The sequence below is a fragment of the Cygnus atratus genome, chromosome 2 (genome assembly GCF_013377495.2).
Source record: "Cygnus atratus isolate AKBS03 ecotype Queensland, Australia chromosome 2, CAtr_DNAZoo_HiC_assembly, whole genome shotgun sequence".
In the NCBI taxonomy this organism is placed as follows: domain Eukaryota; kingdom Metazoa; phylum Chordata; class Aves; order Anseriformes; family Anatidae; genus Cygnus; species Cygnus atratus.
The window spans coordinates 147,775,976-147,848,064 of NC_066363.1; the positions used below are offsets into that span (position 1 = coordinate 147,775,976).

At 41.9% G+C, this 72,089-nt stretch overlaps 1 protein-coding gene and 1 long non-coding RNA gene across 4 annotated transcripts; both read right to left on the reverse strand.

The window, feature by feature from the left end:
* Positions 1-6,668: 6,668 nt before the first annotated feature.
* LOC118252685 (uncharacterized) lies at positions 6,669-33,270 on the reverse strand. 3 transcript variants are annotated; one of them, XR_007707886.1, is made up of 4 exons: positions 32,793-33,270; positions 11,627-12,121; positions 9,322-11,110; positions 6,669-7,879 (listed from the first exon to the last, which is right to left on the reverse strand). It is a non-coding gene; the product is annotated as an uncharacterized LOC118252685 (long non-coding RNA). The 3 variants fall into 3 exon arrangements; XR_007707887.1 differs by lacking the exon at positions 32,793-33,270 and having other exon boundaries at positions 11,662-12,544; XR_004780211.2 differs by lacking the exon at positions 32,793-33,270 and having other exon boundaries at positions 11,627-12,544.
* Positions 33,271-35,651: 2,381 nt separating this feature from the next.
* Positions 35,652-55,574, reverse strand: HAS2 (hyaluronan synthase 2). Its single transcript, XM_035556209.2, has 4 exons — positions 54,350-55,574; positions 45,013-45,639; positions 40,367-40,468; positions 35,652-38,646 (listed from the first exon to the last, which is right to left on the reverse strand). The coding sequence occupies exons 2-4, from the start codon at positions 45,637-45,639 to the stop codon at positions 37,717-37,719; spliced, it is 1,659 nt and encodes a 552-aa protein (XP_035412102.1). The 5' UTR covers positions 54,350-55,574; the 3' UTR covers positions 35,652-37,716.
* Between the last annotated feature and the right edge of the window lie 16,515 nt (positions 55,575-72,089).

The window sequence follows — 72,089 nt, forward strand, 5'->3', positions numbered from 1 at the left end:
AAACATTTTAAATGATGCTTAAATCAGTTACTGTAAACTTACAGGTGAAAATGGCTAGTTTCCTTCATGGTTAACTTTCATACTTGTACTATGAGCTAAAGATTGGCAGAAGATGTGGAAGTGAAAAAAAGACTTGTTATTGTTTGTTTTCTATTTCTTCCTTCTCTCTGAATATTTGCAAGCTCCTATGACTTTATCACATGATCATTTTTAAAAATGGAAAAGGAATTTATATGTCCAGGTTATTTGTGTGCACTCAGTAAGGTGGATTCATATCATTAAAAGAATATGTCGGTTATCTATTTTGACTTACAGGCTTTGACCTTGCACAAAAATGAAATTACTCAGACTCATTTTCTTTGTTTCTTTCTGTTATACAGCTAAGAAGAGCATGTGTACTCAGAAGTAGTTAAAAACCACAATTACTAGGTTTGTATCATTTGCCATGGCAATAAAAAACATACGAAAATGATGAATAATGTGCAGAAAAGCTCTGCTATGATCACCATAGCACTTTTAAAATGTGTACCTGCATATGTTTTATTCACTGTATGCTGGAGATTGCCTGATGCAAATTAATTTGATAGAAACGTAAGCAGATAGCCACAGCTGCACTTCACAACTGCCAGAGACTGTTGTAACTGGCAATTTTCCAGCAATCCTACTAAGAAAGAACTGCAACTTTTACCACAAACAGCTATGCTGAGGCAGACATCAGTACTGAAATAAACTGGCTATCAGTTTACCATGGGGTTACTCATAAATGTATTGGATATTGGATTTTGAGTTGGTTTTGAAGTCAGGTTGTTTATCGCTCTAAAGAGACATGTTAGAAATCATTCTATCAAAATTCATTACTGGAATTAATTTTAGGTTACTCCATTGCCTACAAGATTTCACATCTTTTGCCTTCCATAATATTTATTCTGGTTCCCAAATGACAATATCTTATGAATTACCTCATAGGTTTAAGGAAGAAATAATTTTTTGAAGTATTACTTTGGCTAAATATTTAAGCCATTTGTGACTACAAGTTAAGCTTTTAATTTAAATGATAAAATGTGCATTCAGCAAACTGAGGTGCCTCTTTTAGCCTTACTATTTATTGTTCTTAATGATATTATTGGCAGAAAAATGAGGTGAGTGAACTTAGAGGACAGACCTATCAGGGTTCAGGAGAGAAACTCTATGGAGTCAGCCCTATGCTGAAGGTTTGCCTCTAAAAACACAGTTTAAAGCAAAGATTCCCCTGGCTGATTGTGACAATAGTTTTTTTCTCATCTGCAGTGGGATTTTTTGCACAACATTAAATCAAGATTTCAAAGCTGAAGAGTATGGGCAATGATGAAGAGTGAAGTTTGTTGAGTGTGGTTTTAACAGTTAATTGAATGCTTCATAATGGTCTTGCACCCAGTGATGGAGAGTACAAGCAGACCCCATATTTCTTTCCCATTCATTTATTGACTCATTTAATCTAATCTTTGAAAAATGTTTGTCTAGTTTTTTTTTTTGGCCTCCAGAAAACTCTGTAATAAACAAGAAGAATATTTGAGAAAGGAACAAATTATAAATTGTTCTGCTAACAGCTTGAGATAATGTTTATTTTTCTTTTTTGATTCTGTCTTTTGTGAGAGATATTGCCTATAGTCAGAAGTGAACAACTGTGTGAACAAGTGAGCAGAAGAAGTAAGGCAGAGGAGAAGTGTGAGTGCTTTGCTGGACATCAGGCTTGCTTGTCCTGACTGATCTGATCAGCTCATTTCCCATTGACTTCAAAACCAAGTCTCCCATTTAGTCCACATCTTATTATGTAACTGCTCTTCTCTTAATAATAATGTACTGGAAAGATAGGAAAAAGGTGTCAAATTAAAAGTGCTTACTGTTTTTTCTAATTTTGTTGTAATGGGAAAAAAAAAAAGCGGACACGTTTGTTTAGTTCAGGAAACTGCCATTTTTTAATTCACAACATCTTAAATCAGGAATTTAATGTTTAGCTGGTTTCCAAGCATGGAAGCCAACAAAGCCTTATGGAGGTTGATGAGCACTGTACTGACACAGCTCTGTGCTCATTGTTCTGGTCTGGGGGCTTTACAGACAGATCAATTGTATCCTGCAAACACATGGTAGCCATCAAACCAAGCCAGCTGCCCTGCTATTCAAAGCTATCACATTTTATACACTGCTCTAGCACTTCTACCTTTCTCTCCCTCTGCTGAACACCTTATTTTAAGATGCAATAGGACTGAAAATTACCTTAGACAACTTCCTAAGACAGTATTTAAATGTTAAGACCTGTGGAGAACCTTGGAGGGATGATGCTACAGAGAAAACTACCATGCTTGCAGGTGTTGAGAGTGCCTGGACAGGAATATCAGCCACTCCTGGAAGGCAGATGATAGTGTTTGTTCACCAGGGACATTCTAGCTGACTCCAGCCATATTCAGCTGGCAGCGAATCTAGGCCTTTACTTTAAAATAGAAGAGACCTCATTGAGTGAGTCTCATTTTATCTGAACTGATTTGAGCATTTCTGCTGTAAATCAAGTCTTACATAGTGTTTGCCTATACAGCCCTGAAGCAGGTCACATAAATGAAAGCTTCATCCTGGGCAGTGCTGGTCAAGATTTGTTAGTAGAATATTTCTCAGCTGGGAAATAAGAACATGGAAACTATAGGAAATATTCATGTTTGTGGGTGAGACAGTGAGCAAAAATGGATGAGAGAATGGAAAACAAGCAGTTGTCTCACATATGGCCCAGGAGACCAGGGAGGTTGCCTCTAAAGCAGGTCTGAGCTTCAGGGTCTCTCTTTCTATGTAGGCAACAGCAGATAAGCCACAGCTTCCATCTTTCCCACTGGAAGATTTTTTTAGGATTTTTGTAAATACTCATAAGCAGGCAAGAAGGGCACTGTGACTTTAGGCAGAAGTTAGATGACTTATCTGAGCTGAGGAGGCATAGATGAAAGCTCTTCCAGCAGAGCTGGTAGCTGCTGGAGGGGGCCTGTCTAAGCTCTCGTGCTTTCCATATCTAAATTTCTTTCTGAAGTGTTGAATCTTTAAAAGATTTTGATATTAAAAAGGTGGTATCTTTTCCATCTTGTCCACCCACCATATATAAGTTTTTCTGTATGTACCCTGGTTGTATCTGTTACCCTAATAAAGACAGGAATCACAGCCTAATACAGTATCTATGCTGGCTCAGATAGCCCCTGCCCAGGTCTCGCTCTCCTTTCCCTAGGGTTTGTCCATCCCAACCAGAAAGCAGAGCAGGGCAAAGCTACAACTCTCTCTGGAGTGGAAGCGAGGTCAGGGTGACATAGTAGGGAGAAAATTCGTGTGGCTAAAGTTCAATCAGGGTTGAAGCTGGCCAGTAGTGTGCAGGACAATAAAAAATTATTTTGTTTTTAAATATGCTAGCAGCAAAATGAGGACCAGAGATAACATTGGTCCATTAGTTGATGAGGATGGTCACCTCCCAGATGGGATGTAGACAAAGCAGAGATGATTAATGCTGTCTTCACTTCTGTCTTCAACACTGATGATGGGCTCTGGGGCTCCTAACTCCCTCTGAGTTGAAGGACCATGACTGTGGTAATGATAAACTTGTATCCAGCCCCAAACTTGTGCAGGATTTGCTGCTCCAACTGGATACATATGTCTACGGGGCCTGATGGGATTCATCCCAGGGTACTCAGAGAGCTGGCTGATGCCATTGTGAGAGCTCTCTCAATTATTTTTCAAAGGTCTTGGGAATCTGGAGGGAAGTTGCAGTTGACTGGAAGCTGGTAAATATTGTTCCAGTTTTAAAGAAAGGCAAGAAAGAAGACCCTGTTAATTACAGGCCTATCAGTCTCACTTCAGTGCCTGGTAAAACTATGTAAAACATTATTCTGGGAGTTATTAAAAAACACTTGAAAGACAATGCAGTCATTGGCCACAGCCAACACAGGTTCACGAGGGGAAAGTCCTGTTCAATGAACTTAATTGCCTTTTATAACCAGGTCACCCACCTAGTTGACCAAGGGAAGCCAGTAGATGAAATCTTTTTGAATTTCAGCAAAACATTTGATACTGTTTCTCACAGAATCCTTCTGCACAAAATGTCCAGCATACTGTTAGATAAACACATAGTACTATGGGTGAACAATTGGCTGACAGATCAGGCTCAAAGGGATATAGTAAATGGGGTTACCTCAGGCTGGCAGCCAGTCATCTAGTGGGGATCCACCAGGCTCCATTTTAGGAGCAGTTCTCTTTAATATGTTCATAAATGACTTGGATGTAGGACTTGAGGGTATACTAAGTAAGATTGCGGGTGTCGTTAAATTAGGAGGAGCTGTTGACTCTCTCAAGAGTAGAGAGGCCTTGCAGAGAGATCCTGACAAATTAGAGAGCTTAGCAATCACCGACTGCATGAAGTTCATCTAGAACAAGTGCCAGATTATGCACCTGGGAAGGGGCAACCTTTGACTGTACATACAGACTGGAGGACAAGAAGCTGGAGATCATCCCCATGGAAAGGGATCTGGGGGCTGGTCAGCAGCAAGTTGAATATGAGTCAACACTGTGCCCTGGCAGCCAAAAGGGCCAACTGTATCCTGAGGTGCATCAAGCACAGCACTGCTAGCTGGTTGTGGGAAGTGATGGACCCACTCTGCTCTGCGCTGGTGTGGACTCCCCTTGAGTACTGCATGCAGTTTTGGGTGCCACAGTATAAGAAGGCCATAAAACTATCAGAGAGTGTCCAAAGGAGGGCTAAAAAATGGTGAAGGGTCTAGAGGGCAAGATATATAAGAAGCAACTGAGTCCCCTTGGTTTGTTCAGCCCAGAGCAGAGCAGGCCGAGGGGAGGCCTCATGGCAGCGTGCAGCTCCCTCACGAGGGGAGCGGAGGGGCAGGCGCTGAGCTCTGGTCTCTGGGGACAGCAACAGGACCCGAGGGAACGGCATGGAGCTGGGACGGCGGAGGGTCAGGCTGGGTGTTAGGGAAAGGTTCTTCACCCAGAGGTGGTCGGGCACTGGGACAGGCTCCCCAGGGCAGTGGTCATGGCACCAAGCCTGCTGGAGTTCAAGAAGCATTTGGACAATGACCTCAGACTTATAATTTGATTTTTAGGTGGTTCTGTGCGGAGCCAGAAGTTGGACTTGATGATGATTGTGAGTCCCTTCCAACTCAGGATATTCTATGATTGTGTGATTCTCTCTACCAAGAAGTGTTTGCTTAGCAGCTGTAGATGAGAGAGGACAGCAGCAAGGGAGGAGACCAGGCCTTCTGCTTTCTCCTTCCTACAGTGAGGTGGACATATTTGACATTTTGTACAGAAATTGCAGTGAAGATAGTTTTAATATGTTAGCAGAGAAAATGCCTAAATGAAAGAGACCAGAACCTGTATGAATATAATAACTCTTAACTTCATCACAGCCTCCAGTGGTCTCAGACGCCATGACCTTAAGGCAGATGCTAAAAAACATTTTCTGGAAAACCAAGCACAGGGGTCACAAGTTACATGTACCGGGAGAACAGGTATTTTACAAACCTAATTCATCTACAGAGTGTATCTCAAAACTTTTACCATATCTCTACAAGTCTTAATTTCTTATGGTAGAGGTGGGATGGCCAGGCGAACCTGAAACCTCATTGGGAACAAGAATGTCTAAGACTGGACTCTTAGTTAAACTATTTCCATTCTCATCTCAAAGAACGGATCGTTCTGTTCATGCCAATGAGTTCACAGGCCCAGAATGGGGTGGGCGAGTTGTGAGAAAACTTGTAGGAGAGGAAACAGCCCTCGCTGTCCTGTTGTCAAGACATTGTACCCAGACTTACAGGACTTGGGAACAGAGAACGCAGAGCTGCAGCTTGTTTTTATAATATGTTTTCCAGGCTGGGATTTCATCCATTCCCTCTTGTCAAAGTAAGGACTCAATTCTTAACAGGCAATATCCTGAAGTTAAGGCAAGCAAAAATTTAGGCAAAAGTAATATCTTCCATGTAAAAACAAACAATGATGCAAGCCATCATAGGGAGGTGCTTGCTGCTGAAGCCACACTAAATATACAAGGCATGACAAAGAAACATGGGAAGAGTAGTTCTACAAAGTGCAAAGTTTACTAGCTAGCCCTGGATGTCCTGATGATATTTGTTTATTTATCTGGAAGTGGTCTTAGTGATTCCATGACTAACATCTTAATTAATGAAAACAAGTGCTCTGGCCACCAAATCGCATTGATGACGATTGTTATTTGAAAGTCTTGAGTAAGTGAGGGAGTTATCTCTAAGAACAGTCTACAGAATTATCAGTGGTATATTTTCTTGCAAGGTTTTTAGTGTGACACTACAGAACAATCTGTTCCTGGCTGGTGGACCTGGGGCGTTATGCCCTGGCTCTTCTCGTTCTGGATGCAGCTTTTATAACACAGGGATGGGGCACCAGGGTTGCTGCCTCAGACCCTGGTTTACCGGTTTCCACATAGTTTTTTTTTTCTTTTTTTTTTTTTTCCCTCCATTCACATGTATATCCGGTATTGCTCCTTTTGGCATCTGTTACTTTTTGGTTTAATCTTCTGTACCTTCCTTTCCTGCAAAACCATGACAATATAATAATATTATATGAACCTGCTCAGACTTTCAGACTTGCATCTCTGGGAATGTGCTTCTTAACCTTTTTTTTTTTTTTCCTCTTTCGCATTCTCCTGGGTTTAACAACAACAAAGACCTATATTTTAACACATTTCTTCAGGCAAGGAACTGAAGCTGAAATTGCAATTTTTGAGATTGTGACTCAGAACCAGACCTGAGTTGAGAGCAAGGGGAAAAGGAGGTTTCCCTAGAAAGGCTCATTTTATCTATACCAGTAATAAGATCTATTAAGGTCAATAAATGTAAATGTCAGTGTAGCTGACCTCTTGCTGACTTTCCTACCTTTTTCTGCTCTGGAACAATTTGTGCTCTTGTTATTGGTAAAGTTCCTGGGAGTAACTGTCAACTTGCAGCAGGACCTTTCTTCTTTCCTTCTTTTCACATCTCCTTTAGTTTTGCCCACTGCCCTGTGAAATCTCAGCCAGCAAGTCACAGAGTTTATAGGGCTTTCTTCTTGAAAAAGAACATATTCTCTGTTCTTCCTCCTCACTTTTTTTAAGGATTGTGAACTCTCTTTTTGCAGAGCTTCCATGACCTGACTCATTTTCCATCTTTCTGTATTCCTTAAAATCAGACCAAGGTAAATCTTTAGTCCAATTAACTTCCTTTCTCTACATTTTACCCAGATTCTTCTCTGAATTTACACACAGCCTAAATCTACTACTTTTCCTTCCCAGTAGCTTAAATCCCTTCACTGACACCACATGCTGTGTTTAACGTGTTTGTTTTCTCTCATAAAAAGCCTCGTCAGACTGATCTTCCTGGTCTGTTAGTTTTTAAAACTTCCCCTGTGAAATCACCCAGAAAATTCTCCCTGTCCTCATCCACACAGCCACCCAACTTCCTTCAGACCTCCAATTCTGGGCAATTGCACGCATCAGAGAAGATGATGCTTTCTCCCGTCTGCCTGCCTTTCAGAGCCATGTGGCAGATGGGTTCTCCCACCACCCTTAGGCAATAATTGCCATCCACCACCACATTTTGGTGGTCCTGAGGAGGAACATCAGGTGGGTGTGGTCCATGGCTTTTCTTCCTCCAGCACCAGAACTTGACAATCTCTTGCAGCCAGGATGCAGTATCTGTTCTTCGACTGAGCAGGTCTACAGAGGGAATGGGAAGGTGTCAGGAGCAAGACCTGTCTCCAGATCTCCTTCATCCTCCACAACAGGTCCTACTGCAAATCTCTTTTTCTCTCTAGTGTCTCTTCCTGTTCCTGTGATTAAATCATAGAGTTTTTCAATCTGGAAAAAAAAAAAAAAAAGGATAATGGAGGCAGAATACAGCACAGTTCTATAAAATGAACAGGGAGTTAATGTTTACAGTCTTTCAGAACATAAAATCTTAGGGGGCACCCAATAAAATTGTCAGGCAGCACAGTTTAAAATAGATAAAAAGGAAAACATTTTTGTGTGGCCTGTAAGTTACACTGTGGCCAAATAAATTAAATGAATAAATTCCAAAAGGGACTGACACATTCATGGTGGATGGGTGTTTTGGTAACTATTTAATACTATGCTCTGGATGTAATTTCAGTCTCAGGAAATCTCTAAGCTGTTGATTTTTGGAGGCTGGAAGGCAATAAAAGGACTCTATATGGCCTTATTCTTATACTTTTGTTTCAGTATCTGCTAGTAATCACTGTCAGAGACAGGATACTTGGCTAGACAGGCCTTTGATTTGACTGGCTATGGCACTTACATTTTTTAACGCATACTGAAACAGCTTTGCCCAGAATTTGCAGTTACAGAGTTTCTCCTGATCTGTGTGCTACACTCCTGCTCTTTTGCTGATAGCCAAGAAAGACAACGTATTCACTTACAAACTGTTTTCTTTGCCAAAATACCTGGGAGCCTCACACAAGGAGCAGGTCCCAATTGTGCCAAAAGCTGTTCAGATACAAACCAGAACAGCAGTCCTTGCTTAAGCAAGCCTGCAGCAAGAAAGGCAGAGGTTTTCTGATGCTGGGATTTCTAGTGTTGAACTCTGAGTTCAGTCTGTTCCAAAAAACCATAAAATTTGCCTGGAGGCAGAATATCGCTGAAAGATGTTCTAAATCGCTAACAGGTAATAAGACAGTGAGAAAGTTTTCATATCTGTTATGTCCCTTAAATGGGGTGTGTACATTTAATGTCATTGTACTGAAGAGGGCCTGTAGCTGGGAAGGGTTCTTTGCATCTCAGCTTGCTGAGCCCAGCAGCTCTCACTGATGTGATTTCAGTTCATAGGTCGAAATACAAGTCATGGCATCATAACCCCCAAACCTACCCACAGCCTGGGAAAAACAATTTCACATGACCCTCTTCTACAACCCTATTAAGTAAGACTAAGGATGCTTACAAAAAGCTAAGAATCAGCAAGCAATACGTGCAGTGTATGTAGTACACAGTAAACAATTATATACAGTGTTCACAAAGAAAATGGAAACACTGCTGAGTTCACCTGATCGTTAGGCTATGGTGCAAGCTGAAATCTCAGAGTAGGTAAATGAAATGTTCCCCAAGCATGTCCTTTTCTTATCCTGCTCTGAAATGTAGGGTGTGAGGAATGCAGATGTGCATGGAGCAAAGCCAAATAAAATATTCCCTAATATTTTGAGAAATAAGGCTATTGTCTTTTGGCATTAGCACAACAGTACATGCAGAAAATTTCAAAGACACTTTAACAGAATCGGTGTAGATCTTACTTAGCAGTTTCAGCAAATTCTGGGCCTTTTCCTTTCTTTTTTGTTTGTTTATTGGTTCTTCTCACTATTCCAGGGTTCTGCTGGAAAGGACAGAAACACAAAAATCAATTCTGCACAGGGCTGAGTGCCATAGACTTGGCTGGCTAGTGTGGAAGCTAACGATACACTGCACCCATGCACAAGGTCCCTGCTGCCTGGCAGGATGAATCCTGCTAACAGGTGTGAGGCTGTAAGCTATTGACGAAGAGATTCAACTGTCATAAGTCCCATAAAGTAGTAGCATTTGGCAGATTCTCTTATTAATGACAGTATGTTTGCCAACAACATAAATTAATAACACTTGCAAGTTAACAAAATTCAAATCATATGAAGATTTTCCTGCATTCTGTCCAAAAAGCTCTTGTAAGAGGCTGATTCATCCGATACCATTTCTATCCCAAGAGCAAGGGAAGATAACTTTCCCACTCTTCCACTGTGGGAAACAGAACCCAAAATCAGTACAGACTTAGTCCATTTGGTGTTTGCTGACAGACACTACCTTTTTTCTATAAGTTTCTCTAAGCTGTGCTTGTTGCTACTTTCTAAAGAAGTGACTGTCCCTGCATTGTAAGGCTTCCCATATGGTAGAAATCCAGCTAATCAGATTGATTTGAGAAACAGAAACAAAGAATTTTCCTGCTGTCTCAGAGCCATGTGGCTGGAAGGTCCCTCAGGATTAATGTGCGAAATCCAAGCCCTGGCACTGTGGTCTTATTTTAGGGAGTTGCAAATACGAACAGAGCGAGAGTTCTGCACTTCCCCCGGGGCGTGATGACGGCAAGATCTCAGAGCATTCGCTAATAAAACCATTAACTCTTACAGCCCCTCATATTTTTTCCTCCGCTTGTGTGATGAACATCTGGCTAATACTCAGGACCTTTCAGGACTGTTTTTTTTTTTTTTCCTCCTTTGGAAGGAGACATCGGTATCATCACTCATGTGTCATCTTTGCTGTCACCTTGTTCGCATCCAGTGAATGGGCACAAGAACCTCTTACCCCATGGGTACTAGCAAGTGTCAGCAATTCCTTGCTCAGAAATCTCAAATGTACCACGTGGGAGAAGATGTAAGGAAAGCTCTGCCTATCCTTTTCACCCCTCAGCTGCTCCTCATGTCTCTACAATCCCCTCAGACCAGTACTTGTACGCCAGTGCTTTCCTACAGAAAAGGGAGCCCAGGGACACCCCTGTTCTGTGTGGGATGGCTTGTGCCAGTGCCAACGCCTGTGGTTGTGTCCTCCTGCCTGGGAGTGCGGTCAGACCAGGAAGAACTTCATGATTTGCTTTCCAGGGCTCCCCCCAACTCTTCTCTCCGGAGGTGCTGACCAGGTCCAGGAATCTCACACTGGGGTGGCAAAGTCTAGTTTGTCTACAGCACCCCACAAGCTGGAGGTGTTTTTATGGGATATGACAAAGCTTTTGCTATTGTTTCTTAAAAGATGTCTGGATGAAGGCAGGAGTGCAAACATGCTCCAGGACAAGGGTGTTTAAAACTTCCCTTAATTCTTTTTCTTTGAGTTTGTGCACCACTACAGATGATTGTGGAATGTCCCATTCCAGTGACAGCATCCCATTGCCTCATCACTGTTCTTTCTTATGGTTTTCTTGTCCCTTGAGCATTTTCTCTGAGCTATCCTGCAAAACAAATGCCATCTCTTCATTGATATTTGAAAGATCTTTCAGTGAAGTCATCCTTTCTCAGTCCAGGTTGGGAACAGGCTGCTCCTTTCTACAGGGAGTATGGAGGAAAGCTGGGAGGAAGAGAAACACATCACTTGGTTATCATGCTAGAGGTATGCAAACTACATTTACACATAAAAAACTATTCTGTATATGCTTGAGATTCCTGAGAGCAGCCAACAAGGCAACAGCACACCTTCCCAGTTACAAGCTGTGCCTTTGAGGGCCAATAAACTGGGAACAGTTCATCTGCATGCTGTGACATAATCCCCTGCCTTGCATTAATTGTACCCTGCCACCTTCCCAGAGACAATTTGTATCTGTACAGTTCCTTTCCTTTCCTTTCCTTTCCTTTCCTTTCCTTTCCTTTCCTTTCCTTTCCTTTCCTTTCCTTTCCTTTCCTTTCCTTTCCTTTCCTTTCCTTTCCTTTCCTTTCCTTTCCTTTCCTTTCCTTTCCTTTCCTTTCCTTTCCTTTCCTTTCCTTTCCTTTCCTTTCCTTTCCTTTCCCACAATGCATCCAAGCTCTAAAAGAGGCAATGTGTTATACGTAAAAAGAAATATACATTAAAATGACTAATGGGGCTTACATAGATGTGGTAATGGATGTCACACCCAGACTGACCTCCATATGCTTCTTTTCCCTCTGTTTTTCTCTCTGGAGAATATGATTTCAGTTTTTATCAAATGCGTAAAGATCTTCCAGTTTCAAGGAAATGTTTATTTCATAATTGGATCTGCTATGACATTACTCAGTTTCTGAATATTGCAATTTTTTCCATAGATCACCTGTAATTTCCATGTATACATTATACTTCAGAGAAGAAAATATAGATTATTCACTTTCTAAGTCTTCTTTTTTAAAACAGTTTTCCAGGGTGAATTTTATAGGAGTAAGGTATATAATTTTCAGTCAAAGTTTTAAAAAATAGTTGATAAAATCCACACATTTAGATGTGTTTATATAACATGAAAGAATGATTTATTAACTTCCTTCTTCAAAAAATAATACATGTAGCATGGTCCTTTGGGTTTTTGGAGTCACTCTTTTTCCTCGTCTAGGTCATTAGCGCAAACTCATTTCCCTGTGAAGCAAAAATATCTTTTTGTGAGAAAACCATGACTCTTAGAGCTTCTGGCTACAGAATGAGATTTGATAGAAAGGGATACTTTTCCTTCTGCTTCTTCTGGTCAAGTTAACTATTTAATGGAAATAGGCAGGTGAAAAGTAGAAAAAGATTTCTAACACTGCAAAAGAATCAACATGAAATTGACTTTCAAAGTGAGTTACATTATTAAAATGTTATTTACTGTTGAAAATCTTCATACAGACACACTTGGGTTTATTTTTAAAGTGCATTTTGCTAAAAGCTTTTGCATAGTTTTTTCTTTAATTAGAACGAGAAGAAGATCAGAAAACTGTTTTTATTTTTTTTGTCTATTTTTTGTTTGTTTGTTTGTTTTATGGAATCTTCACTACTGTCTGTCACTACTTACCTTTATGACTGATTTATGTTTCAATGACTTTCTCAATCTATTAAAGAAATGAGCAGGTTGAAACAGCCTTCCAACTCTACATATAACATCAAAAGTAAATTCAATTTATTTTAGAAAGTGCCACAGAGGTTTTTATAATAATACCAGCCAAATTTTCCTAATTAATCTCCCTCCATTGTAATTGGAAGAAATTTGACACTTTTATGTCTGTGTTTCTGATCTGCACGAACAATCCATCATTTAAAATATTCATCAGTTGAAGCATTTATTATGAAAAACAATTTGTGGATACATATTTTAGCTTACAATTACAAAGATCTGTTGTGTTTTTGTACATAAAAATCATTTCTGTTCTTTGTATAGAAAGATGTAATTCAGTTACTTTAATCTTTCAGATGCTTAAATGCATCCCTTATATTAATAATTTTTTAATAAATAAGAAAAGAATTAACTATCTGAGTTTAAAGACATGTAAAGGTAACACTGTCTGGTTCATACTCCATCATTGTTCTGTCTTTTTTTTTTTTTTTTCCTAGAGCTCATGTGAAAGTGAATTCTTTCCAGGAATTTGTTTTTAATTTTCTAACTCAAATCCTACCAAGTCTCCTGCTAACTGAGCAGTGTTTACGTTCAGTCTGCTGTCTAAAATGGATGGTGTTGATTAGTAGTTGAGACTATAGAAAGACAGTAGATAGATGCTGGGGATGACCTCCCTCACTGGGGTTCTAAGGTTTAATTCAGAAGTATTAAAATTATTTGAGATCTTTATTGTACATTATAGGAAGGGAGCCTGAAGCCCATGCTTCCTTGGCACAAGAACAACATGACACTATTTTTGGCTCACTCTCTTCCTGCCCCTTTGACCCTGGCTTTCTTAGCCACACCAGTTTTGACAGCACGAAAAGAGGGTGTTGTTTCCCTGTGCTTGTCCTGCCTAGTGCTCCTGGGGGAGGCTGCAGATCCGAGTTGGAACAGCCTCTGGTTGTGGAGGGGGAAAGTTTCAAGCTTCAGCTTTCAGGGTAAATGCTTTAAACCTCTGGGCTGTTACATGAGGCAGCGGTTCAGCTTCCCTTTCAGACATAGGGCCTTACTTGAAGATTTGCTCTGTTTCAAGCAGAGATTAATGCTACAAATACACACCTGGTTTTTCCAGAGGTATGATACCTACTAGACTGGGTCCCCTACCCACCCCCCAGGGTCATGGGTGGAAAAGTGACCAATTTGCAAGTCCTAAAGGGCTGCAGACATCACAGAGGCACCAAAATGCTCAACTCAGAAGGGGTGGCAGACGACCAGGCTGCCAAGTACTGGAAGCACGCAGTGAGCTTTACTGGGGAGACCAGCATTTGTGGCCCTTCATATCCACTGCAGATTTCTATGAGGTTTTAGACTTAAACATCTCAATTCTGCCTCCTCCCCCCTTAAAGCACCTCCAGCAGTTACTTTGATCCACTGGACTTCAGCAGGCTGCTGGGCACACACAGTTAGGCACTGCCTTTACGTGACGCTTCCTGAACCTGAGGCAAAAGAGGCTGCCTGTCCTGCAAAAGTTGTTTCAATGCATAGGTTATTCCTTGGGAAGTTTCTAAGCAGGCCTTTTGGTTAAGCATAAACATATTCTTGGCCAACTGATTGAGTCAGATGTTTAAGAAGTTCCATAAAAACCATTATCTAGCTAATTCTTGTCATTGGGAATTAACAAGCTGACTTCTGCCAGGATCTGCACAGAAAGGGAACTCTGTAAAACAGGATGAGGCAGGACAGAGATTTCTGCAAAACTGGGTTATATCCAAAATGACTTACTAGAAAAAAGGGTAATATTTTTTTTTGTTCCAAACCAGTACTAACTAAAATTTCCTTTATATCTGTGTGTCATACTGAAAAGAATTCAATAGGCATGAAAGATTTTAAGGAGATTTGTATTTTATGCTGAATGCTCAATATTTCTTATGGGAGGTTATAAATGCTTCCTTTCTCCTGTAGATTTGTGAACCAAATGAAGAAAAATATATCCTGTTGCCAGAGTTGTCTGGTGTTTATTTTTATTATTATTAGTAGTAGTAGTAGTAGTAGTAGTGGTGGTATTATTTTATTTATATTATTATTTTATATTTTATTTATTTTATTTATAAGTAACATAAAAATTAACAGCTTCATTTAAAACCATTTATTTGTTTTCTATTTTTCAATGAATGTTTCTGTTGTAGGAAAGATAGGTAATAAGCTACATGATATTTGTCTGAAGCAATACTGAAACTATGCGTACATTCACTAGCATCTGTGTAGTTTGGCATGCCATCTCTTCAGTGTGGATTTTGGGTCTTGACTAATGGAATCACCCCCTTTTTCATTTGGAAAAGTAAATTGCTCATTTGGACTGGATATGTCAGGGGACAGCTGAAACCAAGTGTGGCCCAGTGGTTGTGCAACAGGCATGAGGAATGGTTGACTTCCATGCACAAAGTTTATGGAACATGTGGCAATTCTATAGAAGGGCAAAAATCTCAGGCAGTTAGTCTTTTCCCACATGGTTTTATCCTTCAGGGCCATAGGGCATCATTTACAAAAGCAAATCCAAGTGGCTTAACTTGAAAGGAATATAAACAGAAAGACTTTTTAGATTTGGATATGATGCAGCCTTTTGATCATAGGATGCTGCTCCTTCAAAGCCCATTGCTCCTTTTAATTACCAGATATTTAGTCTTTTAATTCCTTGTAGTCACAAAGAGAGCAGAAGAGAATCCTTTGTAACCATCTCCTTTCTGTATTTCTCGCCTTTGTGCATTCCTGAGAGTACAGTTTGATATGAATTCTGCTTACTGTAAGAATGCTATTGCATTGACGTATCACAGCTTATGTGAGTTGCACATCTCCACTGTGACCTTAACTGATCTTTCTGGCCTATGACTAACTTTGACCAGACAATTAGACCAACTTTGACCAGGCAATTATAGAGACCAAGGTAATTTCAGGATAACATTTTTTTTAAATTTATTTATTTTTAGAACAGTAAATTAGAATGCAAACTGGCTTTCAGATTTAAGAAAAGAAGAACAAAAACCTGATTCTTTTTGGTATGGTATTGTAACCCCCTAAACCATGAAAAACCTGAGACTAAGTAGGAATTGCTGCCTATAGTTTGAAAGTGTAAACAGGGAATCAGTTGAAAATTGAGCATATCAAGAGAACAAAGGGGAATGGAATAAGTGGAGAGCTTCCACCACTTTCCTGGGAATCAGTATATCTACACTACCAACAGATTGGAACAGCTGTAGTGATTTAGCTGTAGTAACCTGTTTTTGTTGTTGTTGTTGTTGTTGTTGTTGTTGTTTTTTCTGATATAGCTAAAAAGGAAATTATATAATTATCATGAGGTTGATTCAGAGTCTCTCCGTTTGCATATTTAAACTAAATTGGTTGTAGAAACTACCAACATTAAGACTGGAGACTAGTAATTGTATCTCGAATGTTCTTCAGTTTATTAGTTTCCTGGTAGACATATTGACTATTCCTTGTTTCACTGTGGAAGATCCCAGAAAATGCCTAAAACAATCCTCAAACCAGAAGGTTTGTACCTATAGAACAGAGATGCTACAGTTCATGGACAGATTTCCAACCCCTCATACTGTAAAGTCTGTGTTTGTGTTTTGTGTGTGTGCATTAATGGTGTGCAGCACTACTTTATGTGCTTGTGTGGCCACTCAAGTGTGCTCAAAAAGCTTGTTCAGTCTTCAACAAGATGAAGATTCCATATCACTGCTTTGTAAGAACTAGCATCTCCTCAAATAACAAAAGACAAAACAACAGCATGAGTTTCCAGGGGAATTATGCTCGGGCAACACTTCCACACTTACTAATGCCTCACTAGCTAAAGAACATCAACATTTCTTTTGGTGTTTTGAAATTCACACCTGAGAAAGATAATGCAAAGCAACGGAGCTTGGGTTTGTAAAAGAATCAATGTCTCTTCCTAACAGATGTTATCCTTTGATTATGCAATGATTCAAAAAGGCAGCAGAAGATTGATCATATTCTGTGAAATCACTCCTTGCATGGCTGTTTTGTTGGGCACTAGAGAAAGTGCATAGCTCACATCTGAGTTTCAGTGCTTTATAACTGGTGACTCAAATGGTAGCATCAAAGTCTTTCCTCTATACTGGGGCTGTGTGGGACCGCAGAGGACACAAGTCTTGGAGGTGACATCTTTCAGATGGGATTTAGAATGGAGTCATGCAAAGTAGTGGAAAGAGGCCCTGCAGTGGTTTTCTGGGTTATGGTTACATGGGCTATGAGTTTTGCAGGTTGGTGGCACTGACAGCAATATAGCAAGTGCTAACAGACACTTCAGGCAACAAAATTAATAAGAAATATGGTGCCAGGCTATAATGAAGCACAAGGAGACTTATGAAAATCCCCAGTATCATTATATTCTTTGGTTAGAGTTGTGACTAAAAGATCTTTGCACCTTTGTATGAGGGGTCTTACTGTTAGAAATGCTAAAAGAATGTGCATCTCTATTTGAATTTAAACTTCTGCTTAATGTCTTTGCCATAACTACAGAATCAGAACTGTCCACATTCAGATCATCCACTTAAATGCTGCCATCCTTCAAAAGTAGAAAGTTCAGTTCAGCCTATGGACCATCCCAGTCTGGCAGACCTGGTTCCTTCAGCGATAGAGTAAGAGAAATAGGTGATTCAATGTCAGCTGGCTGCAGTAAGGTGGTCTGCATGTCTATGCTGGGGCACAGATGTGTCTCATCCTGTTTTAAGTGTATAGGAATGAGTCTTCACTTCTCAGTCTGACATTGTTACAAAATCCTCTTTGGAAAAGGACCAAAAAAAAAGGCAACCTACCACAACTGCTGGGAATTGATCTGAAACAAGAAACATGAAACAAGCAGCGATAAAGCATAATTTTTCTGACTGTAAAACAAAGATATTCTTAAATTTAATTCTGGGGGAATCAAGCCATAGATATGTACTGGGCAATTGAACTAAATGTGCCCCAGACTAGACTATCTCTAGATTTGCCTTTGAGAAGACAGATAAATACCTGTTCCAAAGCGTGTTTTCCATATGTGGCTAAATTGCAAAGCAGTTTCTCACCACTTATCACCCTGATCCATCTGGATGGCTTGCGGGGCTGAAGGAAGTGGGGTGATGCTGCAAGCTCAGAAGGAAACCAAAACAATACCAGGAACAGCTTTATGACACTCCACCATGAAGACCCAGCCCTGCTGCAGCCCCGAAGACTATCACGTTCTATCTTAGTGCTTCACAAATATTTTTGTCCAAGATGGTGTCCTCCCCACATCTGTCCATTAGTTTTGCAAGTTATTTAAACACATGCTAGCTAGGAGACAGACTCAGGTATATAGTTTCCATGGAATGGACTGCAGTGCAAAGGCTGCTGGAGACCAAGGGAGAAATCAAATTTAAGGTCAAGTTAATGATCTTGGCATCACTGAAACAGCAGTTTCCAGACTGAATTCCTGGTTATTTTAGTTCCTTTGCTCTTTCCATTGTCCCAGCCTGCTCATCACCCCTGGTGCATGTGCATTAGTTCACACTCAGAATCTTTCTCAGCATGTTTTGCCTTGAGACCCAGCTACAGTTCTGGGAGGGTTTACTCCAAAGACTGCTTCCCACTGACAGTACAGATGAGATAACACCACCTTCCCTCCCATATGTCCCCTACACCTATGTCAGTGGGTTTTGCACCCTGAAATCCCACCCCACCGTCTACAAACACAATCCCTCATCCTAGATCTGCAACCCAAACTGTTGGGTCATGCTATGAAGAGTCCCCTCAGGAAACAAGGATGCAAACAACTGGGCAAACTTACTGCTGCAAAATGCACATATGGATAAATGTCTTATGGCTTGCAATGAAAAATAACAATTTACACTTTTAGGTCTTGTCCTGGGCCACCCCAGGGTCCTTATGGAATGTAGTCCACCAGAGTTTCAGTGTTGATGTCAAACTAGGTGTTTATTTTGTATGGGACAAGTAGCTCCCAAAAGGTATAGAACTCTACCTTCTGTCTATACAAGAGGCTGGAGTCTATACAAGAGGCTTATTTTTAAACAGTTATGGGAAGGTAGGAAAAATCCTACTCCTAAGAATTGTTCCCTGAATTTATTTGTTAAGCAAAGACGACGATGGAAGAAAACAACATTATTCTATGTGACATGATATTATAAATATTAACTAACCATGCAGTGATCTTACGCATGCATAGTTGAAAAACATTTGAAAGGGCTGTAACTTGCAAATGTAGTGGTCTCAGTGCAAAAACATCCTGAGACCTGAGAGGTTGTTTACTCTTCCCTCTCTCTCAAATATCTCAGTACAAAATAAGTAGATTTCTACCAACAGCACAAGATAAAATGTCAGCCAGCTCCACAGTGCCATGCTCAGCTACTAAATCAATGCAGCAGTACTGACAGAAAAGGAATTAAAATTGTCTGTGTGGTGGTTTTCCATGGTTTACTTCAGGATATATTTGTAAGCAACACAGGAAGCTTGAATGCCAGCGGGTGGAAGGAACCCACCACACTCACTTTCTCTTCAGGAGGGGTAGGTTGCTGTCAACACCTTCACCCCCCAACTTCCAGAGGTGATAAAAGTTCAAAAACCCCTCCAGAGGAGAGAGGGCTGCAGGGAGAAATGCCGTTGTCACCGTCTCTCTCAGCAAAGCACAATAAACAGTCCCATGACATCATAAAAACCGTGACAAAATCCATTTACAGTGGCATGTCCGCAAACTGCCGCTCAGCCTTCCTGTAAGCTCAGATAGGCAAACATTGACGTGTTATTTTAGGAGAGAAGGTTTAAAAATACTGGCGGGCAGCTGGTAGAAAGGGCTGGAGCTTTCCTGGGCCAGCAGACACGCACATGGGGAGCCGAGAGCTCGGGCAGCACAAGAGCTCGATTGTATCAGTGCATCATATCCCTGTGCTCATAAATAGAAGTATTATTGACACGTAGACACTTATATTTAATATTAAAAGTGAGGATTTATGTACCTTTAATGCAATTAGTAGCTGTTTAGGTGTGTTTTTTCTTAACTAAGTGATAAAACTGCTGGTGTTCTGGAGTGGAGCATGTTGACAGAACAGCCTGTTTGTCTCTGCTGTTTACTCACTCAGGACAGGGAAGGGTCTAAAGAAACATCTGGTGTCAGCTTTTTTCCACAGAGAAAAAAAAATTAAGCCAGTAAGTTTTTTAGCCAGAAAAGCAGGTTCGTGAGTCATGAGCATTCAGCTAAAAATCACAGGAGTTAGAGAAGTGAAGACCAACAATGTTCAATGTTCGTTCCTGCGTTATCCATAAACAAGAAAGGGCCATTCTTACACTTTTTTTTTCTTTTTCTTTTTTTTTTTTTTTTCCAATCCTGAATGTCTCAATTTACATTTTCAGCTGGGAAGGAGGTTGTGAGAAATTTAGGTGCAGAGGCAAGAGGGGAGAGGAGGGTGGGAGATGGGCTGGCCACAACTGGGAGTTTACAGTGAGCAGGGAGTAATGAGGTGGCAGGGAAATTTCTTCCCCTCCGGCTTCCCTCTCCACCTCCTCATTATTTTTTTTTCTACTTTGAAAGAGGATGAGGGTTTCAGAGAAGCAAGAGGGGATTTATTTGTCCCTCTCACTCCCCCCACGTCCTTTGCTCTCAGCCCTCCCATGGGTCACCCCAGGCTTGCTCACATCCCAGTGGGAGCTGTGGTCAGACACAAAAAGCAGGGGAAGACTAGCCCAAAAACTACAGCCACATGGTGTTTGGGGCACCCATCACTTCTCATTAAAGCCTCAGGGCTGTATGGTGCGATACACCTTGAAGCAGATTCCCCATGCAGATTTTTATCAGGACTATGGGGTGGTTGATATGAAAACCCATTTTGCACTAAATGTCCCTCCCCCCTGGTACCACAACTGCCTTGCTGGGAAATCCTGTAATCTAAATACAAGTTTAGCACCATCCATCAAAGGGAGGATGTAAGCAGCACTTGTAAAAAGTTAATAACCTCCGTGGTGGGACAGGGCAACGTGAAGGGAAAGTGCTGAGTAACAGCCAGGAGGAGCCTTTCATCTCCAAGTGAGCTCAGTGACGGGAAATGTGAAGTTCACTTTAGTTAATGGCAGCTTTTTAATGCCTTTCAAAATTATTGTGGGTAAACAAACAAGCAGAGCAACTCAAATCTGACTTTTCTGATGTGAGTGTTTGGGGGTTGCTTTGTACGGCTCGACATTCTCCCACTCACCTGAACAAAAAAAAAGTTCAGTTTTCAAGCTAGAAGTAAGCAACCGGGGTAAATGCTCATCTTCCCTTGCCACAAACAAAAGCCTGTAAACACATAGCGCCTGTCTCAAAAACTGGAGAGCAAAAAATAAGCCCAACATATTTTTTCTTTGTATTTACTTTTCTTCAGCGTTAAGAAAACCCCATAAGTGCTGACATGCAGTTGTTGCCTTCTGAATTCTTGATAACTGCATCTCCTTTAAAAACTGATCTGGCAGTACGTGCACCAGAGCACCTAGACGGTGCACAAAGGGACCTCACTTATTTTGGTGCTAAGCAGGACTGTGAAAGGTTTTGACTTGATTTTAAAGAAAAGCAAACAATGACTAGTGCTTTTGAAGGCACAAGGTGTATCATAAAATGCACCCAACAAACCATTTACATTGCAAAAAGTTGCCCCAACTATTGTTTATACTGGAGGATAAATTAGCACATTCGTATCCTCTGGCTAGCAGATACCATCAGCTCCAATCGCTGCTCATCAGTGACACTAGAAGGGGACATTCTTAAAGTTGAGGCATGCAGATTGATTTGTTTTTTAAAGCAGAGTTTGAACCTGTTTTGATTTACTAGAAAAAAAATAAAGAAAGAAAAAAAAAAGAAAAAAGAAAAAAGAAAGGAAAAAGAAGAAAAAAGAAAAAAGAAAAAAAGAAAAAAGAAAAAGAAAAAAGAAAGAAGAAAAGAAAAAAAGCAAAAAGAATGTTAATGTTAAAATTACAGTAAGTTTTCCAAATTGATGTGAATTTCATGTAGAACGCACTCCAAAACCCTGTGATGTGTTTCGGTTGTGCATCTGTATTTTGTGGCTAAGGCAGATATGCTAAAGAGGCACTGTTAAAGTATGTGCTAAATTGCTGCAAATCAGTATAAATATGCAGAACAGATTTATAAATCAGCATGATTTATACAAACTGAGGCTTTAGCTTCTGATGTGTCCTATTTAAGGCTTCTTTGCATTCATTGATTAAAATAAATAAATAAATAAATAAATAAAATTGGTGGATTAGTCCTGGTACTGCTGACAGATTGTCTGTTCCTAATGGCACTACAAAATATTTCTGCAGGTGGATGTTTTGGAATACTACTTATCTTCAGTTTAGGCTCACCACTACATCTGGGGCTAGAAGGAGCTTTGTCTCAGGCCAAGATGGCAGGTAGAGAGGCATTTTGCTTTTATGTATTGCTTCTTGATGTCTAAGGAATGCCTTGTACTTTTAACCAACCTGATCCAGGACACCGCTGATGCCCTTTCATTCTCCTTTTCTTTTCAGGGAAAGTACTTTATGGCTGTGGTGGATTGATTGGTCTGTCAAGCCACCTGCACTATACAGAATTGCTTATGATTATGGGCTAAACTTAATGATCCAGGTGGGTTTCTTCAGTTGCATGTTTCCTAGTAAAATATAACAGGGTAAAAAATTGCTCTTACCTTGAATCAGTAGTCCACAGCATGGACCAGCCCTAAACCACACATTGTGAATGTGCTTTTGAAAGTGTTACTATATTGAGAATGTGAGAATATGCAAGTTTGCAGCTGGGACAGAATGTGAGTGCATTTAGCATGTAAAACTTAAAAAAGAATTTAATCTTTCAGATTTTTCATATTTTCCTTAGACAGTTTGATTTTTTTTTTCTTCCAGAACAAGTATATGAGGGAAAAAATACTGTTAATTTAGAAATAACTAAGACCAGAGATTGTTTTCAACACATTTCACCTTCATAAAATTTTTGCTAACTGAGCCTAGTAAAGAAGAATAACTGATAAACTTTTATTTCCTCAAGTAGAAAGTGGAGGAGACGTACATGAGAAGGATGGCACAAAAGATAAAGCAAAAGGCGGCAAGACACAATGATCTATGGTTACTTTAAACTTACACATCAAACTGATCTCAATGTCCATTCAGAAACTGGAGAAATTTGGGACTGTTTCCAGATTTCACAATTGGCTTCTGTCTCATCACAAGCCAGGCTGAGCCCTCAGACCAAAACACTTTCAAACTTTGAGATACCAGCTCAAACCCTCCAGTCTGTGGTTGTCTCTGGGCAAAATAGGAACATTCATTAAATACCAAGTGCCTCACTTCCAGCCTGGGATATACATCCAAGCTTCCCATTGAAGTGTCGGTTCCCACAGTAGGACAGAGCCCTTCGGGGAGGTGTCAGTAGTCAGTAGCCAGTTGTCAGGATAATTCATTGCCTCAGGGGGAAATCTGAGTTGAGAAGCAGCAGTCTTCTCCTGTTCGGAGGAGGTCAGCCACATCAAAGCGGAGATGTGCGGCCTCTGAGCAGGGAGGAGTGGTCGCTGCTCTTGAAGTTGCCAGTTTTCCTTCTTCTATACGGGCTAGGGAGTGGCAGGGGACGTGTTTGAAGATCTGGGGAAAATCTGGGATCATTCAAGCTGGAGCTGAGGGACAAAGGAGAAGGACTCCCATTCAGGGAAGTTTGATGGTTAGATTTGGCTCAAATGGGCTGGAAACCAGAGGGAAGGAATACACTGGGGCATTTCAGTTTGACATTGCTTTTGCACTAATACTGTAGAATTTACTTCAACTTCTCATTTAGATAAGAAAGAGCAGATCCATCCTGCTGAGAGCAAAGGGTGTTCCAGGGGTCCAGACTGTGTCCCTCATAACTGCATGGATTAGCTAAGCACGTCTTTCCCACTCCTTGAACTCAGGGAATATGGGATTGAAAACAGCTTACTGAACTTTTTTTTCTTTTTTTTTTTTCTTTTTTATTTTCAATCTAAACAAAAGTTTATCAGGTGTGTGAAGGAAAATGAACTTTACCAAAGCATCTGTGTTTGGTGAGAGAGGAAGTGGACAGGTCTGGAGCTGGCAAAGGAGAGAGCAGAGTGATGGGAGAGAACTCTCTGACCAGAAAAAGTGAAAGTTGCAGAGTGTTGTTCATTTCAAGTTTTAAAAGCTGTTGATGTTCAGAATCACTAATGATTTATGGCTGGAAATGTGATCCCTATTCTTCCTCTTATATTGAAACTTATATATAAATTTTATATAAATCTTGCTTGCTGTTGTATACATATATGCACTTATGTATTTTTAAACTAACCAGCAATTTCTGCCTTAATTTTTCTCACTTAAAACCTGTCTGTCACCAAGGAAGGAATTATCTGAAAATATCTCCCTGCTACTGAGTGAGCAAACAAGAGGAGATGGCCCTGTGTCTGGGAGACTGCTCTGGCAAAGGGGGAAGAGAGTCCAAGGCATGGATGGAATGGGAAAGGATCAAATAAAAAAAAAAAAAAAAAGATTGTGTGTGTAGGGGTGGGAAGATGCAGTTCAGTGAATTAAAATGGATTTTGTGTTTGATTTACATGGCAGTCATGGTACATTTCAAGCTATGTTTTCGTATGGTCTTTAGAATATATTTGTGTCTGCCCATTGTGTCTGCAGCCAGATTTACAAGAGCAGCTGTAACATTAAATGGGCTCTAAATGTGAGTTGTTTTACTGCACAATACAGATACTGCTGCATATTTGAGTGCAACCCATTGAGAGGTTAGCCCTCTGGCTGGGTTATGTCACTGCTCTCCCCTGCTGTTAGTCCTGCTCTTTGCTGAGTTTCCTGTGATTTCCCATCTCTTCCTTTCTCCAGCTTTGCCATGCTCTTTGAGCGCTCCCAAATGAAGCTGAAGCCTGTTCACCTGCGATAAACAACCTAAGATGAGTTTGCCTGGCTTTACTGCGGCTAAAATGTGTGTAGGATGTAATTGCTCTGTAAGCAGGTGAAACAAGAAGGGTACGTGTGGGGCAGTCCAGAGTTTTGATCTGGAACATACTGTGCAAAGGACACAGCGTGATGACATTTATCAGCACTGGGCATCTAGCTAACAACTCTTTGAAATGAACATGTAAATAACAGCTCAAGCCTATTGTTTCAAGCAAAGTTGAAGCAAATATATAAACCTGTTCTACTCATTCTGTGTCTTTTCTTCAAGACATACATATCTGGGAAATTTTTACTGAAATCTGAGTGTCTAATGGACAAGGTAGCCCAATGAAATAATTGCAGGTGCCAAACATGGCCCTGGGAAATGATCTTGCAGCAAGCCCATTTTGCCAGCTGTGAAAATGTAGACAGGGCACCACAGTGAGTTAAATGTCATAAGAAAACCAGGTGGTATGTTACAACCTCTCCCCAGTTTCCTATGCCAAAAAGCTGCCTTTGGACATCCTTGCTGAAGATCAGCAGGGAGAACTCCAACTAAATAGCCATGAGAGCAAAAGTGATAGACAAGGTCTTCTGAGTAGGTCAAAAGCAAATAAAATTGATGGCATGGTATAAATATGTTAAAGGAGTCAGGATTTCTGGCTGTACCTGTTGTATCGCTGTTAGCCTATGGGACTGTCGTTCCCACAAATTTCACAGGTATTAAGCTTGATTAAAAACAACTAAAGGAGTATTTAACTCTCAAAGAATCCTTTCATTATGGAGAACAGTGAGATGCTTGTTACTTTTACACTTAGTGAAGTGCTTAAAAGACAGTTGCTGAAATACGTTGCACTCCGGAGTGCAGCTCAGCTAACAGAAATTACCTGGTTTTGTAAAATCTGACACCAAATCTAAAAAAAATAAAATCAAATCAAAACACACGCTTTCTGGAAGTACCAGTCATATCTTGCCTAAAAGTGTAAGGGAATCAAGTAGGCTAAAAATGATTGCAGAAAAAGCCCCCATAGAAATTCTGCGTACTTTGGCAAGAATTATGTCAACTGTCTGATCTCTTCCAGCAGAGAAGTGGAAGTTTCCACCCTAAGCTCAAATGTTGGTACAGGAAGGTAAAAGAGCAAAAGAAGGAATGAATTGCTCATAAGAAGCCATTCACTAGAAAATAATAAATATATAAAACAGAAATATCGTAAAAAATACTGCATATAGCAAGAAGAAAGCTTGCAGCAGAAGAATAATTAGCACTTCAAAAAGTTTTTATTAAAACAAGTATAGAAAAATAATAAGTAGTCTTTCCTCAGGCAAAACACACATTGAATTTAGACCTGCAGATGAGTTCAGTGCCTCCTCTGCTACCATGTATATGGGCTTAGGACCTCACAAGACTAGACACATATAACTTAACACTGGGCCAGAAACTTGTAGTAGTTTTAGGTGTAGTTACATTGGGAAAAGCCTACTTATGAATGTAAAACTAGGCAATTTGAGACTGAATTTTATGAAGTGCATGGGCGGTTGTATGTGTCAATTAGGTAATTCCCATTATCTTAGTGTCCCTGCTGACTTGGAATATACACATCTTGAGTTCATTGAGACCCATGTCAATCTGAAACAAAATTAAGGGAATCATCTTTTTTTTCTAGCTTACAGATAGGCAAACTGATTCACAGAATGACAGAATCACAGAATTGAAGGGGTTGGAAGGGACCTCGAAAGATCATCGGGTCCAACCCCCCTGCCAAAGCAGGTTCCTTAGAGCAGGCTGTCCAGGTAGGCGTCCAGACTGGCCTTGAATATCTCCAGAGAAGGAAACTCCACAACCTCCCTGGGCAGCCTGTCCCAGTGCTCCATCACCCTCACCGTGAAGAAGTTCTTTCACATGTTGGCGTGGAACTTCCTGTGCTCTATCTTGTGGCCATTACCTTGCCCTATCCCCACAAACCACTGAAAAGAGGTTGACCAAATCCCTCTGTCTCCCACACCTCAGGTATTTATACACATTGAAGAGATCCCCTCTCAGTCTTCTTTTCTCCAGGCTGAACAGACCCAGGTCTCTCAGCCTTTCTTCATAGGGAAGATGCTTCAGGCCCCGTATCATCTTTGTGGCCCTCCGCTGGACTCTTTCCAGGAGATCCCTGTCTTTTTTGTTCCGGGGAGCCCAGAACTGGACACAGTACTCCAGGTGAGGCCTGACCAGGGCAGAGTAGAGGGGGAGGATCACCTTAACAACCACACAGACCCAAATTTTCATTTCTACACAATAGTTTCAAAGGGAGGATGAAAAGAGCTCTGAACCACCCCAAACCATGCTGTAGGAACTACCTTAGATTTTGGATTTATCCCATTATGCCTTCAGCTCTGGTAGCTGAAACAGCTGAAATAAAATAGTGTTGTCAGGAAGAAGAGGTGAAATTAAAGATTCAATTGCCATAGTAAATGTAGAGGTAAAAGCTGAGATCAGCTAGGGTGTGTGAGAACAGACAGAGAAAGCCTCAAAATCATTATTCGCCTCCATTCCTTGAGATGTAGTTGTGGTGCTTGCATTTGCCTGAATTTGGAGGTCTGGACTGTTGCCTGGGAGCCAGTCAATGCTCAGGGGAAGTGAAGAAGGCATAGGTTACAGAGCAGGAGGTAGCCTGCCTAGCTCATGCATGTTCTGTTGCCTCTTACCCTATGCCTATAGACCTGCCCAAAAGAAAAGACTTAAATATGCATGCTAGCTAACATGTCCTTGAGCATTCACTGAGCTAACTGAAGGCTTTCTGTGGACCACTAGTGACTCTGTGGGATGTGAGAGGCTAGAAAGGATTGAAGACTGGCAACCAAATAGCATCATAAAAAGGAAAATAGGAAAAGCAAGGAAGGTAGAAAATAATTTGTGGCACAAGTAGTTGTGAACAAATCCCGTCAAACTACTCAAAACCTGCTGTTATGTGAGAGCAGAAGAGGGGGAAGCTGTAGATATGTTATTTCTCGTTTTGGTATGACTTTCAGGACTTTGCAGGACAATGTTTTGAGCAAATTTTTGATCCAAATGATGCAGTTGTTTGAACCTTTATAGGGCATATAGTTGGTGAAAATATATAGAAAACATGTATACGACATCTGGTTAAAAAAAAAAAAAAAAGGTTGTATTTCAAACGGGGTAAGTCTTAGCTAGGACATAATCAAGGTCTGTCTAGAATCCATTTATTTGTTTTTCAATGGCATTTGAGGATCAGTCAAATGGTGGTTGAAAATGAATTCAAACTCCAGGACCTGGTAATGATGCCACAGAAGTTGAATCTATCCTTGCCATCATTCAGCATGGGTGATGCTTGTCCACTCATTTGCGAAATATTTCACCCAGCTTTATAAGTGCTCCTAAATCCTAGAATTCCTTTAGAAGAAATCTAATTTTACTGAATATTTATACACACAGGAGCCATGTTTATGGAGTTGCCAGCTGTCTTCAGATTTTGACATAGAAGACGTCTTTTGAGGAGTCTTATTTTTACCAGAAGTGTGTTAAATGGGAGTGCATTCATAGGGCTACAGAGTTTCTTAAACAGTTTCTTATGTTTCTGCTAAACACAGGCATAATTAGGGGTGAATTTAAGAAAAAGAAACTCAACAGTGAAATTATAGCCATTAGAGATGGAAAAAACCTCTTCAGTGCTCTTCAACTTATAGTTAGTTTATGGGTGGAAGTAACAAGCAAAACTGTAGAAGTTACAAGCTAGACTCTGCCTGCCGGTCTTGTTTTTAGCTTTTTTCTTCTGATCACAACCAGTTTTTGAGGGTTGTGGTTGGAAAGTACTTTTCTAGAGTACTCTGCTCCTATCTAAGTAATGTGACACCATTCCTTCTAGCGTTTTAGTGTTTATGTGTTCCTGTTCATAATGAGTTGTGGCTTGTCTGAGTTTTACTGTTTGTATGAACATAATGATATAGGACAATCCATGGGGGGAGGCACTCTTCTACTCTTGCATAGACTCACTGTGGTGTAAGAATGGCTTCTTTGGCTTTGATTCCAGATAGCATAGGTTTAAAAGAAAAAGCAAACAACAACAGGTGTGCCTGAGTAAACTCCCAGGAGTTTCATTGATCTAATTGATTAAAATAAATGACAGCATATACTAAATAAACTGACGTGTAGACAAGGCTTTAAAATATGCAGCCCCTCCCTTTCAGAGGTTTGGCAGCAACAGCGAAGGACAATCCTAGCTGGATTACAATCTACGTGTATCAGGGCAAAGACAGTGTCTTCCTGATGTAGCTGTAACTCTTGAAGAATAAATATCCCTAGCTTTTGGCTGCTGTTGTTGCCTCCACAACAAGGATCACACAAGGGACTGAGATGGCTACTTACCTGAACATCAATATTCAGACATTTAATCTGAAGTTACCCATGATGAATGTGTTTTTCATTAACCTGGCTGGTCTTGTACTGAAGCAGGAGAGGATGCAAAGCATAAAACTGCCTTTGGCTAGAAGTGTAACAGTGGGAGCATCTTGCACACCTTAGCTATTTTTTAATTGATCTAAAGTATCTGGCATGTAAAGATGGCTTATATGCCAGTCTTCTAGCACACAGCATTGTCCAAGTCAACTTATTTTAGTAGTTTACCTCATATAAACAAGTGAATGCAACTCCGCTATTATACAGTTCTAGAGCACAGTGCGTTTTGCAGCATAAATGGATCTAAAGAATGAGTCATTTTTCTGCTTTTTATATACACGTGTCCTTGCATCCTGATGACTTGTCCTGTTTGCAGACAAGGGGACAAATCAATGCCAAATTATTTAATATCCATTAAAATCCATAGATCTTTTCAAACATCTGCTTATGCCAACGAATTTAATGTAGCTGAGCCTAAAGGAAGGGTTTTTCCAATTATTCTAGATGCAAATGTGCTTGATTAGTGCACGAAATAGAGGCATCACTTTCCCATCACTAGAAATGTGGCCTTGTCTGCCTTCGAAAACATCTGTTTGCTGTTTATGCAGCCTTGTTTAGGGAAACACAACTGTTCAGAAGAATACCGGCTCCATTCAAACTTCGGGGGCAATTCAATTAAAATGAGTGTTAACTACTGGAATTTATGGAGTGTTTCCTGCCTAATCTTATGAAACATGACGTGTAATTGCTAGGGGTGGCTAAGACTTTAGTTTTATACCTGCCTGGCTTTGCTGATTTAAACAGAGATGTAACACATTAGATTTGAGGAAGTGGCTGAACAACAAAATGACGCAGGTGTCTCTAGCAGTGATGATGAGTTTCTTGGGGCTTTGCTTACTAACACACAGTGTGTCATCCAAAAGTCACAGGCAGAAAACCACAACCAAAATAATTTTTTTCTTTAGTTTCAATATGGAGTTGATCAGAAAACTGCATATAGTGCTGAGGAAGTCAAAGTTGATGCCAGATATATTCCCAAATGACTCCATCACTGGTTAGGTGTTTCCAAGAAAACAAACACAAGGTAGGAAGCAATCAATAGTGTGCACAGAACACGATCCTACAGACCAGCACTCTCCACATTTACCAACGTGCTGCAGCAATGTATTACTAAGGAGCGCATTTCCGCTGACAGATTCTTTCCACCACAATTAGAGAAAGAATAATGGCTGAGAAACAACACCCATATGTCCCCATTAACTTTGCAATCTGTCTAATCTGCCTCCTTACAAAGCCCTCATCACATCTCAGATATTACAGCAATAACAGAATAGATTAGGCAGACTTCAAAGCTGCAGGAGAAACATGAACATTGGTTCCCAGCCATGATTAACTTGGCCAGAACCTCACACTCCTTTAGAATAATTAAGAACATAAGGAGCAATCAGATCAGTGACAACATAAGAGAGGGGCTGAGCTGGCAGCTGTGGACAATATGCATTACCCAACAGGTATATATATATATATATATATATGTAAAATATATATTATATATCATATAAATAATATAAATAAATAAATATATACGTAAATATGTATATAGACGTGAGATTCTGGGGAACACACTGCTGAGGGCACATGGATGTGGAGGTATTTTAATCACACTTGCAAGGAACACTGCTCTCTATTTGACTGATAGAATCCTGTGTTTTAGTCCAGGAACTGAGTCGAGCCAAATGGCCATCAATTAGTTACTAGCATTAAAGACTAATACATACAAAAAATGTAATTAATGTATTTGGCTGCTGCCTTTGAGCATGCTTTTATGTTGCAGTATGTGTAAAGCACCCATCTGTCAGCAGAAGAGCAGTGAACTGCTTCCAGAGGGGCAAGAGGCCTGAGCATGCACTGCAGAAATTGCTCCCTGCATAATACAGGATAGGTACACACCCATTTTCCCAGTGGGAAACAGGCTGATGTGCCACTGCCTCCAGGCAAAGCAGTTGGAGCAATGCTCATCGACCACATAGGGATGTGCCATCTAGGGTGATAGCATATTTACAGCTTTCTTATGCTGCTTTTAGCAATGAAACCTTCACTTCTCCCTGCACTGCTGCAGGGCCAGATGTCGCGCTTGCACACCTGCCTCCTTTCCTTCCTGGCATATATGGGACTGGACATACAGCATGTGCTGTTTTACTGCTTGGGTAATTAGTACAAGCAACCTATGCGTCTGTCAGGGGCTGGGGTTGCTTCACATGGGCATATGCAGCCGTTCAGCCAACAGCCGGCTCCTTGTTTAACCAAGAACAGCCCAAGGAAAATGGGGGCTGGTGGCATGAGGCAGCTGTTTTGGCTCTGGCCCGTGCCAAGTCCTGCATGAGGTAGAGAAGGGACATGTCCAGGGGCACACCTGCAGCCAGCCCAGTTTAATTTGCTTTGCAGGAGGCAGTGTGTACTCATATCTTCTCCCAGTGCCTGTGGGATGGCAGCTCCTTACAGTACGCTTGTGGTTGAGACAGCACATCTCGATCAGGCTTTTCATGTGCAAAAGGTAAACTGTATTAGGAGTCTATGCAAAACCACAGTGGAGTTACTAAATCAAAGCACAGTTGCTTTTATTTTGAAAATGCATTCTTAATAGATGCTTCCCACAGTTTAAATAGCCAGCTTGAAATCTCAGTAATTCACCTTAACTCTCCTGGGTGTCGTTGAGCACACAAGCCCCTGGTTTATCTATAAGGCTGTCCATAGCAATTTAAGGTACAGATATATTTAAAAGATTCATTGAGCAGCTTTGGGCATGAGTTTACACTGCCTTAGTCATTGTACATTGCCTCTCGATGTTTCCTCTCCTACCCTGTGGCAAACAGTGTAACTGAAGCCTCCAACGCTGCAGGCTAAGCTACCTCACACTTAACTGCAGAGCAAAGATTTGCCCAGGGCAGTCCTTATGGATGGTCTGATGCACTGTAAATTCACATCTTGGCTTATCTTAAGGTAATTCATGTCAGACTGAACTAAAATGTCTCTGGCACAGATCGACATAAAAGTGTCACGTTCCTCTGCCAGTTTGATTAAACCCATTTATTATCACAGTTTAAGTGTAGCTTTTTTCTTTGTTCAAGCCAGTAAATGGGAGTTCCATTTTTACTGTGGGCATAATTTCCTAAGAAGCACAAATCAAATAAAGTAGCAGTTATTCTACAATAAGTAAAATCACAAAGAATTTGGTTACATCAGATAAACTGTCTTGTGCAGACAAGGCTTTCACAGTGCATATGTTTTTTACTGTAATGTAAACCTGGTTTGTACCTGTTTAGCTTTCATATTTGACAGAGATTGTAATGGATAGAAGTGACCAAAGAGAGCTCACAATGATTCAAAAATTCAATTCAATTCTTATTCTTGTTTTGCATTAAATTCCTGGGACATAGTCGTGGTGAGAGCTACAGGAATACCTCTTTTAGGTGGTTTTGTCTGAACTTTCTCTTGGCTGGAATCAAGCACCACAAATTTTGCACCCAAATATGTAATCTCCCTACCCAACGTACTCAGCCAGATGGCAGGTCAGAGCAGCAACTTTTCCTTCTCTCCTGTCTCCAGGAAAAGTTGCCAGCATGACTCCTCGGTGGTCATTTTAAAGACAAGATCAATTTATAAAAATAATAAGGAAAAAGAATCTCTGTTTCACAGCATTGCTGTAGCAGGCAGGTTCAGCATGTGTAATTGTACGATCTGACAAGATTTTGACTTCCTATGAGAAATATAGACATATATCTAAAGTCATGGAATGAATGCCACTTGGTGTTTGAAGATGTCTTTTAAAGTCTGAATGCAAGTAAAACTTCTGCATGAACATGTCATCTTTATCAATAAAAACATCTTACCTTTCTTTTTTAATATCTTCATTTTCCCAGATTCACTGTTTCTGCTTTTCTCTTCTTTCTGTAGTCTCACATATGATGTCTTCTCACACAACTTATCCATCATGATAGAGTTCTGTGTACTCTAAAATGGTGCTTTATTAGTCTGTATTAACATTTCATTTCTCTTGGAGGAGCCCTCCCATAGGGTCTTGCAGACTTTCAATACTGGTATATCTTCTAATACATCTCATAGTGCGGTCACGGTTATCCAGATATCACAGATGCTGGCAGAACCAACTCTTGCTGGCAACATATGAGGCAGCGAAGAAAGAGGGCGGATGGAAGTCACTGGTGATCCTCAGCATCAGCTCACTGAACGGGTTCAGCCCATAAGCTACACTAAGTAAAAACAAAGTACAGAAAACAAAAATGAAGTTTTTGGGAGCAGACACAGGCAACAATGTTATAATGAATTTAGAATAATCTGCCCATTTAATCTGTTTTCAGTCCCTTTCACCACAGTTCTTCGTGGCCACAGGGTTTTATGTGTCCACGACAAACTGTAGGATAAAGGCATAGTTAAAATTTTCTCCCTACTGAAAATTGTAAAATAGATAATTATATGAGCAGAGAACTTACAGGAACCAATTTCCTTTGATTCACTTGCTAACAGTGTCTCTCCTGTGCATGCTCTTTCGCATTATTTTTTTTTTAAACTAATTGATGACAAAGATCACACCTCAGCTGTACAAAACATGCTAGTTTCCACTCCATGCATCTCTCCTAACTGTGTCCAGCATTGTTTGGGGCAGCACTATCTGACTCAGGGCGAAAACAAGCCACAGACCATGCTTATACTCGAAGAGTACTGAGTATCATGTACCAAAGCTCAGACACACGGCCTGGGTCTCTCATTTATTTAGTGTAAATGTAACTACAAGGCCATTTTCCTTATGGAAATTTCAGGGCTATTCTAGGAGAAAATTCAAGATGGATTTCTTTGGGAGAGACAGAATCTTTTATTATACAAAATTACAAAGCTGGAAGAAACAGGCCCAATTTGGGGCACTTATCCTTCCATCGGATCTGAAACTGAAGCAGCAAACTTAGGCCAAGGGTAAGATGGGAAAAAAACTGCACTATGTTTAAGTTAATTGTGTTAACTTCAGAGAAAAGTGCCTCTTCCAGCAAAGCCTCAGTAGTACCAGACCTCATCAACTGCTCTTGATGTATTTTGTCTCCTCCTTACCATCTTGTCTCTTGCTAAGAATAAAATTCAGACAAAAATTTTTAACAGACATATTCTCAACAGCTTGTGCATCGGGACATGTTTGGCAGTACACGTCTGACAGGATTTTTTCCACCTCCTAGAAAAGTTCTGCTAAATATTCATGCATTCCCCACTGAAAGAAACCTGATTCTTGGCCAAACCAAAGCTTGTTAGCAGTCAGAACAGGAGGGCTCCTTCCTCTGTGCTGTACCTCTAATTCCTGAAGGTTCTGCTTCACACCTGGTCTTTGCAAACAGATGCCTTCAAACCCAGATTACTCTACTCTGGAAATGAGTTATAAACTGAGATAGTGTCAATTAATTTATTTTTTTGGAAGTATATAATTATAAGTTTTCTGTAGAATTTATAGGTTGTAGGAGTTCCTTATAGTGTTTGACATAATCTATTAGAGGCTGAAAAATAATCGTGTTTTTTAAAAGTTAAAAAAAGCGCTTTTTTTTTTTTTCCTCTTATTATTCTCTCTCTTAACTGTGAGACAGCTCACAATTACATTTGGTATTAATGAAAAACTCATTTCATTTTATTCCACAAGTTGTTGAAAATACCACAAAATAATTTTGAGATGAAAACGGACAGAGGAAATATTATTTAAGAATTTAATTTGTCTAAATTAGATTAATTTTTATTTAGGAATAAAATTCATTAGGAATTGTTCTGCAGCCTGCTTTTCTGTTGAAACCTTTATTTTATTTTATTTTTTTGCAAGGCAGTAAACATGAAATGACTTATTCCCTGCAATCCTTCTGCCATGGCCAGTGGGGATATAGGAAGGGCTCTGATTTTTCTGGGTATTTAGTACCAGCTGCTGGTGAGCTATTTGCATTCTGGGTCAGGCAAGACGCGTGGGGAGCAGAGATGGGAATGGGTTTCAGTCGGCTGGGACTTATCATTAGGAAGCTGACTGTCAGCACCTGCTTCAGAAAGGATCACAGGAGAATTCATGTTGGAAGGAGCCTCAGAGGTCTCTAGCCCAAGCTCCTGCTCAAAGCAGGGGCAGCTCTGAGGTCAGACCGGGTGTCTCAGGACTTGATCCAGCCTAGTTCTGAAGGCCTCCCAGGACAGAGAATTCATTATCTCTCTGGGCAGCCTGTTCCAATACCTGACTGTCCTCATGGGGAAGAAGTTTCTGTTTATACCAAGCCCCATTTCAACTTAAACCCAGAGACTTTCATCTCCCCACCAGGCACCACTGAGAAGTTCCTGGCTCCATTTCCTTGATGACGTCCCTACACGTATTGGAGATGATCTTAGGTCTTTCCCACCAAAGCTGTCCCTTCTCCAGATGAACCAGTCTCACTCCCTCAGCCTCTCCTCACAAGGCCCATGCTCCAGCCCCAACCATCATGCTGGCCCTACACTGAACTTTCTCCAGTTTATCAGTGACTTTCTTCTACTGGAAGACCCCAAACTGCCCCTCATAGCAGGGACCAGTCCCTACCCCCTCCAGGCACACACTCCCCAGGTGCTCTGCTATTCAATGGCAAATTCCTGCTTGGAAATCAGGCTGGTGACACCATAAAAACATTTTCAAAACCATGCAGATTTCTGGCTTCAGAGCAGAAGTGCTGATCAGAAACACCACGAATTAGTCATAATCTTATCAAAAATATTTTATTTATGAAAGTAACAATTATACTATACAACCTATATTGGAAGTACATTGAATAATTGCTAGAATAAATACAGGCAATTAATTCAATCTTTTTTATAGAATGAGAGGATTTATTTGACATTTGAATGTTAACCCAAGCTTTAACTTACATCATAAATAGTTAAAAGGCATAGTCAAGTTTTTTTTTTTATGTTTCTTTTGCTTTTTTTTTAATACTGTTCTATTTTGTAATCAACATGAATCAACTCTCCAATCATTAACAAAATATTAGTATGACTTTCAAGCAATCATGTACCTCAAGAAAATCAGACAAAAAAGGTAGTGTGTGTGCAGTTCATTCTACAGCAGAATCTATTCATGTCTGCATAAAAAAGAAGCTGAAAATGCTTCTAAGTTCTTTAAGCATCATATGCTGATTTCTGCTTTACCACAGTGCTTTTAATACCAGAATCTAAAAAGGGCACATATCTGTATGCAGCTGGCTTTCTGTTGCTCTTTATAAAGTATATTAGGGCTCAATGCCACATTCCTTTGGCTGGTCAAAGACTGCAGGATTCAGTCCTGAATATTATTTCTTAAAATCGTGGTCCAAAATAAATGTCCAAGATGGATTGTTAGGCACCAAGGAAGTTATAGATTTGCTAAGACTTGATGTTTTCTGATAAAAGTTGGCTTCTTTTCTGGTAGATATGCTTTAGTCAAACACACATTACTGGGCTCAATACAGGGGTCTGTATTACACTGGAAGTCAGAGAAGCTGACGTTTATATTGTCTGTAAACACAATGAAGGACACTGCAGACGTTTTATAGTAAGGCACCCACATTTTGGAAGTGATGATATGTTTACCTTTCATGTATTCTTTAAACTAAAAATTCTGTACTGCTTGATACTAGCAGATTATGAGCAACTACAACCATTGATAAGGTCAGTTTTGGGTGTCCAATGTTTCTCCAGATGAGAAGTTGTGGTTCCTCAGATTCCATGTAAAATCAGAGGGAGCTCTCCTATAGCAATGCCTTTTGCAATAGTATTGAGGCCTGGTTTACCATATAACTATTGTGTATGCCAGAGATATTATGCTCTCAGTAGAGAAGCAAATTTCCCTATTACAATGTTATCCAAAACAATACAAAGCCCGAAATTGCACATATCTACCCCTTTGGCCTTTTTTTTTTTTTTTTTAATGCACAAATATGCTTGTATTTGAAAACTGACAATGTTGGGCCTTTTCTAGTAAATGTCTTCAAAGAGCATACTTAAATACTTTTTCACAGAAATAACCATTCAGCAGTTGCAAAAATGCAGAGAGACTTTTTATTCTTTCTATTATGAACAATACCAAATCAGCATAAATTTTTGGGAAGGAATTATGATTTTTTATCACAAATGTATTTAAAGAGGCTAAAGAACAAAACATTGGGGAGGCATCTTTTTTGGCAGATAGTAAAATATAAAATATGTGATTTAAAAAAAAAAAAAGTTGGCTTAAAAATACACACACACAAATAATACAATAATATAAAAATACAGCTCAGCCAATGGCCTCTTAAAATTTACCTTTGGCATTACATTTGGCAGCCTAACACAAAAGACCCTTCCTATAAACAGAACTATAAAAAAGAGAAGTTCATAAATTAGGTTACAAGGGGTTGTAAGATCATTTTCTTGATTCTCCAAACTCCTTTCCTTCCTGTCCACACACATAAGCATGACCAGTGAGGTATATAGAACGTAACACTGTCAGGCAGATGCACAATAGAAAAGTGCATAAACATAAAAGTTCTCCCATTTTCTTGTGAACAGGTCGAAACTGTGTGTTTGGCTTTTTTCCCCCCTTGGAAAAAAAAAATCATTTTCTATTGTTCTTGTTTCTGTTATTTTTTCTTACTTTGGCAGGATGAAAATGAACCCAGAGGAATAAAAATGTCCTATTCCCAGCAGCAGCGATCCATTTCCCTTGGCAACATTCATCTGATGCCACAGATACTACAAGGTCGTTGGGTTGCTTTAAAACTCTCTGGGTAACTTCCCACAGCAAAATCATACGTCTAGCACCATGTCATAGTGTTGCTCTTTCTTCCGCCTGCCACATTTGGTGATAAGAACCAAGTACAAAGTCAACAGCATAATCCAGTAACATGCATAGAGGATTGTGCCAATGATGAGAACTGTCTGTTTTGACTCAGAGAATGGCTTTTTTGATTCCTTGTAGATAGTGAAAATTACGCCACCTAGGAGGATTGTAAACCAAATGGAGACTGGAATAAGTCCTATAAAATTAACTACAATGGTTTTTCTTCCTGATGTGCCCCACCCTGCTTTGTTTATCGTGGCAATTGCAAATATCTTTGCTGGCAGTAAACTTGACATATACAACACTGAGTAGAGTGACATGAAAACCATGACAATGTTGCCCCTAAGGAAGCTGGCAAAGGAAGACTTTATCAGGCCCACTAACTGAACTGTCAACAAGAAAAGGAGGATGTTCCAGATTTTTCCCCTGTAGAAGAGCTGAATGACTGTGGCGATAAGGAAGAAAGGAAAGAATCCAGTGATTACAGCTTCATAGGTCATCCACAAATGGTGCTTGTGGAACCACATTGCATTATAGAGCCACTCTCTGAAGTATGATTTACTCCAGCGGGTCTGCTGATTCAGCCACCTGAGATACTCTATCGGTGTTTCGGTAAGGCACTTGGATCTAGCTGTGTATTTTGTTGCATAGCCCAGGCTTAGCACTCTGTTAGTTAGATGCCTGTCATCTCCAAAGCTGCACTGGGAGCCCATAAATTCTTGATTGTACCAATCTTCCAGGAATTCGTGGAGTAAAGAGTTTCTGTACATTCCCAGAGGTCCACTGATGCACTGTACACAGCCAAAATAGGACTGACAGGCTCTTTCTATGTTAAATGCCATCCAGTATCTCACGCTGCTTAGAAAGGAGATCCAGGAATCATACTTGTTCAAAATCTGCAAAATACAAAAAGTTTGCGTTTTAGATGAGCTCTTGAGAAAGAAAATATACACATTGGATCAATAAGGAATTAGTAGAGACTAGAATACTGTTAGCCAAAATACAGGGGAAACCTCACTCCCCCGTCCAACTTGTGGCAAATCCAGGAGTTACCTATACAGTCCAGGGCACTGACAAGAAAGGCAAGGTGAGGCCTTCAAGAATCTGTTCCACCTAAATGATTATTCTTTTCTCACAACCTTTCAATTTCTCCACAACTTCTTTCCTAGCTCATTTTTCCTTTCTCTTCACCCCCAGTCAAGGACATGCTGCTGAGCTCGGCCTCTCCCTTGAGGAAATGGTGGAGTCCAAGCTGTGGCTTTCTGCTTCCCTGCCTGTGGTGGAGTAGCTCTTTCCCCAGCCTTGCCCGTGTACAGCTTTGGCTCTGACAGGACTTCTTCCAGCCCTCCTATAGCTATGCTGGAGTATGAGAGAGGCTAAGCACGTGGTCTTTGGCCTACATTTTTGGTCTTATAAAGCTTGCCCTAGATGTTTTATCCTGAACTATGTGCCTTTAGGCCCTCCAGGATGGCCCTAATTTCTGTCATGTCTGGAGGCCATCTTGTCTGTTTCAACTTAATTACAGAACGTTTTAGAAGCAGCAGGGCTTAGGGATGGGCTCAAGACTGGCTCAGATTTATTTGGCGTATGCTGAAAAGTGAGTTGAGACAAAGAAAGGCCGGAGTCTTCATTTTGCTTCCTTTCCTCCCAGAGGATACATGTTCTTCCTACATCTTTCTGCAGGTGCTTATTAACTACACACTTATGTCATAGCTGAACTCCCTCCACACGTGCCTAGTGTCTCACATGTGTAAGGAAAAGCGTGATATTTGTTTTGTGGCCAGACCAGAGCCACAAAGATATTCAGGCTTCTGTGGGAATCTTAATTTCTGGAATTAAGAGCCACATGCCTGAAATACTTCTGACCACTGGGGCATTCATCAGTAAGTGCCTGCCCATATAGATAGCCCTTTCTCCTCTGTCTCACATAAAAGCCCAACTGAGTACAAGGAGCCAATCCCAAGGCCAACTGAAATATTCATATGCATTTTTCTTTAAAACTTGTAGCAGAAGCAATTGTGTAAAAAAGAATGAACAGCCTTTTGCTGTGGTTGTCAGCCAGACTCATCAAGGCTGGAAATCCTCACAAAAGTGGAGCTGGGCTGACTTTAGAGCTGTGCATTGTCCTGTCTGACAGAGATGCTGAGGACACTCAACAATAAATGGAGTGCATAGTGCACTGCATTTCCAAAGAAGTTTTCATTCGTGACAATCTTTGCTGCAAAGAGTAACATAATTAAAGTGCTTGAGGTGCTGGATCTGGCTTTGGGAGACCTGTTCTCTGTTCCCTGTTGCCCTAAAGCTTTTCTGTGGCACCTTGACCAAACAGTCATACTCAGATACTCAAAGATGCTGCAACAGTCCTGGCAGTCCCAGTGTCCCATTTTTCACACATATGAGGGAGAGTAATACTTGTCTGCTTTTTATGGGTGTTAAAACCACACAGTGCTCATACCTGAGAATTTGGGTTTTGGTTCAACAGATAGAAAAGGTAAGGTCTCATAAGAGCCTCTGTGATGATACCACAGTGTATTCAGTGTATTCCAGGCAGGGAATAGTGTTGCAATGCAAATAGTTTTTGAAATCCCCCTGTTAATCTGAAATCATTGTACTCACCTGCACATCACCTCCAACTCCTCCAACCATTGGATCTTCTTCTAAAACCTTTACCATCTCCACCGATGAGGCTGGATCAAGCACTGTATCTGAATCACAGACCTACAAGACAGATAAACAAAGAACAAAAATGGGTTAAGGAGTACACTAGAAAAGAGAATAAAAATCACTTGAGTGATAAGTAACTCTATATGCATATTCTCCTGAATGCAATTAAATCTCTCTTTGGAGTCTGCATTGACACTTCTTAAAGGCCGTTTGTATCAAGCAGCAGGGAGCGGTGCTGAATGAAACAGAGTGCTTGTTAGGGTAGTGCATGCAAACAATCCTCTCTTCTGTATCAGCTCTATTTGTTTTACTAGCACATTGGGCTGGCTGCTTTGAATAAGAGATATGCTCTCAGAGATGGAGCACTGCAGAGCAAGACAATGTTCGTGGGTGTGTTGCAGATTCCTGCTGAGCCCTGAAATAGGGTTTCCCCGAATTGGCTGCATAGTTTAGCACCCTAGTCAAATACTTCCCGCTACCATAAGAGAGGAGTGAGGAGTTAAATTCCAGATGCTTGTTTACAAAAAAAAAAAAAAAAAGGAAAAAGAAAAAAGTCAGCTAGGCCTCTGGAAAGAAACCTAATATAGTTCTTTCAAGTGCAGAAGGATTTAGTAATTCATTTAAGATATGTATTTTGGATTACAGAACAAACTTATTTTTAGATATAGATGCATGGTGTGTTATTAGTAGTGCAGGGATTTGACATTTGATATATAGAAATTATTTGCTATTTTGCTCCAGCATTCATATAAAATATATATAAGTAAGGCTAGAGGAGTGAGTCCCAAAATGCAGTACTCCATTAGACCAGGGCAAAAATAGATGACACACACAAGGCGTTTCAACCACACAAATACTCCTAGTCAACTAGACACTGTGTACATTAGGACTTGGCTTTCCCCCGGAGAGTAGGAGGAGGGCTCAGACAGGCTGGCCAGTCTGCAAGGCAGCTGGCGCTGCTTTCCTTTGCTCCAGAGCAAATGACATCGACTGCAGCCTGTTTAAAACAAGTGGGTGCCTCCTTCTCCTAGCTGCTGGTGAAAGAGGTGTCCCAATCGCCTGTAAGCTCATTTCACTGAAGCTCAGAGGCCTGAGCAGAGGAGGCTGTCCCACAAACACTCCTCTTGCCAGACAGATCCTGCCCTACAAATTCTCCTCCTTTCAGCTTATCCACAGTTTGCATTTCTGTGATTTCAGATGGGAATGGTAAGGGCAGAAGTCAATGGCTCTGTCTGAATAGCCTCTTAAGTCAAATCCTGGTGAAGCATCAGATCAGAAATCCTAATTTTGGCGTCCTGTCATCCAACCTTTCAATTCAGCCTAAGCCCCCCTGCTCCAGGGGAACTGAAATTTTCATTTCTGTTCTGCAAACGGGAGGAGAGGTTTTAGAGACTCTGTTATGGGCCAGACTTGAGCTGGGAGGTTACCCAGGATAACCAGGCTGCTCAGCTCGTGATGCAGCTGAGTGTCTGCCAAAATGCTTCCTCTCCACACTCCCTTGGAGGGGGCTGAAAGGAGAAAGCTGATGAGAGCTCTCATATTTCTGTCAGGAGAAAAGCCACAAGCATCTCCAGCTCCCGCGAACTCAGAGCATCCAGCTCCTCTCCTTGGAGGACTCAGGCCGGGAAGCACCTTTGTAACCTGGCCAACGTGTTCCTCCGGCTTTGATGGGAAGCTGTCATCAGTGAGAGCACTTGCTGATAGAAAGGGAGCAGAGCAGTTCTGAAGAAGGGAAGAAAGGATGCCGGTAGTTCTGTCTGGGACTTTCTGGACAGGCCTGTAACTGAGTGCTTTGCATCATGAATTTGCAGTTTGCTGGCACCCAGGGCTCAGGCAGTGATACTCGGTCCCATTTCTTGTGACCATGAGTGGTCAGATGGGGTCAGCCCCATCCTCATTTCTTTGGCTTTCCCTCCTGTGCCTGTCACTCAGTAAGGCTGAGCAGCCTCCACCCGTCAGATGCATTTATCTATAGCAGAGAAATCTGCCACGAGCGACACCACTAAGACAAGATGAGGAATCCTGAAAACACTAGATTTATTTACAAATGACCAGCATGCGTCCTGACCATGCCAGCACAGTGGACATGTCTGCATTCCTGGGACAAGCTGTCATTTTCCATCTGAATGAGGTTTTTCTAGGTGAAAAGAGGACATGCCCTGAGAAAAGCAACTTAGGAACCTGAATGAAACACACCGAGGGCTGGCCAGCCAGGGCTGGCCCGGCACAGCCCACAAGCCAGTTTGCCATCTCTCCACATAAGGGCAGGGTGACCTAGAAATTACTGCTGTGGGTCACAGAGTTGCATGAAAGGGACGCTTGGCCTTGCATGCTGTAGCCTCCAGCCCTGAGCTAAGCTGTTCAGATGCTTGCTACAACCAGTGGTGGTTTAACCAAGCTGCTCCAGGGGGCTCAGGCTGCGCTGGATGGTCCACACAGCTACCTGCATCAAGCCAAGCTGTGCTGCACCCTGATTGTACCAGCTAACTCTGCACTGATGATGTCTCCCAGTTTAACTCATCTACAGAATTACTTTCACCCTCCTAACCTCCTCCAGGAGGGAAGTAAAGCCTCCCAAGTGATTTCAGGTATTTAGTGAGTCTCCACTAATGAGCAACAGCTCGGTTATCTGCGGTAGCCTGCCTGCTTTATGACCGCCTGCCCATAGCCCTGAGGTGTATTTAAGGACCGCAAGGCTCCCAATGCACAGTGTCAGGGGTGAGCACTCGTGCTGACTGCTCCACTTTGTAAAGTGGTTGATCATCGATGCAGATTGCTCAGCCCTTAAAGTGCAGGGCCTGTTTAAAGTAATTCACTGTGGATACCCCCTAAAGAACCATGTGGAAAATCTCAACCTTCATTCATTCATAAAACAGAGCCACATGTTACCTGCATTACATCAAGACTGTGGCCAGCCAGGGCCACCAAGATGGTGCTCTTATAATGTAGATGTGACTGTGACATCAATCATCAGCGCAGCCTTTGGTGGCTGCTTACAGCAGCATTACAGTCCCTGACACATTCATCAGGACTTCTGAGTCAGGTCAGGAGTGTTAATTGACTGAAAGACCAGAAACATCTCTTCCATTTTCTCAGTTTACAGTATGACTGTTGAAATAGAAACACTTTTTCCAGGTTCTCTGAACAAATGCAAGAGGGAGGAAAGTTGTCTTGAATCTGTTTCCTCTCTGCCTTCTCTCTCTGCAATCTGATACTTCTGTGTGAAGTGATTATAAAACCATGCTAATGCAGAAAAACAGCATTTTTTATCCCATCACAGTCCCTCACAGCACAAAAACCGAAGTGCAGACAATGGAGAATTTAAGCCCATTGTTTTCAGAGAATAAATCAGTTTAAGTTTTGTAAGTGCTTGGGGATGGGCTTTAAATCTTTTCTTTTCTCTTAAACCTCTGATAACTCTTAAAGCTCCGAAAACAGGGTGGCTTCTGGCACTCTTTGCTTTCTGCCTCTCCTGTGCGTGGAGGACTTGCTGCCTTTCTGTGCCCCTTGGACACCATGCTGTGTGGAGCACACACACAACTGCACAAGGCTCAGCATTGACCCCAGAAACACGTGCGGCCACCCCAAGCCAAGGGAGACCTTCTCTGCTGCCCCACCAGCAGAGCAGTGCCCCACTTCTGGAGGAAAAGCAATATTCTGAGGTCTGAAGAAGGCAGAAAGGGCTGAGTGTGATTAATTAGGAAGACCATCTAATAATCATTGGGATTTAGTCAAATGAACCTCGCAGGTCTTGATATGCAACTAACGATCCCCAGGATCTGGCCTGGCCCTACACACCTCCCTCCACACGGCCTCCTGCATTCTGCAGGGCTGTTTGCAGGAACGAGGAGTGCTTCCATGTGTAAGGCACAAACATAGAAAATCTTTCATGGGATCCAAGGCAGCTGGAAAGAAACGTGTATCTGCTGCTTTGGAAACCAGGAGAGAGGACCCAGCCTAATTCATTTTTAAGTGAATAGTGTCATAAGGGCTTTAAAGGCCAAGTCGTGGTGAGTGAGGTAATGCAGCTGTAAGTGATGAAGCAAAAGCTCCTTCAGGCTTTAGCTGAAGAAATCTTTCTTTCAAGACTGCACATTCACCCTTTTATTAAATACTCTGCACAGCCTTCAAGGACTTCAGCATATCCCCATCTTTTTTACAGACTCCACCACTAAGATATTCCCTAGTGTCACCAAAAACTTGTCTGTCTGCTTGCATATAGGTCTGCTAATATCCTCACAAAATAAAACGTTACCTAAGACCTTGACTTACAGGAGCAGAGAAGGGCTCCTAAGGAGGCCACTGGCTTTTCCTGAAGCAAAAGCACTGTGATGAGGGAGCAGGACTGAAGTCTGAGGAAGTATTTCAGATTTCTCCAGTAGCCGGTGCAGAGATTTGACATATTCACAGATAGGCTGACCATTTTAAAAGGTAGCAAAATACATTTTTAACGGTCAAGCTGTTTCCAAATAGACTGAAAGGAGCACTGTGTTCATCAGGGACTAGGATGGCCTCTAACATGCAGCACAAAATATACAAAAGCTGCTTTCTTTCAAAGTGTGTTTGAATTGGCACTGACCTAGTGCTTTAATACCTACCTGTACATAATCCACGCTTCTCCCCAGTGCTTTGAATGCTGTGTACATTACTTCTCTTTTTCCACCCCATTTCTGCATGATGCAAACACTTTTGTTGGACAGGACCAGTTGAGATACATGCTGTATGCTCTCTCTGTGAGACTCCTCCGTCTCACCTGGACCTTTGTCGTGGAAGTTATTATTCCAGATATAAGTGGCAGATTTGTCCCTACCCATGATTTCAGTGAAAATGTCCATCATGTAAACGTCGTCTTCTGAGTTCCCATCAATTACCATAACAACTTTAATTCCAGGGTAGGTCAATCTTTTCACAGAAAGTAAACATTTTCTTAAGTAGTCAGGATCCTCTTGATAGGCAGCAATACAAAGGGCAACTGTTTTATTCAGCTTGATTGGAGTCTCTAGCGACCGCTTCATTTTCCTGTGCTCTAGGAAGGCAAACAGGCTTTGGATGATGAGATGTGATGCCAGGATAGCACCATAGAGTCCGAAGGAGAAGTAGTAGTTGTCTGTTTGGATGAACTGGTAGCCCACAATGTAAGCAGCGGTGATTCCCAGCAGGAGGGACACCCCGAAGAGTGTGGTTCCAAGTATTCTCAGGATACATATAAACCTCTCACAATACATCTGCAAGGAAGCATGGAAACTGTTAGCAGAGCTACCACTTCCCACTACAAGACCTTGTCAGAGGTGCACGTGACGACAACAAGCTCAGCACCAAGAGACACACCCCATGCTTCTGGCTGTGTCATGGACTTATAGCATCACCTGCTCAGCTTACATCTCATTCCCTTTGCAATATTTCCTCCACGTAAAATAAGAGTCACATACACCTTGAGGTACCGGGGAGGTTTTCTACTATTCTTAATGTCCTCACAGAAAGTGTTGTCTGTGTTAGGGTCTTACTTTGGCAGCTGTGGCTTGCTGAATGAGATGCTCTGTCATATTAAGGGACTTTCAGGCCACTACTTACTTCATATGGTCATAGGTGGAATGAACAGCTGAATGTCTGCGCAGCCTCTACTCGCCCCCAACCATGTCATGACTGCATCCCACCCTGAACCACTTCTGTCGCTTACTTATGCTTGCAAAAATATTGGAAAGACATTCTTAAAACAGATGTCTGAATATATTTATAATTTTTAGACACATGTCTGACTATATTTGTAATTTGTGTTTAGATAATCAGACATCTGCTTTAAAAGGTCTTCTCAATACCATTGCAAAAATGTGTTATTCATACATTTGTGTGCGTAGATATACCCATCTGTGAGCATGACCAAAGCCTGACGGAGATTAAGTCTGTGGCAAAAGTACACATTAATTTAACAGAGCCAAGGTTTCACCCTGGGCTTGAAATTCATTAGATTACCAGCTGAATCTGACAGCTTCTGCACGAGTAGGTTACCTGGCTGTAAAATCTTCCAGTCTAAGCTCTAGGCTATGGATGAGCAACAGCTTTGTCATAACTATAGAAAAGTCAATGATGTTTGATGTCAATACCTTTGACCTTAGGGACACAAAGTGGATAATGTCTGTTTAAGGCTAACCCAGTAAGCACATTGTAAGTCAAAGAGTGTGAAGGACATGCTCGAATAATTTGCTGAATTAGGGCCTCTTAGGGTGATGGACTTAATATTTGTGTTTTCTTACTGTTATTCATATTTTCCCTTCTGCTAACATCCTGCCTGATAATATTTGTTTCATCATCTGCTGGCCAAAACTGAAGCTGGAACAGCACTTCCTTACATCATATATGTTTTTAACTCTTTCTTGTGAAATGTTGTGAAAAAATACTACCAAGCTGCAGCAGCATAGCTGTCAACAATCATATCTCTGTCTGAGATGTTACAGGCTTGGAAAAAAGAAATCGTCAACACAGAATGTATTACAAAATAAAAATAAACCAGGCAAGCATCAAGTCTGAGATTACAAAGACTATGGTTTTTTCCACTAGCTATTTAGGGTCTTAAATTTCAAGACAAGGGGAAGCCTCTTAAATGTATATTTGGAGACGCTGTTAAAGAAATCGGACCCTATCTCTAGGACTTCCTTGAATACTTATGGCTGGGCTCTGACAGGTGCTGTAATCACCCACCAGCACCAGTCCCTGCTCTGGCCTGTCTGGAAGTCTTTCACAATAGGGGTCATCAAGAAGCCTAATAAAAGACAGCTTATATGAGCCACCACTATAGGTGAATTAAAACCCAGTGCCCAAAATAGACAGGCTTTAGAAAACAGATTAAGTAATGGATCCCTTCTAGATTACCTTGAAGTCAAATAGCCTGTGTATTTATTAATCCCCCAAGTATGCAGAAGGTCACAAACATCAAGGTGAATGTTTCATTAATGGTGCAGTTGTACGAGGCTTTCCCATTTGGGGTCCACGACTTCTCTTCTCTTGCCAAAAATAGAAAATGCCTATTAGCAAGCAGGGGCTGAAGTCTGCTTACATTAAGAATTATATGACTGAAATCAATGGACCACTTGTATGGGTATAGTTCACCGGATTTAGATTAAGATCTGCAGCGTTTACATTTGACTGACTATACACTGTACCAGGCTTCTTTTTATATTAATTTGTTATTGCTCTTTCTTTTCCTATGAAGTGTTTCCGCACAAAAGGAAAAAAAAAGAAATGCGTTCTCTGATCTTGTCATTACAGCACAGTTTCCCTCCCTCACAAAAACCACTCTTTTAAGATCAAGAAATGGATTTCTGGTCTTAATAAAATAGCATTTTTTTTTCTGTCCTTTAACTGTCAACCTTGGGAAAATAAACAGTGTTTTGATCTAAACCCCTGGCTTTCATCAAAGAAACTTTCCCTTTTGTATATGCAATTGGAGGTTTTATGTATGTCTTTTTAACTGACTGAATCTCAGGCAAAATCTGTAAAAAGTTGCTCAATATTCTCAAGCTTTAGCACGTGACCTATTGATATCATGCCCAGCAGAATTGATCTGTATCAGCTTGAACATGCCCAAACAATAACACAGAAGCCAAAACCTCTCCACCCTTCTCCAATAATTGAGCCAAGAAGTTAAAAGGAAATGATGCTTGTACGAGTCTGAAGCCAAAACTGAATTGCTGAGTCAAATAAAAGCATTGAGGGTAGGGAATAGCCGCATCAGATTTTAATGTCAGATACTGCTGTTGCGAAAAACTAGTCTGGCCTAACACACTGAAATGTCAAAGGGCATCTGTAATAACACATCAATCAAAATTTTCCTGATCTTGTCACATAAAGCTAGAATCAAGTATTATCAGAGAAGCAGTGCACGCTACTGCTTCTGAACACCGTACACCTGAAATAATGCCATAGTGAGTCAAGATGCAAATGTCAAGTGCTTGGTAAGGGACAAACACCCATATTCACTTTCAAAACCATGATCACTTTTCAATTATTTCCTAGATAATCACTCTAAGTGCTAGCAATATTTTTTCAGCAAAATGTAATGCTTATCTTCAATGTTGCCATCACTACAGCAGTTCAACTGCGCACACCTCGTATGGTCAGCCCAGCTCAGTGTTTTATGCCTCAGCCTAATGGGTCTTCAGTTCTTTGAGGGATTTAACCCAGTAAGGTTGCCCCAAAGAACAGGCACTGCAGCACTTTTAAACAAATAAAGGAATAAAAAAACGTGAGCAGCCCTACATAGACTGGGGATGAGGTGGTGCAGATGGAAGACCTGCAGCTAGTCCCATGTTCCTGGACCAACAAAAATGATAGCAGGTCATTTCTGTAGGGGCACGGAACTGCTGCTACATGGGAACAGGTGCTGGAGTGAGGAAGACAGAGCTCCTGGCCTGCTGAGTTGGTGGGTTACTGTCTCTGGAGTCAAAACTGGATGTTGCACTTTCAGACTGGTTTTTTTAATCAGCTCTGTAAAGCCAGAGGAAGAAGACAGCACCTGCAACATTCTTTCTTTATTATTATTTTTAAAGTGAAAGCTATTTAGCACTGAAAGAGGTCAGATGCTCCATTGTTTTGTGTCAGCCCTGAATGACATTTCCAGGGGGTAATAAGGTTGAAGATTTGGATGTTCAGTAATTAACGGCAGACGTTTATATATTAAAGCATGCTCTACCCAGAGCACTGTGTGAGGCTCTTTTTGGAGATGTGTATGTCTCCCATGTACTGCATGGGAGGCCTGAGACAGAACTGCTAATCCTACTCTGATGTTCAGGCACCTGAACCCTTTACAGGCACCTTAATCTAACCCTGCAGTGCTGAACCCAGTGCAAGCTTCAGCACAGCATCCAGCACAGGGCCAAGGTTTGTGCACACATGACAAGTGAATGTAGAGAGTCTACTACTGAGCAATTTATCGTCTTGCAGCTGTTTATTTCCGTGAATGGAGCTGGTCAGTGCTTAACAGCCCACCTAGTAGAAAAGAAATGTGAAAGCAGTACACCCAATCCTAATGCTATGTAGGCTGTTGCTGATTTAAAGACACAAATTTTGATCCACCGAGCAGCCCAAGTATATATATGTCTTGTAGTGACTGTACAGGAGGAGGCGATGAACGTGTGTGCCTGTGTTTGGAGACTCCTGTGAAAGAGCACGGCCAAGAAAGAAACCCTTGCAGGTACTTGGCATCAGAGTCCACCTAGTGAATTATTTAGTGGCTATTCTGGTATCCTGATAAATGCACATAAAGAATATTTTTATTTTGTCACACTTATGTTGAGGAAGAACTTACTCTACATTACTATTAACAACTGTCATAACTTCAAGCTGAAGCCTTCTAACATTATTTTCATTAAAAGTTTCAGGTTAACAAGGAGTTGACTGATATCCACATTGTACATAGTAACTGAGGGATTAAATCTAACACTAAAGATCACAGGCCTTTCTCAAGCTGAATAATGCCTTAGATCCCAAATCAGATGAGAATAGCAAAATATGCTTGAGCTCCCTCTATTCTGGAAAATATTTAGGCTACATAGGTCTAACCTTCCTAAGATACAGACACTCAACTGAAATACAGCAGGATCTAATGCCATGATTTGCACCGCGTATTTACTCAGCAAAAAAACACTACTGCCTTCCGGAGCAAAGCGGCACTTTTCTTCCCCTCCAAAACTATATATCTCACAGTCTGGACATACAGTTATTAATCAGCTTTCATGGACCCCTGAAAGTAAGAGGACCTGGAGACGTACATCCCTTTGCAAAGTCAGGAGGCAAAGAGAAAAAGAGTTTCACTTGTTGCCAATACTTCTAAAGAGTAACAAATAGAATAGGGGGAAATTCATATCCAGAAAATCTCTGTGTACTGGTGTCTGAACACATCAATACTTCCTGCACTCTGTTCATTTATTCTGTGTCAGCCAGTGTGTAGCTGCTCTGAGGACTAAGGTGCAGTCAGATGGTCCCCTGCATCTGCTAATACCGGACTTGGAACTGGTTACTGATGGGAGGTCAAAATGAAATCAGGTTTGCTTGCAATACATGGGATGCAGCTCACTTCATCATCTGTTTAAGAAGGTGTCTCTCATATACTGTCTCAAACATTGGCATGTAGTACTTCTGGCTTGCTTTCCCCCAGAAGATTAAAAAAAAAAGAGAGGGAGAGACTCAGGAAGCGCATACATAAAAAGAAATGGTTTGGAAGATTGTTTGAAAGAATTATCACTGAGTAACTCCAAAAGATCTGAATATATTAAAAACAAACAAACAAACAAACCCTTATTGTGCAAAGGTCATTATGGCCCATGAGACAGCAACAAAGGTTCAATCCTTTATCAAATGTTTCTGGTTTTACTCTGAACCAAGTTTAGTCAGACTCCATAGACTGAAAACCCTGAACAGTCTGCTCTAGCGGTACATCTTGCAATTAGTTTCATTCAAGAGGAATGCATCATGTGCTCCGTGTCACTTTGCATCACAAACCAAAGCAAGGGGAGGGGAATTGTAACATTGGCTTCAATAGCACACTCCTGATTCAAGCTAAAGTAATACAGACCAACCCCATGTATAACATCTGCCAGTCAGTTTTCTCTGCAAATCTTTGTTGCAGTCAGAAGTGCTGAGCGCTGAAAACGTTTGAAAGTGCCTCATCTTTACATAGAAGCTGAATTCTTGAATGTCTGCTAGTCATGGTCCTCTGAGCCCTAGTGCTGAGGCTTTGGATTCAGCAAAGCATGTAAGCGTGTCATTAAAGATAAGTGTGCACTTAAGTATTTTGCTGAAGAGGGAAATCAGTGGATCATTTGTCTTCCAGTTCTGTAATGCAGGCATAAATAAATAAATAAACCTAACTTTCTCTGTGAAGCTGTTATTTCTGGAGCATTCACAATGAAAGTGTATGCATACATTGGACATATTTATTATATAGATTAATCTCTCTTCTGAACGTTGACAGATCGGTCATTGCTTAAGCCCTGCCTTTCTTACATGGGGGAATCAGAGAGAGTGGACCAGGACCTGGATGACTAGGATTTTGTTCCTAGTATTGCCATTCACCTGATGGGTGACCTTAGGCAGGTGAATTCACCTCTCTTCACCTCGTGTAGAATGGGAACCATGATCATGCTGGAGGTTCTTGGAGGTCTACAGTACTCTTCATAAGGCTTAGGCTACTGACACCTCTAGTGTTACTCTTTCTGGTGTCACATGGGGACCCACCGGTTCCCAATTTCCACATAACTGTTTTTCCTAAAAACAAAACAAACAAACAAAAAAACCCAGGCCACTTCCTTGCCTATATTCATCAGAATGTAGATTCAGAAGGAGCGTGTCTGTAGGAAACATGCAACTCGAACTCCGCAGGGTGCCTGAGATCAGTGATGTTGGCAACACAAGAGCTGACACATGTGAGTATACGTGCGTACAGCTACTGAGGGCTGCTTTGCACACAGCTTTTATAAGCATGAAAAAAAATCCTTCCTTGTGAGAATAATAGCATTGGTTTCTACAGATCAGCTGCTGGAATGACGGTGTGTTTGAGTGTGAGTGTGCATGTGCGTGCACACATTGTATGTGGCCTTACACACATATACTTTGTGTTTATACACAAACATTGTCTGAGTGTTATAAATCTTCATCCGATATTTAGAAACATTTAGCCTTATTTTGGCAGCAAAGTAAATCATTTATCTTTGAAGTACAAATGATTCCAGGTACACATTAAATATAAGCATAAAATAGCTGCCCAGACACCCTCTTCTTCTTTACAGCCCACAGAGAGGAAACTGAAAAATTATGTTACATCTGTACATCTTTACTACAGCAGAGTTACCATATCTGGTACTTTTGGTTATTTATCACTTCCAGATTTTGTCATGCTATTGATCTTCTGGAAAGGGCTCACAGAAGACTAAAATTAACTCTGGGGTTAGGTTTAAAGAAAGGGGTTACTAATGATGGTAAACTGTATCTGTATGCACAGGCTTTGATCAGCAAATCAAGAGCCTCCTGTCTTCTCAATGTATGTTTCCCCCTAAAGTGCTCAAATTTAGTCTCTGACAGGTCTGAGTAACTGCTAGGTGGATTTGTCCCTAATGTAAACAGTGATATGCTGGATGATAAATTAACCGAAAGAAAACCAAAAACCCAAACTGAATGCTCTAAGAAATAAAACCAAGAAGTTAATCATATTTGTGCTGAGACATTTTAGATTGCAGGTAAAAATATTCTGGTTTTGAACAGCTTCCTGGTTACCGGTTCTGAAGTCCACAGACGCTTTTGGCACAAAACTGACTACTCCACCTCTCAGTCCAGCAAGTAAATATTTATTTGATGTTCATAGCTCATTATCTTGTAATTTGTTTATCAAGTGCAGGTAATATTGTGTTTGACTTAGTCAAGTCCTGCTACACTGAATGGAAGAGTAATTTGATGCTTTATATATTAACCTTGAGTAGTAATAAAATGAAGCACATATCTGATTTGCTTGCACACCATAAATACGACCAGCTGAATTTGCTGCTAGCTCAACTAGCACGGGAAACCCCACTGAACCCAGTACAGCTGTTTTTTCCTACTGGGAAAGCCTTCACCCAGGTGTTTTTGCCTTTGCACATAGAAGAGATTTATTAGGATGAAATGAAGTTTCAATAAAGTTCTGCTGACGCAAAACTCCTCTAGGCTTGGTAAGGACTGCATTTGGGCGCAGATTTTTGGGGAAAAAGGACAGATTTCACCGCAATCACACCCAAAAGGACTGATCTATCCAGGGCCACTTCGTTACACGCTGTGTGTGCTGGGAAGCGTGTGAGTGCCTATGGAAAGACGACCCATAAGGAGACCGTGAGGGATGCCTATGCCTTGGGGGATCGTGGAAGCATCGTGGCTCGATGAAACCCACCAGGGATGGCGTGTGGGATATGGGGGCCGCCCTCAGGATCCCCTCCATCCTTTGGCAGGACATTACGGAGGATGTCGGGGCTCTGGGCAGCCAGGAGCTGCGAATTTGGGGCAGGTGCAGGGGAAGGCGGCTGGGGCCAGCTCTGCGGGGGGGGGGGGGGGGGGGGGAGCAGCATCACACCGCCCCCGGGGCGGCCCCCCCCGCGGGGGGGGGGGGGCAACTCCGGCGGGGGAACCCCGGCCCCGCGTCGCAGCCAATGGGGGGGGGCGGCTCTGGTTGCGTCACAAGGGGTGGGCGGGGCGTCGGGGGGATCCCCCGCTTTGCCACGTGGGGGGGGGGGGCGTGAAGAAGGGGGGCGGAATATGGGAGGGGGGTGCGGAATATGGGAGGGGACGCGGGTTCCGCTCCGCAGACCCCCGCCGGGCGGGGAGGGGGCCGTAGTATTGCTCCAGGGCTGCCTCCCCCCGCAGCATCCCGGGGGTGAGACCCCCCCCGCCCCCCAGCCCAGGTCCCCCGCAATTAGGGCCGCGCGGAGGGGTCGGGAGGTCTGGGGGCAGGCTGCAGCCCCCCCTGCCTCCCCCGGGGGCTCCGCGCTGAGACATCTTGATCGCGTTTGTTCCCCCTCCCTCCGCTCCGGCTCCCAGGCGGGGTTTAGCCCGCCTCCCCTCGCTTTCCTGCCTGCCGTCCCATCCCTCCCTCCCCTGCATGAAGGGGAGAAGCCGACCTGGGCTGGGGAACGGCTTCCGAACCTGTTGCTCCATTATTATCATCATTATTTTCCAAACCGTATCGCTCGGCAAAATCTTAAAGGGATTACGCGGAGGCGGGGGGGGTCGAAGCTGAAAACCTCATTCATCCTCACTGCGGCCCTTTCATTGCTGAAATAGGTATAGCCTAGGCACGGTGAGATCCTCCCCCAGCCCCACTCCTGTTCTGGGGATCTGTTCAGCCTTCCTCCCGTGGGGATGGGAGGAGAGGGTCTCCTGCTCCCGAGATGACAGAAAGGGGGCTCGTAAATCACGTACCTTGTTTGTCCTTCTGTCCTTTGGTCATAGAGGGGCTCCAGCCAGCTGTGTGGTCTCACGTACCGTTGCTCCCGCTGAACAGTTTCCAAGTTTGAGGTAAAAAGATCAAATCGCACTTTTCAGGGGCTTATTCAGACGCTCAGGAATAAAAAATAATTAAAAATGAAAATAATAAAAAATAATCATTTAAGGCTATTCAGTCCTGCTCATTTTCTCCCACGTGTTTTCCCTATTACAACGTATTTGTCTTTCTCTGCTTCAGTTTCTAGTTCAAAGTTGTGGGACTTTTTTTTTCAAATAATAATAATTAAAAAAAAAAGTTAGAAATAATAAATTAAGAGTTAGTTTCTCGTGGTCGAAGCTGAAGATCGTATTTCAAACCCGGCTAGCCAGGAGCCTGAAGAAGTTGCAAGGCAGCGTCTGAAAGTTTGAGAGATGTACAGCATCAGATAAAGTCTCTTTGGTGATGCCTTGCTGACCGAGTAACTGTTTCAGTGAGGTTTCTCAGCAGCAGCAAACGGGTAATATTATCTAGACGTCTTTTTCTTTCCTGCTGCTCCTGCTTTTCTGCCTCCTCCACGTTATGGGGTCTTTTAACAAGTGAGACTTGAGTTGGTTTAATAGGCGGAGGATGGGAAGAAGGAGGGGAGGGAACTCCTGTAAGGAGGAAAAAAAAAAAAGCCAACCCTGCCCATTGAAATGATCTCAGCCAAGGACCAATTCAGCGGCTGGAATTCAGCTAGCTAAGTCGCCAGTTCTGCAAAGAAACGCAATGCACACACGTTGCCACCACCTGATTTCCTCTTCGTGCCCCGCAGTTTTGGGGAAGCCCCCCCCCATCTCTGGGCTCGGGGTCTGGGACTTGTCCCTCCCACAGGCACTATTCGGCTGGGACAGCTTCAGCTGCTGCTGGTTTTTATTAATAAGGGAATTGCCTCTATGAATGGATGAACTTTGCAGTTTCCAATTCTGCTTTACCCATTCGGTCTCGGAAACGTTTGCTGTAGTACAACCCGAGGAAGCCCCCCCCTCCTCTGGCATTAACCCCCCGTGCCACTTGCGTTAAAACCAGCCCGGAAACACGTTAGACGATTCAAGAAGTAGGAAAACGTGTCGTTTTTCTTTTATTTTTTCACCAGCGCTTTTCTCTGGGTGCTCTGTTGCCGGCTCACAGTTAACCAGGGCCGGGCAAGGGCAGCGCAGCCTCCGGCCCACCCGCGGCTGTGCCGGCTCCCAGCAGCTTGCATTCATCCGGATGGGCTCCTTCCCTCGTAGCCCTCCCTCAAAACCGCGTTTCCCCACCTTCCAGCCCCCCCCCCTTTCCCCTTGAAATGTCCGAAAAGAGGCACTAGGTGGCACTGTTGAAGTGAGAGGAGCGGCAGGGCCCTGACGGGAGGTCCGCCGCTCAGCCCCGCCGCCTCCTTAGGGCCCACAAAGGGCGCGGGGGCCGCAATGGGGACGGTCTAGACACCATGGGGAAAATCAGGGGTGACTCCTCGGCCCGCTTTACGTCCCGGGGTGGGAAAGCTCCTCCTGGCTGCTCTTCGGGACTGAGGAATCGTAGAATCATAGAATCATTAAGGTTGGAAAAGACCTCCAAGATCAGCTGGTCCAACCATCCCCCTACCACCAGTGTCACCCACAAAGGTGTAAATCACACAGTCATGGAGTCACAGAATGGCGGAGGTTGGAAGGGACCTCTGGAGATCATCTGGTCCAACACCCCTGCCGAGCAGGGTCACCTAACACACATTTTTCAGGATGGCATCCAGGTGGGGTTTGGATATCTCCAGAGAAGGAGACCCCACAACCTCTCTGAGCAAATGGTGTGAAGTTGGCAGTTACCTGCATTGGAGGTTTCCCTGGTACCTTGGTCAGATTTTTGGGTGTGCTCAGTTGTTGCTGAGTTGTTGCTGAGAGATTTTAGGATGAGCCTGGAAGCCAAGCTCTTGGAGAAATTGGTCTGCCTCAAATAACAAGGTTGCCTCTGGTTTAGGCCAGCGTTTTGTGGCTGTTTTAGCTTGGTAGAGCCAGGGAAGGCAGCTGTCTCAACGTCCTGCTTTGGGCTCCTCATTCCTGCCCCTGCACTGCCCATTTCCCTGTTCTACCTGTCAGGAGAGCTGACTTAGGTTAAAAAATAGCCATTTGAGCAAAAGAAGCAGCAAAAAAGTATGAACAAGGAACTTGGGCAGGGATGAGGCAGGACAACTGCTTTAGGAATAAACCCAGTTTGTGATGGCTTGGAGTGTCCTTGAAAGGCTTAGCAAGCATGAAGTCTAGCAGGGTTTTGAGGCATGTCCCCGTTTCAGGCTTTCCTCCCTACACAGCACCACTCCCATGGTCCAGCCACCTTCAAATGGCCAGAGTTGCAGCACGTCCTGGTACAGGGCCAAGCACGGCTCTCCTCAGGTATGGGTGAAATTGCCATGTGTGCTCCAAGCTGGGGCAGAGGGCATGAAGGTGTCGTGAGAGCTACCAAAACCCCTCTTCATGCTAGCCCTTCCTACCACCTAAATATCTAGCATAAGCCAGGCTTATAACATATTGGTCATTTAGATAGGCAGGAAGCTATCGCCAAGCTCTGCTACTATCATACATGTCCACAGTGTTGTAACCAAGACATCAGCATCTGTATGAGTCCTAAAGCATGGGTTCCTAGCATCAGACTTTCTCTGGTGCTTCCAGAGGTAAGAGGATCAGATTGCAACACAGATGGCCCAGGTCCATACCTGAACGTGGCCACTCCAGAAAGATGCACCTCGGGGAGCTGTTTTTGCAAGTCTCTGATGGGCTCCCTGGCCACTTGTTTGCCTCCCTCTCTATACAGGGACACCTGTGTCCTGCACAGGGGACTTCACATCTAGCACCATTTCTGAAATAATGTTTTGGTTTGGGGTTGTTTGCTTGGTTGTGTTTTAACCAAATGCCTTTTGAACTAGTATTTCTTTGCTTTATATTCCATTTTTAAAATAGTTTAAAAAGGCTGCACTTCTCCTCTACTGATGATTGCATCTATTCATCTGAAAATTCACACTGTCCCACCGCCTTAATGATGTCTTCTTTGGGTTTGAACAGGGATCAAGAGACAGATCCCAGTGAGGCACAAATCTTCGTGTCCTGCTTGTATTACAGGGGCAGCAATAGCAGCACTTAAATCACACTGCAACTTTTCTTTAGCAAATGACATAATGGGAGTGGTGAGTCTCTCATGTCCACAGCTACTTCCTTCTCAGCCATAGCTGTCATTGTGTGACCATGCTTTTAGAGCAAGAACGACGTAGGTCTCTGAAGCTAGCTTTGCGTACCAGGAAGGAATTAAAAGTAAGAGGATATCTTTAATGCCAATACACACAGTGCTATAGAAAATGGATGTATGTGTGTTTCATCAGAAGCATATCACATCTATGTTTATATGTTATGCTACATCTACATGGTTACCACTACCAAACAATCCTGTTTTCTATTTGGGATTTATAATCACAAGTAGCGGGGAAAAAGGATTTTGTTGCTACCATCCACAAATGTAAATGATCACCAGCAGCAGGAGAGCAATATTAATGAACTAACCTGATTTCATTTTCTAATGAGGCAATGGGTTTGCCTGACAGAAATCACAAAAATATATTCTGGGGGGAGTTTGACATAGTCTATGGTTCAATAAATTAATTACAACAGAACAAATTAGGGGATGAATTGGTGGCATGTTAGCCATTCTCCAGTGACTACTGAGTGCTTTCTTTCAGCCTGAGGGGATGGCTCCATGTGCATTTTTCCTGCCTCTTCTTTCTTATCACTTTCCTATCAACTTCTTTCTTGAATGTGTTAATCCTCTCCCTAACACAAGCACACACACACATTCACTCACTACCACATGAAGACTAGCACAGTTTGCAAGACTGAATTGATTGCTTCAGTGAACAGATCTTTGTTAGAGATAACTACAAAGCATGAAAGCCATTTCCTACGTGCATGTACAAACTGGTTGCTCAGGGTGAGGGGAAGGGGGGATGCTCTAGGGTGGAAACCAGAAGCCAGTGGTTGCTGTCAGCAGGACTGACCTAAATAGCATCCTGAGTAGCACTGCTGCCAGGAAAATACAAATGGAGCCGGTCCCTCAGTGAAGCTGAATTGGTTGAGCCTGTCCATGCTGAAGGGCTCTTATCTCACATCTTCTCTAAGGTAAGGATTTACACTCTCTTTTATTACAGGTCAGCTACTGTGCAGACCTTATCAGAAATAAATGCAGGAAGCAAACTGTTTGCAATGCATAGTTGTCTTCACAATAAGAAAATGGGATATAATAAGGATCTTTTTCATAAAACAGTGACAAACTAGAAGTTGGAGGTAGACATTTTCAAGTTAGACATGAGACACCTAATAGTGGGCTTTCTTTAACAGTTGCCTGAGCGATGAAGGGGAGGGGTGGATTCCTATGTTTTGAAATCCTCTGGATGCCGTTTTGGAGCTACACTTTAATTCAGCGCAATTTATTGGACCCAGTACAAGAATAACTGAATGAATTTCCATAACGGGGTTGTCAGGCTAAGTGATCTAGCAGTTCATTCTGTCCCTAACCTCCACAAAACTACGAACAACTGGACTGACATCTCAGGTATGTTCCACATCTATTTCCCTGTGTAGGAGATTCTGCTGGAAGTGGGAAAGTTACAAAGACTGATATAGGTGTAAAAAAAAATCATGCTCTGTTATGATTTTATGGCAGTTGAAAATCCACAAGCAGATTTTAATATAAATGTCATGGGCAGTTGTTGAGGCTCATGAAGACTGGGTGCAGAAAGACCTAGAACGCTGTGGTTGCTGTCACTATATACAGAACTATTTTAGAGGTTGCCAGTGTTCTGGGCATTTAAATCCAATATTATTTATAAGTGAGACTTGACAGGATCTGGAGAAAACCACTAGTCTTTAAAATGAAATCACTCATGCAAAATTGAAACTTTCCAACAGTTTCTCTTTCGTATAGCAGAGGAATCCATAACTCAAACCAACAGTTGGAAGTTAATAGCAGACAGGTTCAGATTAGGAATAAGTCATGCACTTTTGGATGTGTTCTGAACTCTTGGCTAGAATGGGTTGTGACTGTCAGCAAAAATGCTGTTCAGGATGGTTTGAAGTAAGGAGTTTTAATGTGTAGCCAGCATGGAGCAAAAGTAAAAGTGGGTCAGCTAGAGGTTTCTTTTGTAATGTCTAATTTAAGAGAAATGACTTAATCGCATGCCTATAGTCTACTGTGACAGTAGGAGAGCCCAATTTAGAATGACTTGAAGTTATTTTTAAATAGCAGCATTATATTCCATGTAGGATCCAAAGATAGCATCGCATAAAACAAAGAGCACATGTAATTGAAATACAGACCTACAAACAATGACTGTACTAGTAAATGAAACTGACCAGAACCGGTCAGCTCAAGGTTGCCACATGCTCTTCTGTGCTATTTCACCACTACCAAGCTCATGGCTGCACTTGTCCTGACGAGTATAAGAGCCTGACCTTATAGGTGAAGAGAACCAGCTCTTCACCTGGGAGGAAGCTGGGACTCTCACCCCCACCAGGCTGCTCACAGAATGGAGGAATACTCCTGCACATTCTCAGATGCCTTCAGATGGAGAATCTGGACAGAATAGTCCACACTTACAGTGTTTTTTGAAGCCTCCATGGCTGCTTGGAGGTAGTGGCCTTTATTTATTGTTTTGCCTTTATTAATTGCCCTGCTGCCTTGCAGGGCATTGAAACCATGCCTCTGGGGTCAGCCAGCCTGGAATACCATCCTGACCTCCATCAACTCAGTGTTTGGGATTGTCCTCCGAACAGTGCTGCCAACTGGGGCACTGCAGTCCTCCTCAGCTGCTAAATGGGAGCCAAGGCACAGGGATCTGGACCCTCAAAGGTACTTAATTGGATGAAATAAAGTTTTCATTGAAATGAAGCTTCAATTTTCATTTAATTTCAGTTTTCATTGAAATTAAATTTTCATTGACTGAAATAAAAAATGAGTGAGACTTTCTTGGACCATATGAGATTTAGGCAGGGGTTCAGAACACCCCTTCTATTTTTTTCTAGAGTGGTCTTTTGTCTGTTGCTGGTACATACCAACCAATTAACCCAAACTTGTCATTTTAACCTCAATCGTTACATGGCTTCTTGCTAACTTCCTGAGAACATAACTCATTTTGTATATTGGTGGTAGGAAGGTGAATGCTATTAAGCTGATAGCCCTTCCCTACTGTCACCAGCTCCGTGAGGGCTGGGTCACCACCTGCAAGTGTCTGTGGACAGCTGCCCCAGCAGATATACCTCCCAGCACCCATACATCTTAGAGGTCTGTTTTCTGCCTGTGTTGTACAAAAATTTGCCAGATATCAAAGCACACATATCTCTTGTGTCTCTATCAGGAAGTACCAAGTTGGACCTATAGCACTGAATGAAACTGATGTATTTTCAGTCAAAAATAGCTGAAAATCAAGAGTAAACCTAACACCTGTGGGCTGCTGTGCACCTCCCTACTGGCTGCTGAGCAGGGTGGCTGCACGATGTGCCTGTGACCTGCACACTTTGCCAAGAAAGGGCACAGACCTCGGGATGGGCCCCACCTCACTTGCCTACACCAACATGTCTTATATGACTACACTAAAATAGTTGGGAAGGGTGCAGTTCCCACTCTGGGGAGCTCTCTGGCCTTCATGGGTCTTTTCAGCTCACGGCCTGGGTAGGAGGCTGGGATGCTGTGTACAGCCGCAGAGCTGTTTGGTCTATTGGTTTTGGCCCAGTGTTATGCAATGCATCTGGAGTGTGTGAAAGTGTCCAGTAGTGTTGCATTGAGGAGCAGGAAATGAACCTGAACGGAGCAAGCCTGCTTATAAATAATAAATATCAGAAAGTCCTAATGATCCCCAACAGCTTGCACACAAAGAAGGCAAGACCTGGTCATAGCCAAACGCAAGCCAAATAATTTTCTTCCTTTCCTCCATGATTAAAAGGCATGTCACGGACCTTTTGCAAAAGTGCGTTTGAGTGTACATGCTAATAACAAAGCAAACCTCTGAGTGATGACAGGAGGCAGAGCCTGCTGATTCAACTTGCTCTCCTAATCTTTTTACTGAAAATGTTGTTTTCAGTTCTGGTTATAAGGGCAGATTTCAAAGACTTTGCTCTTTCATGCCTGTTGTCAGACCAAAGCCTGGACAATGAGGGGGTCTTTCCTTGTATGTGTTCACAGAAGCAGGTTACATATCAGAACTAGTAGTGAATCAGCAGAGATTTGGCAATGCTAACATGCCCTGATGCAGACTTCAGTTTGTCCTGCTGGTGCTTGCTGCAGTCTGAATGATGATGACTGCCCGGGCTGCAGTGGGTGAAAGTCTTTCTACTGCTGGAAAGGATTTCCATTGCAGAGGAAATCCTCTGGGTAGCCACAGCCATGGAAACATTTCATAGAATCATGTAGGTTGGAAAAGACCTTCAAAATCATCAAGTCCAATCATCAACCTGACCTACCAAAGTCCCATCACAAAACCATGTCCATTAGTGTCACATCTATAAATCTCTTGAATACCCCCAGGGATGGGGGCTCCACCACCTTGCTGGGCTGCCTGTTCCACTGCAATGAACTTCCCATTCAGCTGTCTGGGAGAGCTGTTAGCCTGGCTGCCCTGCTGTCCCCACCATGGGCTGCATGCAGTCCCACTGTCCGATCCTCCACATGGCTGAAAGCAGTCCAGGTAGGCCAGTTTTTCCAAGCGTTTTCCATCATCAGAGGAAGATGGCTGCTTCTTAAAGAGGGTAATTGAGATCTGTTGTGCTGTGTTGTGGACTGACTCTTAAAGCAACGTTGTAGCTAATAAAAAGTGATTTTTTTTTCCTTTTGAATATGCTCATCTGGCAGCATGTGAGGCTGTGCCTACCTTACCAAACCAGGCAGACCAGCTGCAGGCCCCAGCCTGGTCCCATAGCGGACCTTGCTTTAAGTTCACTGTTAGCATCCTCCCTGGCATGGTTCTGGCCTGTGCCAGCTAGCACTTTCCCAGGCCATGGTGTATGCACAGCGTATGCACAGTCAGGAAATATTTCCAATAGGCAGGATGAACACAGCCATCATTTGTTCTCCCAGAAGAAATTTCGATTTTGTGAACACAAACCATAACGTGGCCCTTCAGGGCCAGTGGACAGACTCTAATTCACGTTATTTACTACGGTAAACAGAGGCTTCGTAATATATTATGTATAATACTTGAGCTGCATCAGCTTAAGGCTTTGCAGCCCATCTCTTGACACAATCAAATGCACTTGCTCAGACCCCACTAAACTATATATTTGTATAAATCCTTTAGCACTGTTTTTTTCCTTCAGTGGGTTTGAGCTAAGCATATGCTATGACTCATCTCAGTTGTGGTAGCTGCGTATGCAGCATAAATTCAATTGTATTCAGTCCTACATATGTGCACCAAACTTTTGGCAAATTCCAGAACACAGTCTTTGAACACAGGTGAGGAAAGGGGCCTTAGCCCCTTGCTAGTCCTGCTAGGTTCACCAAGCAATATTAGGCTCATTTGTCTCATTCTCCCCTCCTATCCACAGTGTTGGTGGATTCACCTTGCATATTGCAAGATATAATAAATACATTCATGTCTTCAAAGCTAAACTCAAGGGTACTGAGGTATGAAGAAGGACAGATAAAATCTCTTCACAAAATTTCTGGATTTTGTGGCAGTGCTTGGTGCTTCAGGTTGTTACTCTGTTTTTCCCCATCTTTAAAACATCTTGTCAGTGAAGTGCCTCCAAAATGATCTAAGCAACTTTCTAGCAAGCCATCTTTGAATGGGCAGATAAGTAGAAAATGAGAGCATAACGTGGTTTCTTAATAACATGTATGGCCAGAAAGGGGTGTTCCCAAAGGAGTTTTCTGCCCACATTTTCTGCAGATTAATATTAACTGATATTAATTATTTTTAATGATTAATTTACTTGATGAACACATTTTTGAGAGAAAAATGCAAGATGTTTAACTACAGTGATGACATACAAGGTACAAAGTTCATACTCTTGGTTTGCAGATGTCTGAGTAATACTGAAGGGGAGCGTCTTGATTTGATTTCTGATGTAAGTACGCTGGAGATTAAAACAACTTCAGTAGCATAAATCTCTAACTTCTGTCTGTGACTCCAAGTCCATTCACTCTGAGCAGACCCATTTTGCTGGCTTTTGGCCAAATCTGTCAAGGAGAAGAATCATGTTGTAATGCAATAGCATCCTGACTCTGCAGGACACTGTTTGATCTTGCCTACATAGATGGGGCTAAGTCATGCTATGACGGCATTATGGCAATGTGCTGCAGCCCCTTGGAGATCAGGGGGTTTCTTCATCTGTGTAAGTTGTCCTCCCAGTTGGAACGAGACCCTTCCCAAGTGAAGGCAGAGAAACAGAGAAAATATGGGAATAGCAAAACTACACTTGGGAAGAGTTTACAAGCTAGAGTGAGTACAGAGCCATTCCTGAAGAGGCTTTTGCTGCTCAAGGCCAGCTCCGGGCCCCAACTGAGGATATCTCCATAGCAGCTGTTTAACAATATTATTTTAACACCCGGACCACAATAATGGGGTGCCACCTCACCTCTTCCTGAGGTTTATTTATTGTTTCTAGAATGGAGCAGTGGAAAAAGAAAACCTCAAATCCTCTTTCTCAAAGCCTCCTTTAAGTTGTATCCTGCCTTTCAGTTTGTTCTCTGTTATGGGTGGAGAAAGAAAAAAGGGACTATGTATTTCAGTGATCTGGCAATATTTACTTACCAACAGGTGGATTTGTATCTCTTAATCCTGTTTCAGACAAACATTGTAAGCTTAGTGTAAGCTTGAAGAAAAGGAGGCAGCATTGGATATTTCCTATAGGATGCAGCAAAGAAATGAGAAGCCTTCACCTTCGTGTTCAAAAGGAGTTTGCTGGTGCACCCAAAAGCTAAGGAGACTTGGAGTGATGATAATTCATACCTGGGAGCCTGATGTGTCAGAGAGCTTTTCAGATTTTTCCCTATTCTTGGGCTTTAGCTCTTTGTTCATCACAAACCCAACATTGCAAAGGAGCACCTGGAAGGTGGCTTTCCAGAAAAAGACCTGGAGGTCCTGGTGGACACCAAGTTGAACATGAGACAGCGATGTGTCCTTCCCAGAGTGAATGCTGACAGTATCCTGGGCTGCATTAGGCAAAGCGTTGCCAGCTGGTCAAGGGAGGTGATCATTCCCCTCTGCTCAGAACTGGTAAAGCCAAACCTGGAGTATCATAGATTCATAGAATATCCCGAGTTGGAAGGGACCCATAAGGATCATCAAGTCCAACTCCTACTGTATTGTACTGAGTACTGTGTCCTCTTCTTGTCTCCCCAGTAGAAGAGAGACATGGACATGCTGGAAAGAGTTCAATATAGAGCCTCAAAGATGGTGAAGGAAATAGAGCACCTCTCCTATGAGCAAAGCCCTGGGATTGTTCAAGCTAGAGAAGAGAAAGCCCAGGGGGACCTTATCAATGGCTAAAAATACCTGAAGGGAGGGTGCAAAGAAGGTGGAGCCAGGCTCTTTTCAGTGGAGCCTAGCGCCAGGACAAGAGGCAATGGGCACAAAATGGGACACCAGAGGTTCCGCTGGAGTATCAGAAAACACTTCTGTACTGTGTGTGTGGCTGAGCACTGAAATAGGTTGCCCAGAGAGGTTGTGGAGTCTCCCTTCTTGGAGATCTTCAAAAGCCGCCTGGACATGGACCTGGGCACCCTGCTCTGGGTGTCTGTCCTTGAGCAGGAGGGTTGGACTTCTGAGGTCCCTCTCAGCCATTCTGTAATTTTGTGATTTGCCACATGCTGGTGTTTTGGCAGCCCTGTACAGCCACAGAAGACAATGCCAGCTCTGCACTCAAAAGTAGGGTGGTATTTCAGCTGAGAACTGCTGGGAACACCTGTGTTGGGAGTATGTGGTGTATAAGCAGTCTGGTAGTGCCTATCATCCCCGTGAGGCAAAAAAAACTGATCCTTGTCTTATCCTTATGGTCTCCATTTATGGCTGAAAAAATGGGAAACCTCACTGTTAGACTCGTTTTGCACACATAAGTCAGACTCATTTTGCTCAAATAATGATGTACTGTACAAAACAATGAAAGGCAAAGATGCTACATTAGATGACTTGTGGAGGGGACCCTGAAGAGAAAGAATTGCAAAAAGGTTATCAATAAGTTACTATAAATATCATCTTGTATTAAAGCAAGAGATGCTGTCACCATCAAGGCTTGTTTCCTGTCAAAATTTGCTGCTATGGTGTCTATGAAGAGCTGTGTCCATATTTGCCCCAGTAAGGGAAATTATTTTGGCATTTATTAGCCACTTTTTCTAACCGGTGCTCACAATATTTTCATGTTTTTGACACCTCTTTGTCTTTGTGATTTATTTCATAGAAACTGGCATGGGCAGTCAAAGACACTGAAAGGTTAAAACAAATAAATAAATAAAAATAGAGGAGGTTAGAAAAAGTTATAGAGACCAGGTGATAAGCACTTTTGCAAAAATAGACAAAAACATGTATGAAAAATGACCACTACAGCTAATGCCCTTTGCATATCGCATCACCTTGGCCATTTTTTTCGTGTGCAATGGATTTCTACATTTACAAACACCACTGAAGTTTAACAGCTCTTAGTCATAGGGAGTTGCAGTGGATTAATAATGATCCTGGCACGGTGAAGATTTCATTTTACAAATCCTTTCATTTTTTCCGTTATTAATCTTGGATGATTTGTCCGTGCCTCTTTCTTTATCTTCTCCCTTCCAGGAGCCGGTCTTCCCCCAAGCAGCCCAGTGGCCGTGTGGGCTGCTTGAGCCAGCCACAGCGAGGAGGGCAGGGCTGTGATGTGTCCTGAGTCCTTATCTCATGTCTGCTACTGGGAATCTCCATTTCCTCCACTGTCATTTGTTTCATCATCTTCTGGGTGGCTGATCAACCCCTGGGCAGCTGGTCAGTGTTTCGGTAAATGCAAATCAGCAACCAAGCTCACCAGGGCACAGGACTGGACAGAGCCCATTCGTGGTGATACATTCCACTGGCACATCTCCAGTTCTTTCTCTGAAAACAGAGAGAAGTATTTAATTGAAATAAAATATAAAAGGTTTTTTTTTTTTTTTTCAATATCTGGCTTCTTATATTCCTACAGAAACCAGCAGCGCCACTGGGTATTTCCCATCTCCCTCAGACACAGACACAGACACAGATTTCTAGGTTGGAAGAGACCTCAAGATCATCGAGTCCAACGCTCCTGCTGGTAAAACCCTCTCCTGCTGGTAAAACCCTCTCCTGCTGGTAAAACACCCAAGCAGCACCATGTGTAGGCAGGGTTTGGCTTACTGAACAAACCACAACAGGGGCTCATGGGTCACCTCTGCTGGGTTGAAATAGCTCTCAGACCAGGACTGAGTGTCTTTTTTTGCCCATGTCTCTTGCCTGTATAAGAATTTGTGGGGCTGCTTCTGGGTTGGCCAATGTGGTTCTCCATGTAAGTGCAGCAAGCTCAGGGAAGCCACAGTGTGGACAGGCTCCAGCACTTTGTACCTGGCCAGGAGCTTCAGTGTCCCTGTGTTGAGTCTTCAGATGGCCTCTGCTCAGCCTGAGGGACTTTTAGGGGGCCTCTTACTATTTAACACAGGATCAGATGTGATGTGGGAACCTGACCTCAGACCAAGGTCCTGAGAACGTCCTTGGCACTCTAGGCTTCTCCCATTGTATAATTAAATAATAAAAACATCACGCAGATGACAAGCCCGTTCTCCTGGTCTCGGGCATCCTTGGGTGGGCCCAGCCAAGTGCACTCCAACTGCCTGCTCTGCTTCCTCCTCACCCCCAACCAAGGCAGGAGCCAGAGGAGAGTGAACGCAGCCATCCCCTCCCAGCGGGGTGACCTGCCAATGCCTGGCAGGGCCGGGGGAGGTTAGTCAGAAACCACTGGAAACAGAGCAAGCTGGGAGGAATCTGCTTCATCATATGGCTGCTATTGCCCAACCTGAGCTTTGCACAAGGCAGTGATCGGTTCCAACTGACTCATGCTCAGCCCTGGCAGGGGATAGCTCGTGTCAGGAAGTGCGTGTGGTGCTGAGGGCCGAAGACACCGCATTTCAGAGAGCTTCAGCTGGCAAGGGAGCTGGGAATGAAGCGGCCAGAGGGGATGTGCTGCTGAGCGTTGCAGAGAAAGCTTTGAGCCAGTCAGGGTGAGGAAATGCAGCCAGATCCCTATCTCTCAGACGTGTTCTGAGAGCTTACTCTTTTGCCCAGAGAGGGCACTCCTATTGCAGATATATTAAGAGATCTGTACAGACAAGCAATAGCGCGGGTGACCAGAAGCTATTAATAATAATCACCAAGAACATTTCTCACCTCTGCTCTCAGCTGTGAATATTTTATGAGCTCAAGTCAACATTTTGAACCCATTATATTTAAAAAGATCTAAAATAATGTAAAAAGGACTTACCCTTCTGTTTGCTCAGTGTTACTGGCCAGTAACAACACATAATTTCATATCCATTAAACAGAAAAAGTGATGACATAAAGATAAGGGCAACATGGATTTGGTGTTTACACATACAGGGAACAGGAGGATTTACTCACTTTTGGCCTGCATCTGTTGTAGTTCTGCTCAAGGTGACTTGGCCAGAGGGAAACCACGTTCAGAGCTGCTCAGATCAGTAATACATACCATGCTTCCAATATAGCTATTATGTGACAGGTCTGAGAGAGAGGACTTTTGAGCCACAGGATTGCTTTGCACAAAAATTGCAGTTTCTGATACTGCCCTTTCCAGTAATTCAGGGTATCAGTGGGATAGCTTTTTCTTTCTTTCTTCTTTTTTATTATCATTATTTTTTAACTGGTTTTTATGTGAAGGAGGAAGTGCCCTTTCCTTTTATTTTGCTACAGCTCACTGGTTGCAGCCCTTTTTTTCCCAGCCTTGTAGTGTTTCCTCCCTTCCCCCAGTCTGCCACAGTGTCAGTGAGAAACAAAACTGCTGAAACCTGAGCTTTCTGGCTAGAGAAGATGAAGAATGAGAGGAGGAGGTGGTAATTAAACCCTCCCCCATATTATTCATGCAAAGGAATTGTCTTTGAACACCACTCCATCCTCGGAGCCTCTCGGAGTTCAAAGAAAAAGCTCAGTTGCTGTCATTCTGGGGCCTTAATCTAATCACAATGTCCCCCTTTGATTTAAAAATCTTCTTAGGAGGTGGCAAATACCTCTTCCCATCTATTCTTTTACATTTAATTTTCATATTTTAGTCTGAAAAGTGTGCTACTTGTTGATTTGTTTTTTTTGTTGTAGTGCAGAGTTTTATTGTCCAATTTAGGCTGGTTCCTGTTACTGGCTATCATTTAAGAGATCCAAGCCTTTGGTAGTATCAACAACAGAAAAGTTTTGTTCTCTGTATCTGTAGACAGTTCTCTATATCTCTATATACATGATAAGACTGAAAGGATCTCCAGAGTGAAAGTAGCCTCTGTCTTTCAAGACATTTCCAAATTTATGCTCCGAGGAGCAGTTTATATGTATCTGATTCTTGAGACAGGCAGGATCTACCATTTTAATAACTTGGCAGATAAAGAGCAGCAGTGGGTGCTTTTCCTCATCCTTTTATTGCCCCATTTCCAATGAAGAAGCCCAGAAAACAAACAAACAAACAAACAAAACTTTAAAAGTTAGTACAGTTCCATGAAGAACACACACATAGACCCTCAAACACAGTTATATGTTCACACACGCACACACACTTGCCCTTTTTGTGTGTGTGTTCTTCATTGTGTGGGCTTCCAAAAGCTTGGAAATGCACAAAACCCCTTCGACTATTATTTCCGAGATTTCCACAAGAAATTTGTAGTGTTACTCAAGAACCTGGATAAGATGGGGCTGCTTCCCACTTTACTGACTGCCCTCCAGCTAACTTCCTCCCTTGCTGTTAGTGTTTATTTATTTATACATCTGCTTATTTCTAGGCTTGTTCAGAGTACACTTATCTGTATGAGGTGCCACTGCAGATTCTTGCAGAGTTTAGGTACCAGAGTGTGCCACTGGATATAGGCAAAAACTAAGATACTGTCATTGAAGTCTGGGACGTTTCTGAGCAAGTGAATTGAATATTAGGTTCTTGGCAATCTAATGGCTGGAGAGTTGCTTGTCCAAATGCAAGCATGAATGCATGGGCTTAGGTGCTGACTCTGTGTATGTCCCACCTGAGGCAGAATTTTAGGACATCCGAATCTTGTTCTTAGATTCTAATTTAAATGAGGCAACAAGATTTGATGTTGTTTTGTTTTTCTGAGGATAAAAAACCTTCAGGCCAAAATCAATAATAATAACAACACTTTCAATAATAGAAATAGTAACGACATAAACTTCCCATTAATTTAAGTTTTACAACATACGGTTTCATTTCAAAAGCACTGAACAATAGTAGCTCTCCTCCATCTCACATGCATCACTATACACACTTCAAAATACTTACCACTTTTTAAAATGTCCAAATGTACAACTGGCATACTTACTTTTAACATTTTGTTTAGATTATTCATTCTAACAGTTGTAGATGCGGATTTACAGAAAGGTGATAGCTACTTAAAATATGTATCCAGGTGAAGTTTTTTCATGCTATTTGTAAATAACAATTTCAAAAACTTCTAAGTAGTTTTGATGTACTTCTTGTGCTTGAGTTCATCTCTCCTTTGCATATCTAAGTATTAGGTGTTGACTCTTAAGATGCTCATTTAAATTCTCCTTCACTACTCAGTAGACAAATGTAGACACTGCTGATAACAATTTATCCCTTCCTAAAATTATTTGGATGATGGTTTCAATGAGTGCTTCATGAGAAACCTTGGGTTATCAGTTAAAGAGAATGTCTAATTTTGTAAGCAGCTAAGCTAAGCCCATCCTTAAGACCCTAAATCTTGGCTTTCACAGGAGTCAAAATCTGCTTCATTAAGAGTGACTGGTGTAGACAAATGTTGCAAAATTGTTATAATTAATTTTGCATATTGAGAAATGCCAGTGGAGGAGAGCTGGGAAATGAAGATTGATAATCCAGAAGCTGACTAGTTTCCTGTCTCCCACATGTAAATGCCCAGGTTGAGTCCTGGCTGATTTTGAGCTGGAGCAACGGGAAGGGAAGATCAGCTGAAATTTGCCTTCTTCTGTCAAAACTATGTGATGACGTGAAGGAGAACTTGTTTTACAGCAATCTGCTTGGAGAGCAATTTTTGTGTTCTTTGGATTAGCCCCTTCATATATTAGAATAGATCTTTTCTTTTGCAAATAGAGCTTGATTTTTTGTTTGTTTGTTTGTTTTGTTTTGGTATGAAATACACCTTGTAAAATAGGATGAAAATCTCGTGAACAGACAACTTGAAAGTAGTTGTCTTCTCATAAACAGATGTGAGTTCAGTTGCAGATGTTATCAATAACAATAAAATGCCTGACAACAGGGAAATAAACAATTGAATTTTGAAATATAAATTCACAATTTTCTGTTAAACTAAGCCAGGTTGTTGAAAATCACAGCTTCCATTTCTAGTAAAATCTTGGACATTGTATTTCTGTAGAACCTGTTTGTACTTTGGTGATATTTATCTAAATAAAATACACGTGGAAAGATACGAAAATGTGGACTTGAATCTCTCTGTAACTTTATGTTGGTTCACTTAGAGACAAATTCAGGATGACCTGACCTATCCTGAATGACATCAGACTACATAAAATGATATAAATACCCACAGTAGAAAAAAAAAAACAAAAAACAAACAAACAAACAAAAAAACTTATTCTGGTCAGAATAATTAAAAAAAAAAAAAAAGCAAAAAACACTGCGTAATCAATACTCCAGATCTCTGATTTCGATTCACAAAAACCAAATGAATGAATGGGCAAGGTTATTGGGGTGGCTTCCAGAGCCACACTTCCAACATAAAACAGCAACTGAATTTGTTTGTGTTTGGATTTGACTGATTCAGTGAAACCAAATCAAAGCTGTGGGCCTGGTTCCTTAAAATGACCAACACAGCTATGATCACCATTCACATCTCAACATTAGGCAATTTTGTAACATTTAATGTGGCTTACATCCATGGCTGGAGGGCAGGGAAAACTGTAATCTTTTCTTCTTTTTTCTTTTTCTTTTTTTTTTTTTAATAAGCTTTGCTTTCCTTTTTTTTTTTTTTTAAGAAAAAAAAATAGTGTAAAGCCTTATACCAAGAAAAAAAAAAGCACATCTTTTCAATATTGTTTATTTGTTTCAAGAGCAAATACTTATAAAAGGGCTAAATCTTGTTATTTTTGCTGCTATATGTTTCCTTTATAGTCTCTCACTAATGAGTGATACCACCACAAAGAATGCAAAACTATTATTATTCCTACTGTAAGTGGAGAAGAAATATCCACTGATTAAAATAAGGAGCATGTTTCACGTTATGCCTCAATGATTCACTGTGTAACTCTAAAGTAAGTAGGAGTGTTGGGCTATGGGTCTCTTGTCTGAGTTATTCTTCAATGTTTGTCATCTACAAAATGAATTTACCATCTTTGAAGTCTTTAGGCACTTGTAGATTTTTGTGGTGAAAAGTATTATTATGGTATTGGTCATTTTATTAGTCAACGAGGTATTGGGAAGCCAGTGTTACGTCACATCCCCATCTGCTCTTATTACTGGCATTCAAGATGAT

Excerpts from the sequence above, each read along its gene's own strand:
- HAS2 (XM_035556209.2), bottom strand. The coding sequence starts at position 45,639 with ATGTATTGTGAGAGGTTTATATGTATCCTGAGAATACTTGGAACCACA. Across the intron at positions 40,469-45,012 it reads GAAGCGTGGATTATGTACAG|GTCTGTGATTCAGATACAGT; the intron begins GTAGGTATTAAA and ends TCTGTCTTGTAG. Across the intron at positions 38,647-40,366 it reads GAGTTGGAGGTGATGTGCAG|ATTTTGAACAAGTATGATTC; the intron begins GTGAGTACAATG and ends TGTATTTTGCAG.